The sequence below is a fragment of the Perissodus microlepis genome, chromosome 4 (genome assembly GCF_051167445.1).
Source record: "Perissodus microlepis isolate ML-2025 ecotype Zambia chromosome 4, ASM5116744v1, whole genome shotgun sequence".
NCBI lineage: Eukaryota > Metazoa > Chordata > Actinopteri > Cichliformes > Cichlidae > Perissodus > Perissodus microlepis.
Window position 1 is genome coordinate 12,271,532 of NC_140464.1, and position 65,476 is coordinate 12,337,007.

At 40.5% G+C, this 65,476-nt stretch overlaps 4 protein-coding genes and 1 long non-coding RNA gene across 6 annotated transcripts; 2 read left to right on the top strand and 3 right to left on the bottom strand.

Moving 5' to 3' along the window:
- The first annotated feature begins 4,685 nt into the window (after nucleotides 1-4,685).
- metrnla (meteorin like, glial cell differentiation regulator a) lies at nucleotides 4,686-11,071 on the top strand. Of its 2 annotated transcripts, none has more exons than XM_084925787.1 (4): nucleotides 4,686-5,044; nucleotides 6,702-7,090; nucleotides 10,000-10,059; nucleotides 10,199-11,071. In XM_084925787.1, exons 1-4 carry the CDS (start codon nucleotides 4,947-4,949, stop codon nucleotides 10,510-10,512), a joined length of 861 nt encoding a protein of 286 aa, XP_084781913.1. In that variant the 5' UTR covers nucleotides 4,686-4,946; the 3' UTR covers nucleotides 10,513-11,071. The 2 variants fall into 2 exon arrangements, with proteins under 2 accessions (XP_084781913.1, XP_084781912.1); XM_084925786.1 differs by lacking the exon at nucleotides 4,686-5,044 and adding an exon at nucleotides 5,492-6,528.
- Nucleotides 11,072-21,164: 10,093 nt separating this feature from the next.
- On the bottom strand, nucleotides 21,165-25,819 carry atp5pd (ATP synthase peripheral stalk subunit d). The gene is made up of 6 exons (XM_084925788.1): nucleotides 25,755-25,819; nucleotides 24,125-24,263; nucleotides 23,709-23,805; nucleotides 22,911-22,982; nucleotides 22,482-22,544; nucleotides 21,165-21,430 (listed from the first exon to the last, which is right to left on the bottom strand). The coding sequence occupies exons 2-6, from the start codon at nucleotides 24,244-24,246 to the stop codon at nucleotides 21,299-21,301; spliced, it is 486 nt and encodes a 161-aa protein (XP_084781914.1). The 5' UTR covers nucleotides 24,247-24,263; nucleotides 25,755-25,819; the 3' UTR covers nucleotides 21,165-21,298.
- Nucleotides 25,820-28,244: 2,425 nt separating this feature from the next.
- Nucleotides 28,245-34,826, top strand: LOC146388459 (medium-chain acyl-CoA ligase ACSF2, mitochondrial-like). The gene is made up of 16 exons (XM_084925789.1): nucleotides 28,245-28,366; nucleotides 29,136-29,331; nucleotides 29,806-29,934; nucleotides 30,508-30,561; nucleotides 30,724-30,842; nucleotides 30,989-31,151; nucleotides 31,267-31,362; nucleotides 31,442-31,593; nucleotides 31,689-31,777; nucleotides 31,864-31,940; nucleotides 32,032-32,139; nucleotides 32,225-32,376; nucleotides 34,015-34,156; nucleotides 34,331-34,441; nucleotides 34,529-34,597; nucleotides 34,697-34,826. The coding sequence occupies exons 1-16, from the start codon at nucleotides 28,245-28,247 to the stop codon at nucleotides 34,745-34,747; spliced, it is 1,830 nt and encodes a 609-aa protein (XP_084781915.1). The 3' UTR covers nucleotides 34,748-34,826.
- Nucleotides 34,827-35,454: 628 nt separating this feature from the next.
- On the bottom strand, nucleotides 35,455-43,406 carry ndel1b (nudE neurodevelopment protein 1-like 1b). Its single transcript, XM_084925790.1, has 9 exons — nucleotides 43,232-43,406; nucleotides 40,915-41,011; nucleotides 39,167-39,320; nucleotides 38,482-38,630; nucleotides 38,250-38,386; nucleotides 37,965-38,132; nucleotides 37,791-37,882; nucleotides 37,502-37,647; nucleotides 35,455-37,366 (listed from the first exon to the last, which is right to left on the bottom strand). Exons 2-9 carry the CDS (start codon nucleotides 40,998-41,000, stop codon nucleotides 37,276-37,278), a joined length of 1,023 nt encoding a protein of 340 aa, XP_084781916.1. The 5' UTR covers nucleotides 41,001-41,011; nucleotides 43,232-43,406; the 3' UTR covers nucleotides 35,455-37,275.
- Nucleotides 43,407-53,541: 10,135 nt separating this feature from the next.
- Nucleotides 53,542-61,324, bottom strand: LOC146388461 (uncharacterized). Its single transcript, XR_014800042.1, has 2 exons — nucleotides 60,632-61,324; nucleotides 53,542-60,253 (listed from the first exon to the last, which is right to left on the bottom strand). It is a non-coding gene; the product is annotated as an uncharacterized LOC146388461 (long non-coding RNA).
- Between the last annotated feature and the right edge of the window lie 4,152 nt (nucleotides 61,325-65,476).

The following is a 65,476-nucleotide window of genomic DNA, read 5'->3' on the forward strand; positions in this document are numbered from 1 at the left end:
TTTACCAAAGTGAAACCATTAAAGACAAACTAAGAGTTGAATAGGACACACACACACACATATATAAATCACATCCTGTCAGCAGCCTAATCTACTTTATGACTGCTTTTTCACCTGGAGGCTACCTAAAGGAATAAGCCATGTTCAGCAAGAGTTTGGGACAACAGGCTTGACAAAAAAACCAAACCCTTCCCCCTCAAAACTCCCCTGACTAACTCCCGAAACTCCACTGATTCTCTAGCTCACTATCCCAGGCTATATAACACATATTTACCAAACTCACTTAATCCTTTAATTTACGATCCACCTCAGTGCCTCTCTGTTGAACATCAGGGCTTCTCTGCCAGGTTTCAGTCTAAAAAACAACGGTAAGAGCACACCGTATGATTAGCTTTTTTGTTTTTCAGACTCATGATTTGCCTCCCCCCAACACCACCAGCACTACTGAGACTTCTGACAGGTGGAGAGTGAGAGCTAAGCCTGCTTCCTTGATTCTGTGGCCGAAGAGAAAATAACAAACACTGGCAGCAAAAGAGCAAGCAACTGCAATAAGAAGCTGAAGGCAATAATAGGATAAATCCCTTCTTTAACACTTAGTCAGTCTAACCTGACTGCCAGGTAGGTATGGCTGCAGTTTCATCTAATTTTATTGTTTCAAACATGTGTAAATGCTCATACAAATGATGATGTAGTTTTGAAAGTGGCCTGTTATTGATAAACTGGAACCAGCATGCACAATTACTCATTTACCACACTTGTTCAAATATTTGTGGGGTGGAAATATGAGCCAATCACATGACAGGACCTCAGTGCATTTAAGCATGGTTATGATGAGGGACTGACGTTCAAACATCAGAATGGGGAAATAAGGTAATTTAAGTTGTTGGTGCCAGATGGACGGGCATTTCACAAACTGCTGATCTGCTGGTATTTTGTGACACAAGCATCTATATGGTTTACGGAAAATACTCCAGAAAAGAGAAACTATACAGTGAAGGGCAATTCTCTGGGTTAAAAATGCCCTGTTGATGACAGAGAGGAGAGCAATAACTCAAATAACCACTCGTAACAACCAAGGTGTCCAGAAGAGCATTGCTGAATGCAGAACACATTGATCCTCGAAGCAGACGGGCTACACCACACTGGGTGCTACTGCTGTCAGCTAAAAAACAGAACACTGAAGCCACAATTCACACAAGCTCGCCAAAGTTGGATGAGGGAAGACTGGAACAACAGTGCCTGGTCTGATGAGTGTCGATTTCTGCTGCAACATTCAGAATTTGGCACAAACTACAAGAAAGGATAAATCAATCCTGCATTTATCAACGGTTAAGGGCCTGAGCATTGTTTAAACACCACAGACTACATGAGTATTGCTGCTGCTGATGTCCATCCCTATATGACCACAGTGTATACATCATCAGATGGCAGCTTCCAGCAGGATAACAAGCCATGTCACCAAGCTCGAATCATTTCAAACTGGTTTCTTTAGGATGACAATGACTCAAATGTCCTCCACAGTCAACATATGCCAATCTATAAGAGAGCACCTTTGGGATGTGGTAGAATCAAATCTGGGGCAACTGTGTGACGCTGTTATATCAAAATGGACCATCTGAGGAAAGTTTCCAGCAATTTGTTAAATCTGTGCTATCAAACCGGTACTGATGAATTGTGCCTAATAATGTGTGGCAATGTCATAATGTCTCACTTAAATAAAAAAGACAGATATGAGAGACAGGAGTCCAGTGATAAAAATCCCCGTTTTTGGATCTCTGTCCTCCACAAACCTTACAACTACAGGACCACTGGGGGTCTGTTGCGAGCTAAACCTTAGCAGTGATCTCTGCTGCACAAACAGTGGAAACCACATCACACATTCTCAAGAACCAGAGTTTAAACACAACACAAACGTAATGACTGTAATAACCACAACACTGCTAAACGGATAGATGTTACACTCACCACAGCAGAGCTCTTCCTTTCTCATTAAATGAAACATGTAGCACGTGATAACTCAGTGTGAGGGCATATACTTAAAAGACTAGTACAAATTAGGTTTAACGCACTAATTAAATTTAAGCAAGGTCATTATTTGTAATTACACTGTGTGTCTGTGATGTATCAGTGCAGGTGCTATTATGATTGATCCTCAGATGTCTTGCCTGGGCACGTCTTGTGTTTCTGTTACCTCATCGAGAAGCGCAGTGGCAAAGATAACACAAAAAGCAGATCATACACACGCGCGCGCACCCACACACACACCAGCCAAGCTTCTTATCCTTACTACACAAGCAAAACAAAAAAAGTTGCACAATGTCTGGAACAAGGCTGTGGATTTGTGTTTTCCTTATTGTTACAGCAACTTTACACTCTCGTCCTATTAACCGCCTATCAGCACATCCTTCTGAGGTTTGCAGGGGATTCTGAGTTGCCCAAGCTAGGACATGCACCCTGCATGTCAGGTCAGAAACGCAGATGTGTCAATCATCACCGCAGCCACAACCAATTTAAAATCCCAAGGAAGCAGAAAGGAAAAAAATAGCAGTTACAAACTGCGCTGGTTTTCCTTGTCAGACAGGTTTCTTTCCCATGCCAAATGGCTTCCAGATACAAAACAACTTTTTCATAAGAAGTCGTTGCGTAGGATCCTTTACTAGAGCAATGAAAAGTTTATGTTTACTGATGCTGTAACCGACCCCAAAGATCGTCAAGTTCCTCTTGTTGTACTCGCAAACAGAGCTATGTGTAAACTATGATGTTACAAGTCACAAATCAACAGACAAAATAGATCTGAAGTCCCCGAGAGCTGTCTGGGGCCAGAGACTTTATATTAATGATGGCTGTAGCTACTGTCAGTACAAAGCACAAGCTTCACACATGAGTGGGGTTAAACACGCAGCAAGTCACATGATTTGTCAGATAATTTAAATAAAGATGTTTCAAAAGACAGCCCTGCAACAGCAACTTCAGCTAATCCCCCTTAATTGAATAAATGGAAAAAGATTGATGAATGGATGGATGTTTGAAAAGGCACCAAGAACACAAATATGGTGGTGAGGTCTTTGCCATGGTCTCCCCACCCTCCCCTTCCAGAATCCCTCTCATCTGAAAGAGGGGGAAAAGAAAACTATTACAGGATAAATTTAAATCGCAGAGCCCCTGTGACATTATTAACAGACATAATGGATAATACCATCATTACTTCCCATAAAGAAACATGCAAATTTGTTTTTACTTGACCAGTACTTGACTTTGATTAATTAACTCCTTCATGTGGCCAGTACTTGCAGATGTCTGCAGAGCTCCAGCCAAACCATGAGACCACAGCTGATAGTCAGCCCTTTTTTAGCCCTCAGATCTCAGTATAATGTACAATTGATGGTTGCTATAAAAGTATATGGCAAAGCTAAAGGCAAGAATGCAACTGGCTAAACTTAATTTGACTTACAAAGAGGGACTATGGGGATTTTTTTTAAACCATTATAATACTAGAGTTTCACCAGCATGCCAGTATTGCCAACATACCACTTTTAGGTAATTGAGTCTATGCACCTTTCCTTTGAAAGGACACTGCCAGGAATACCTGCCACTTTACTTCCTTACCTCTTTCCTCTTTACCCTCATTGCACTAAGATCTCATTATTTGACAGGGAACTTTGCGGCTCCAGCATCGAGAAACAATAGTATTTCTGTTCATAGAGACAGACACCCACAGAACTATAAAACACTTTATATGAGGGATATAAAAGACCTCTTATAGACTGATTTCTTACAAAAATAAATAAAGTTTATTCTGTTGAAATATTCGACGAATGTCAAAGTGTTGCAACTGCGGAGCTGCTGTGGTTTCTACGCAAGTTTTATGCAACTTTCAAGTGCTGTCGGAACTTTCACATGAGTCGAGCAACTAACCAGAAAACATTCGCAGAAAATAACAGGGATATTGGGTATTGTTTGACATGATTATATTAACCAGTTTTAAGCAAGTTACCTTAACTCCAATCAGCAATCATATCAAGAATTCGATATTAGCCATATACTTATTCTTTAAAACATTCTGGTGTTTTCAGTCACAGAATAGGATTGTCTCCCCTCGGAGAAAATGATCTGTGTTTAGACAGCTGACTACAACCCAAACTGTTAAAAAAAATCTCCTGGTGATGTAATTAACTTCTATGAATCTAAATGTGGCATAGCTATTTTTTCAGCTGCTTCCTTGAGGGGTCACCACAACAAATCGTCTGTCCCCATCTCGCCCTTTCTTAGCATTCTCCTCTCTCACAACAATCCTCTGCATATCCTCCTTCACTACATCCACGAACCTCCTATGACCATATCCAAACTATCCCAGATCCACATCCAACTTGGCCTCCTGACTTCTTGTAAGCGCCACCGTCTCCAAACCACACATGACAGCAGGTCTCCTTTCACTCTTGCTGCTATGCTTCTGTCACAAATAACCCCTCTTCAGCTATGCAGCTGATGATCAATCATTTGATATACCATATATCATTAATTATGGCGCATTTACAACAGATAACGTACTAAAATTCAACCAACTAATATTTGGAAGGACACAAACCCGCAAAATTTCGAAAGTCTAAAATCGGAGCCTGAGATGAGGCCCCTGAACGCAGCACACACAGAGCGCTCGGGTGTGACGTAGAGCTCAATCAGGGCTGCTGAGGCAGACTCGGAGCTGAACTCACTCCACATTTAACGGAGGGCTGTCAGCGCTGCGCGGAGCTACTGAGCGAGCGAGTGTGTGTGTGTTTGAAGGGGAAAGCGCTTTTAATCCCCTGAACTTTTCGAGAATAAAAGAAGAAACCCCGGGGAGCGCACGGAGCGGACCGTGGCACATGGAAACGCTATGCAGCTGGAGAGACGGCGGTGGACTTTATCGTAGTTTCACTCAAGAGGAGGCTAAGTGAGGCGAGATAAACATGCTCACCCCGATGCTGGCCTCCTTGCTGCCGCTTTTCCTTCTCTTTAGGATTTCTTTCTGCCAATACTCAAGCGACCAGTGCAGCTGGAAGGGCAGGTGAGGTCTACAGACTTTTTTTTTCTTTTAACTGAATGTATTTTGAACGTCAAACTAAACTGCTAAATAAGAAAAAGCGAGGATGTGAGCAAACACGAAAGCTGCTGGTGGCGACCTGAAATGACTGTGACTGAAACTCAAGTCGCCGCGGTGATGTGGGAAGAAGGCGGCAGGGTTAGACGATAAATTGAAACAAAGCTTGCCCCTATGGTGGCTGTAGGAAATAAAAGATTTGTGTAGTTTGTGATACAAGTTAAGAAACTACCGTAATTTTTTGTGTGTGAAAAATGTAGTAATGTCAGAGACACGTGTGTTTGGGGTTGTTTTGGACATATGAATGACACGATGGTTCAACCACAGATTTTAATAACATGATGGGATACTTTGGAGTACAAAAATCGCCTTTTTATTTTATTTATTTATCTTTTTTACTTATGTTTTATCCCCCCCCCCCTCCCTTCCCCTAAAAAAGTGTGTGTGTGGGACATATGCACACACTCATAGGCTCAAAGTATTAAAGGTAGCCACACAGAGATGTATGATTGATAAATGTCAGGAAATGAAGCATGCACTGGAAAGTTTCACCTCCCATCAAACATCTGCTGGAATCTGTTTTGCAGTTCAGAACTGCGCCTTAAATAAGTGTGGTTTTTGTTTTTTTGTTGTTGTTTTTTTCATCATCCTGCAGTCAGGAGGGGCTGCCCATACTTTTGAGCTTTCCACCAATGATCTGTTGTTCATTAGGCAGACTCTTGACTAATCTCCTTTAATTGCCTGCAGAAGTGATGAAGTTAGAAAGGACTTAATTAGAGGCATGTTGAGGAGAGCCTGGTTATGGGGCTGCAGAGGCATATGCTCAGCATGTGCTGCGGGTTCCTTTTGAGATCTATGGCAAATTTTGAATTTCAGCATCTCATTTTCAGGAAACTGGGCGTTTCTCCTCCGGAGTCAAACCGCTAGCTTGGCATGCGTATGCTGGTAGACTGCTGATGGCTTCCTGCCTCAGGCTTTGCCACAGAATGACTGACAGAGCCGGAGTTTTCAAATCCCGACCAGGCATTAAGTTCTGGAGGGAGTCGTTTGGTCATGCTGGCGCCAGAGGCCGAAGTGCTGCCCGGACAAGTCTCTTCCAGTCTCTTTGGTTGCTTGAAAGCAAGGGGAGGTTCGGTGCGTGACCTGCATTTGCACTTGCATGCTGCAGTCCCAGCTACTGTTGCTGCTGTTGTCTGCCCAGAAGCCCCTGTGTCCCTCCATTCATCCATTTCTGCCTCCAAACCCTTCCCAAAGGCAGCTTGCCAGTGGTGCGTTTTGCCAAAGCGCTGGGCGGAACAATGCGGTACAGGGAGTGTGTGTTGGGAGCTGAGGTCATTTTGGCTGCTCCGGCTCGTGACTGGTCATGCAGCCAGTCTTGTGCACGGCCTTAATAATGCTTCAGGAGGAATGTGGTTTAATGTCCTTTGGGTCTGCCAGAGGTCTTCAACTTGGTCAGTTAATTCAGGCTATAAATGCCCCCAAAATCATTTTTAGATTAGTGAATAAGTCTCTTTATTCTTTATTTGGGTAAAAGGGGGTTGAAAAAATTAAAGCTTTCCAGAGAAATGCCACTTTTATTGCAGCTTGTTTGATATGTTGTGCCTTTTTTCCTTTCTTTATCCAGTGGTCTGACCCATGAAGGCCACACCAGGGATGTGGAGCAGGTGTACCTACGTTGCTCCCAAGGCTCTCTGGAGTGGCTTTATCCCACAGGGGCCATCATCGTCAACCTCCGACCCAACATGGTCTCTCCCGCCGCCGCTCGGCTCTCTGTCTGCATTAAACCCTCTGCCGAGTCCAGCGGCACCAACATCTACCTGGACCGCAACGGCAAGCTGAGGTTACTGCTGCCTGAGCAGGACCAGGCTCAGGGCAAGGTGCACTGCTTCGGCATTCAGGAAGGGGCGCTCTTTATTGAGGCTGTCCCCCACATGGACATCAGTCGGCGGATTACGGCGTTCCAGTACGAACTGGTCAGCGACAGGCACAAGGCGGGGCCGCACTTGCTTGTTGGTAAGACGCATCTTTGACATCTTTAGTGATACCCCTGAAAACTGCTGCTTCTTTGATCTGTGTAGCTCCTATAAAGGCCTTACTTTAGATTCCCTCTAGAACTGAGTTCCTTTGTGCTCTGCCCCTGTGGTGCGCACCGAGCACTAAATGCAGCCATCTACTGGTGGAAACTTTTATTAAGTTGGACTCAAATAGTAGGAAACTTAACATTTGCTCCAGCACACTGCAAATACTACAGCCAAAGACTTTTTTTTTTCTAGTAGCATTGTGTTTACATTAAGGATTTTTTTTTTTTTTGGGGGGGGATTTTTCTTGTCAAACTCACATTTTCACCGTGAGGATTAAAAGGTCAAAATCGGCTTTTAAACTTTAGTTTTTCGGGATAAAACGTTCACCTCTCAGCTCATTTTACAAACATTCTGACTGGATTTGACTTGAACGTCGCACTGTAAGCTTCTATTGTTTTCTTTTTTCTTCTTCTTTTTTTTGCCTGGCTTGTGTGTAGAGGGGCACAGTCAAACAGAGGGCCTCCAATGGAAAAACAGCCATGTATTTTCACGCTGCGTACCTGCCAAACCTGCACATTTTCAAGCTGTGCAGCTATGTTTTTTTTCCCTTCTCTTCCACCTAAAGCAAAATATGAGCAGTATCAGGCCCACATCTGTTTTTATGGCTCTCTGGGTTCACATATTCACATCCTGCGTCATTATCTGGCACAGCAGACAGAAACAGACAGAGAGAGGGTTAAACGTAGAGTAGGAGTTGTTTTGACCGCATTAGCTCGCTCGGCTCAGCTCTGTAGTATAATCTGCTGCTGTAATGTGGCCTGAGATAGCACTGGGATGATTCACAAAGACATTGGTCTCGTGTCATCTGAAGCCTGGAGTCACAGATTGATTGCTGCTGCTCCTCCTCCTTCTTTTTCTTGTTTCTTCTTTTCCTCTTCTCTCTGACCTACTGTGCTGGGATTGAGTTGCTCACCATCAAATTGGAATGTATCTCCAACCAGATGTTGGGAGGAACTTCTAGGACCATATAGGCTTGTATTTCCCTTGCTGTCACTCCCTTAACCTCCCTTTCAGCTCGCTTGACTTATTCTCCCTTTTCCTGTCCTCAGTCTCACTATTTCCTACTTCTTAATTTTCTTTCTTGCCTATTTATCATTCTCGTATTTTTCCTTTTCGTCCCCCCCCCCCCCCCCCCCCCCCCTAGTCGTTTGAAGTGGGTTTTGTCTCTGCTGAGCGGTATTAGCAAGTTGTGCTCCATTACAGTGGAATGCATCTGGTCCCAGATGTTTCAGGGACACTCTAATGTGCCCCTCCACTCCCTCCTTTGCCACTCCTCCCATCCCTCATCCCTCTGTGCTCCTGTGAAGTGGTTCTGATCAGAGTGGCGCTGCATGTGCAGAGGGCCAGAAAGAGATGCTGACTCGGTTCTCAGCCCATTCCTGCGGTTCTATTTCATGTTTGACTTCCTTGGAGAAAAACATAAAAAAAAAAAAAAACCTCTGCTCTGGGTGAGGTTGGCCTCTCTGAAGTCTTGGCTCTCCAGCTGCTACTAAGCCATCCAAGCTTGTGGCTGTTTGACCCTTGAGCCCTCTTTAGTGATGTCGCAGTGCCTTGTGTTGCTACACTAGCTGCCCTCAAAGATCCCTCACCTCTGTACACCCATCATCAGACAAGCCAGCTAAAAGCTAAAAATAAGGTTAAGCTGCGCTCCTAAATATGACCAAGGGTGAACATCACCGCTTTGGCAAGAAGTCTTATTAGATGTAATTGCACACACCAAATTAATATTTATGCTCAGTTTTATGACTGGTTGTGCAAATTAGAGTGCTTTCCAGTACACCGGGCCCACCTGAGTTAACATTTTTTAAACATTCTTCCACTTATTTTGTGGTCAGACGACTGCTCCTTCCTCCCCCTCAACCCACTGCTGACTAGACAGTCCTCTTTTTGCTCCCACTCCTCCTCCTATCCCCACCTGCTTCAGAGTACTACTAAGGAAAACCAAAGCAGGTCTAGGGGTTAATAAAGGCATTCTGGTTAGGACAGCCACAGGACCACCTGAGTCAACTAATCACGGAGTTGACTGCTCTCATTAAAGGCCCTTTCTACTGCTATAAAACAGTCTGAAGGAGGGGGGAGGCTGAGTTGCTGCTATGCAGACCCCAATCAAAGGTGAAATGGTGCCTGGAGCAGACTTTTAAATAATTGATGTGGGCTATTGTATTTAATTCACATTTTCTTTTTGGAAACTAAATTACCTGCACTTTAATTGTCCTGTGCCTGTGTAATGCAAGATGTGCACGAAACAGGCAAAATCTATCCTCTGTTTGCTTCTTCTGAATGCGGGCTTTCGTTGTAAGCCCCCCTTGATGTTATAGTTGCAGTCTAAGTAGGCCTGCTGGAGTGCTGTGAGCGCTCAGGTCAGATGTAACCTCTACTAGTTTTACTGTTCTTATACCCGTCATCTGGTCCTTGTTTGTCATGGGGTGTCAAGGGGTTCCTGTTTTGGCAAGGGAAGCTGACTGAACAGCTCCCAGGAGCATTAGACATGCGCGCGTACACACACACACACACACACACACACACACACACACTCTTAGCTTTTTGAGTTGTGCTTACTATCAGCAGCGTGCCTCTGTCTGGTGTATAACTCTGAGCTCAGCTGAATTCTGGTCTCTCATTTCTAAATAAATAATCATTTGTCAGGATGGAAATGACTGACCCTAATTGTCTGTATGTGAGGAACACTTACTCAAACACAGCCACAGATGTGTGTTTACTGGAAATCTGTGGGCCTGTTAACACGATTTTTATCACGCCACATGCATTTTTTTTTTATTTTTTTATTTGCACACCATTTTTCTCTGAACTCATCCACCCTCTTTCTTTATTTCCACATAGCGTCCTGTCAGCCCTGCAGTGACACTGAAGTGCTTCTAGCTGTCTGCACAAGTGACTTTGGTAAGTGCTGTTTTGAAGAATTATAGGCTTCCTGCTTCCTGCTGCTGCATGGTTGGTGTCGATGTCCAATACAAACACACAGTTTGAAATATTGCTGTTACCAGTCTCTAAATCCCATCTTCCTGCTTGGTTTTTCCAGTGGCACGAGGCAGCATTAGGAAGGTGGATCAGGAGGAGGAGCACTCATCTGTCACTGTGGAGATCAGTCGCCTTTACAGACAGAAAACCCAGGTCTTTGTATCTGGGGGTGTGAGGGTACGGAGCTGGACTGGCCGTATCAAAATGCCCCTTCAGTGTGGGGTGAGGTCCGGTGAGGGGGAGTTTTTGTTCACTGGGGCCGTGAGGTTTGGGGAAGCCTGGATGGGCTGCGCCCCACGCTACAAAGACTTCCTGCGGTTGTATCATGAGGCACAGCAGCAGGGCACCAACCCCTGTCACGTGGACACTAACTGAACAGGTCAGCTGCCCACATTTGGAGATGGAACAAGCCCTCAGTAACTGAGGAGACTGGCCCAGTGGCCCAGAGCCCCTCTCCTCTCCTGCTGCGCCGTGACTCTTTGGAGACAATGGCTGGAGCTGCTGGATGTTGCCAAGCAGCGTGCTAGCCGAACGCCGGTGATGCAACGTGGAATGTGTTCAGACCGCCTTTCTCACGCACGAGGAATCGCAAACTTTTAAATGTAGCAGACCCCATTTGGTTTTTATGTGTATAAAATGTGAATGAATATTGTACATTTTGAAGCTCTGTGTGCTTTGTTCAAAATCAAAACGAAAACAAAAAAAACTTGATGTACAGTTCTGAATTTATTTCATATGACAGATGTATAAAATGAAAGACTCTTATTTTGTTTAAAAACTTATTGCAGTTTAAAACCTGAGTTATTTTTTTCAGGTTGTACAATTGTTTAAAAAAAAAAAAAAGAAACCAAAAAGTTTTTTTTGTTTGTTTGTTTTTTTTTTTTTTTTTTTTTGTTTTTTGCCACTGAGAAGAATAAAAACTTTTATTCCCATGTGCATGCTTACATGTGTGATGTTTGCATACTGTTCATGTATACAGATGTGCAAAGCTGTGTGTGTGTGTGTGTGTGTGTGTGTATTAAAGTGGGTGTTGTGGCAGATTTTAGACAAAAGTATTAGTAATCGGAAGATAATTATTTAACTACTTTGTTGACTCATGATTTAACTTAAGCTTTTATTTCTAATTTTATATTTTAGATAAAACTATGGTGGCCTGGAGGTCCAAAACAAATACAAAACACAAAGGAATGAAAAGCAAAGCAACATTTGAGAAAACAAAATAGTAAAGACCTTTTATTTAAGAAGTGTATCAATATCTAATCTTTAAAAAACGTTATGAACCAAATTATTAGAAAATAATACTCATTGATAATATTCAATCATTTTGGCCATAATGAACCTAATTTAGGGACACAATAGTGCTCTAAGCCTAAATGCTGCAATTTTAAAGAAACCTGGTGGGTCAAAGTAGGTCAAACAATATTCACAAAGATGTTAAAAAGAGTTTCATTTTCACCTGATTCTCCATTGGAATGCAAACACAGTCATACGATGTGCATTAGCTTCTTCACCTCAGCCTTGAGCTGAGACTCTCTGCCAGGGGTACAGAGAGATTGATATCAGAGAGTTGGGGTGGATTCCTCTGCACTGGTTCCTGTGGTGATGGGGTGGCTGTGTGTCAAGGTCGATGTGAAAGGCCCCTTTGTTCCAGCGCAGCAGTCTAGTATGGGAGAGCCGACTGAAGACAAACCTGAATACAACCCTGTGACGGGACACGCAGCATAAAGTCGCGCTCTCCAACCACGCTAATTTTGAATGACGTGCACAACTCTGCTCAGGCTCCACATTTAAATGAAAGCCTTTCATTTTCATCACCTCTAAATAAAACACGAAGAATCTGAATATTGGAACTTGTAGCTGTGCAGCACCAGCTGATGCAGCCTGTGAGCCAAGCCTGTTGAGATGACATCCAGTTCATGGCCAAGGCTCCTTTTGTCTGACTTTTCACTTTAAACGGAAATGCACCTAGAATGTCTTTCAGTAAGGTGCCCCACACGGACAATAGCTTTTCCAGACAGCACTGCCCATTGAAATGAATGTCTGGATTCCAGCTAAAAAGCCAGAGGTCCTGGAATTGCTCACTGGGAAATGCAAACAGAGTTTCTATGGTAATGATTCCTTACTGTGAACATTTTTTTTGCTCTGGCTTTAAGACCAGGAGCCATGGAGTTAGAGGAGCAGGAGGAAGAGGAGGGTAAGTGGGTATTATTTGACTGCTGGGTCCTTCACTGGTTCTCAAAAGAACCCTCTCTCCTTTTTCCCGGGCCAAACGGCATTTTCATTTCAGGTAACAAACACAGAGTGTTCAGGTGTTTCCTACGCACACTTATATCTCTACATAACTGCTGTGCTGTGTACCCTTTCATATAAATTTCATCTAAGTATCTATACCAGGCAAGCTGTACACATCCTGTGTTTTATGAGGATATTTTCAGAGTTTGTATAATTTGGAATATATTCTTTCTTTCTTTCTTTCTTTCTTTCTTTCTTTCTTTCTAGTACACATTGTTTCTTATCCTTTAAAAGCTAAACAATTAATTAAAGGGGGAAAAAATCACAGATTAACCAATATATACAAATACAATTATGATGATCATCGTGTATATTTTCCAGTCAGTGTAGCCAGCTGGTGAGCAGTTCTTCAGAGGCTCTCGTGTCATGAGGGCGTGCATTCAATTAATGCATTGCACACATGCAATCGGTTAAACCTTCATGGGCGAGGTCAGATTTTGTTGTATTACCAGTTGAGAAGGATCAGTCTCAACCAGACATAAATATGTGGAGCCATTGTGCTGTCTGCGTGATTCAGCCAGAAGTCACTGCATGGTCATCTTGTGGGTGGAATTTTTTTAAAAAGAAGGGAAAAAACTGCTGTTGAAACTACAGCCAGGGTGAAAAGTCAGAAGGAAGGGCAGTCAAGTTAAAGAGCAGGAGAACCCCTGCAGTAGGATGAGGCCAAGTTTCTGAGTTTCGTGTAGTGGTTAATATTTCGGTGCCTCTTTGGGAAGTGCTGGAATGTGGGGAATGTGTTGACTTCACACACACATGCATGCGCGGCAACCCCCAACACACCGCCGCCTTGATTAGCCGGAATCAATAGAGTCTCTGTGGTTTTTCTGTTTGCATGGATGTGTGTGTGTGTGTATGCTAGTGTGTTAGTGTGTATGCCTCCACTGTGCACGTGGCTCTAACCCCAGCACACATAAACACACCGCCCCAGTGGCCAGATAGCTGCCACCCACACTGAGCCACAACTTACTCTGCAGCTGCAGTCCCAACGCCTCCAAGCTGACATAAATCTGCCGTGACACTTCTGTAATGCAGTCACATGTACACGGTGAACATAGTTTATCCGATTTTAAATCCATTTTAAATTTGCCCTTTTCCCTGTCTATTCGTCATGTGGAATATTATTATGCCTTTTATATTGTTTAGTGTTCATTTTATTTGATGAAACTGACTTCAGTTTATGGATTGTAGATGTATGTTTATTATACAAAATTACAGCTCAGCTGTGTACAATTTTCTAAAATTGTACATTTGTTTCGACCGCCTTGTTTTTTGACAGCTGGCCTTTGCTGGATGGGTTTTCCTTCTCTACTAACTACTTTAAAATGCTGCTCCATAGTAAATATACTGCATTTCTATAGTGATTTTCTATTTCATTCTTCCTACAAGGTTCATTCACCCTTTCACACACACATTTTTACAAGAACTTTTTTTTCTGTGCCTAACCATTTTGCCTAACATTCACACACACACTCACACTTAGATGGAAATGTCAGGGGCAGCTCGGTGTTTAGTATGTTGCCCAAGGATGCTTCAGCATGCAAACTAGAGACGCCAGGGATAAAACCACCTTCTGGTTATTATATGACCAGCCCTACCTCCTGCCCCAGCTGCCCCAATTGTCAGTCACTTTTTATCTTCTTTGAAAATTTCTTCTTCTGTGATTATTTGAGTGGGATATTTATCATGTTGGAAAATTTACCTTGTGCTGTTCATCAATCTCCTTTTCATCGTATCTTACAATATTTAATCTGTGCCCTGAGCTCTGGTTTCCTTGTGGACACTGCACAAGCTGACCTCTGTTGTGCCTGAGAATTCATCTCTTCAGTGCAAGGTTACATAAATCAAGAAATGCATGTGTGGCTGTTTTCAAGGATAGCTGATAGTTTGTGTTTTACATAGTTGTGTCTTACTGCTTCATTTGTGATGTCTCGCATCTTTCTGAAATCTCACAGTTTAGTTTCTGACTTGTTTAGACAGTTCCTTTATATGTGCCGTAGAGGTAAAGCAGATCATCAACTAACCAGAGGTTGGTGGTTTGATCCCTGGCACTCCAGTCTGCATACCAAAGTATCTTTGGGCAATATACTAAAGTCTGAGTTGCCCCTTTTTCACTGACTCATTCACATAAGTGTGAATGTTAGATAGAAAGCACATAAATGTAGAAAAAAGTGATAGTATGAGTGGGTGAATGTTGTGTAAAGCACTTTTATGTAAGTGCTTTCATGTATTTAGTCTAAACTGCATTTGTACTCACTGTTCTTGCAGTGGTCACAGTGGCACAAAGGTTCTACTTTAGGGGTCCTTTTTGATAAACATACGGCCTGCGGTCCAGAACCTGCCCACCAAATGAACTAATCTGGCCCACTAATTTGAAAAATGTAGAATGTTTATTTGTTACACAGTAAAAAAAATCTGTGAATTTACTGATAATTTATTTCGCATTTTAGTAAATAAAGTCCATTTTTTCCCACAGTGTAAGCCCAGAGAGCCACACTGCAGTCTGCCACTGCAGCATTTCTTCATAATGTGGAAAAACTGAGACATATTGCTAAACACCTGCTTAATCTTTTTAAAGATATCCCAGGGACTGTATGTGTAGTTAAACACATTTTACATGTTAGGACTTAAACTAAGGGAAGCAGGTTTTTTAATAGCTTGTTGGGCAATAGCCTTACTGTTCCAGCGCACTTCAGATGAAACCGGGCTGCATGTGGCAAATTATAAACGAGTTCTCACTCCTGGTCTAACCTGTTTGCTTATATTGATGAATAGAATAAATTGCTCAGTTTTGCTGCACTCTGCATTGTTGTGCATGATTGTAATCCCACTTCAAGACATACAGAGATGAAACCTTAGAAAAAGTGGTTCAACAAGCTGTTAAAGCCCCTCCCTGCATGATTATTAATCCCCAGTGGGTCATGAGTTTCCCAGTCATAAAATTCCTTGCAGTCACCTCCCCCAACAAGGCCGCATGGCAGGATTAAAGACTAGGGTGTTGGGTGTCTATAGCAAAATGCAACTGCAGGGTCAGAGCATGGCCCTGCATGTCTCAGTATCAGGTATCAAAGAAGATTGTGAAATAACGTGTTTCAACGTACTAAATGTGTAGTATGCATTAAGCAAACCAGACGCTGTCTTCATCAGATGGTTTGGAGATCACCGTAGGTTTGTTTTGGCTGATGGTAGCCTGTCAAGACAAGGTTTCGCTCCATCTTCTAGTTGGCAGACAAGTTTTGGGATCACATCCAGACAAAAATACAGAGTAGCATTGGCCAAAGTCTGCTGATGAAAATAGAGTTCATGCACGTGATAGAAAAACACCAGACTGCTATGTTTTATCATGTAGATGACTCCTTCTTGGCTGATATCTATATTATGACTAATTATTTCTGTTTGTGTGAATGGTGATTTAGTGCTGCAGTCTGCTCCTACAAGACAGCCTTTTGTCCTAAACCGTCCTCTTTCTCAATGAGTGACTGTGCGGCTGCTGTCAGCTCACATGGATCCCAGAGGCAGCGTCGAGGTGCCCCGTTCCCTCGGCAAACATGCCAGTGTCCTCCAGAGTGGGGGGTCCCGCTGCAAGGAGCAACTCTGAGTTCCCCCCACAATGCTCGGCGGCCCAATAAGGGAACAGAATTTGGCTCGGAAGACGTCAAGCAAACATGCAGCAAATGGCACTTTTATTTGCTTGCCGTCACATCCCCTCCCCCAGCGACCTTCATTTACTGGGATCCACAGTGCCATTTCCAGCAGCCCCATGGCAACAGCAGGACTTGTCAACAGGGGTACAACTTTCTCATGATGTCACCGTGCCGTGAATGATTTGCAGCCCCTAGAAAGTTGATGAAACTCCCTGAACTGATATTTTCTTGCAAACACAAAACAACACAAGCTTTGGATTTATAGATATGAAGCTTCACTTTGAACTGGCTAGAAGGAGCATGTTTTGCATCAAGTTAATAAGAACACGGTCCTGCTTTCTTTCATTTAATGATGCGATACATTGTAACTGGAACATTATAGAAATATTCACAGACCTGAATGACAAAAGCCCATCCTGTCGCTACACCTACCCTGACTCAATCTTGCCTTTGAATGAGCGTGTTGTTGTGTGCTCTATACAACCTGTCATTCATCAGCACTTGCTTCTTTTCTAATTGTGATAATGTGACCTGCTCAGGCCCCATTGCTCTCAGGCCTGTCAGATGCATCGGTCAGAGAGGAAGATCTCCTGTTTGCACAGCCCAGTGAGCACCAGTTGCTTTGCCCTGTTGGTTGACTCTTCCTTGGTAACTGGGCCAACCCACTTTGACCTCTGACCGGGGCTGTGGCCTTTGGATAGGTGGAGAGAAAAAAAATGGTTCCTGCCTAAATTCAGCTATTAAATTCTGGAGTAGACGGGGCCATGCCCTCTAGCCTCCAAAGGAAACACACATTTTAGGGCATTGTGGCATGACAAAGATCATCAGCCCATGGCGGTGCAAGTGCAGAGCGTGATAGATTGCGTAATTTAACATGTGACATTTGATGGATGTCCAAATGAGGGCTATAATAGGTTGTGTGAAGGATAGGTAGGAAGTGAACACTTAGATTTTCACACAGGAGCGGATGTGAGCGGTTTGCTCAGAGGACAGAATGATGGATCGATTCTGAATGGGGGACAACGGCACTAAAGAGGATCTAGGTGCATCCTCCCTGTGTTTAATATACAAACATTACTGTTTGTCCGGACAGCGAGACAGTTTCTAAAGCTAACACAATTCAAAGTAATATGTCAACAACACTGAACAAACCAAGAAATGAATGTGGCAAAAGTCACATTTAGCAAGGTAACAAATAAACATGTTTCCACCCTCATCGACTAATGCTCCATTGCTACTATTCGTGTCAAACAATCGCAATAACCATGCCAGAGTCCTTGGATCCAAGATTTCTACAATACTGTGCAAAATTGCGTAGCCACCCCTTCTTTTCTTTTTTGTTTTCAAGGAGCCACACTTTATTGTAATATTTTAAAGTGTGCTTGAGTTATAACAGTTCTTCAGGCTTGTAGTTTTTCATTGCTGATTAAATCCTTTTTCACTCATTTTCAAGCCAGTCCTTGTACCTGACTATTTGAAGCCACTTAACGTTGCTCTATGAAGTGTTTAAGAATAAAAAGGCACCACACTCAAAAATCCAACCAGTGTTGTGTCTACATATAAAAGGCAACTTAGGAAAATTGCATTTTAAATGACTTTGTTGCTAACAGCCTGTTGCAAAACAATAAATTCTTCCCTAATTTTCAAACTTAATCTACAACTAATGATCTTTTTTTTTTTTTTTTAATTTTTGCCCCCCCAAAAAGTGATTCCCAAACAGCTACATTAAAAAAAATTGAAGAAACTGTAAAAGTGGCAGGCCTAAGAACTATCTGCAGTCGATGAACTATATCTGAAAATGATTTTCTTAAGAAATAGGAAAAAAACTGAAGCATCAGATTCACAATGACTTCATTTTTCAAACTGAGAAATTACAAGAAAGCGAATAAAAAAGGTCAAACCCAATATTAACTTTTAAGCTTGTTAGAATTGTACAAGAATTGTCTTTTTGATTTGTGGATTTGATATGATTGTCCTATATGCTGTATTTTGACCTGTTTACTCGTTTCAATACATGACTGCTCGTATTTTCACATTTACAATATAAAGAATGGAGGAGTGACTTAAGACTTGTGAACAGCACTCTGGATGTTTAAGATATTTTCTTTCACACCAAGATTATGCTCTCCAATTCATCTTGGCTCAGTTTTTTAATACACATTGTTGTTGAAACATCTTATACTCTGTATTCCAGGTTACATGCCACAGGAGAGCAGAGGGATTTCATTAAAATCATTACTGGCTGTAAAACAGTGTGCCGAGTCCTGAGCCGTGGCAACAGTTAATAAACAGACAAGTGTTGGCAACAGCTGAATGGTCAGCTGGGAAAAGAATGGCTGAGGCAAGGGAAAGTATAACTACAGGGGGTCATGCACTCACACTTGCATATGTGTGTAGCTGTTTCGCATAGTAGCTTAGCACAGGTGACTCCCACTGACCATTAATCACAGTCGGGGAACCTGTTGTGTTGCACAGCAGAACAGAAAAATAAGAACACAGAGTTACAGACCGAGAGGGGATGAAACACATGTTTGTGGTCTCATTTATCAAGAGAAAGAAAGAAAAAAAAAACACGTTTTTATTTTTCCCCTGCTTTGTTTTTGCCAACAATTTATCCCCACTGACTTTTTTTTCAGACTGTTTCACTTTCCTTCTCTTTTTCAGTCTCACTCTTTAGTATCTACTCCAGAAAACTGTGTTGAGGCTGTATGCAAAGGTGGCAGCGCCGTCACGTCGAGTTTGCCCAGTCGCAGACTGAAGAGACGAGCGCTCTGTGGTGTGACATGCTGTGTAGATTTTGTGAGGATTATCACCGCTCCACTGTGGAATGTCTTACTGGGGGAAATCAGAGTGGATGGATGAGGCCACGGGAGCCCACTCTGCTAAAAATGAGAAGCTGGCTGAAGATTTCCATTTCTAGTTTTTGTCTGTAACTACAGCAAGGCCGAAATGTTAATCTTACTCTTCATTTTATCTTTAAATTGAATCGTTTTAACATATTTGTTCAATATTCAGGAGAAGACAGACCGCGGTTTCCATATATTAGAAGTTTGGTTTGATTCCCAGCTCCTCAAGTCAACATGTCAAAGTGGGTGATTGTGGCTCTGAGAGCTCTGAGTGGTCGAGCTAGACTAGAAGCATAAATGCAGTCTGCTTACCATTTTGTGTTGCTTTCTGTTTAAAATTAAAATCCTCATGAATCCTCTTTTATTGTGCAATCTATCTGCATGCAATTTTGTGAGTCTTATATTACTGTTTGGCATTACTCTTTAAGTTAATTACAAGAACTGCTGATGCTCACTGTACTGTAAAGGATCACACTCTTTAGGGACCCATACTACTTACCTCTTATACAAGTAGTTGCAAATTTTAAAATCACTTGTATGCAGATGGCATCCAGCTGTTCTGCTCTTTCCCACCTAACCAGATTTCTAAACTTGCAGATCTAAAGACATATTAGACTGCCTTCAAGTGTTGGTTAAAAGCTCATTTTCAACAATTACATTTCTGACTAAACAGTAGCTCAGATATTTAATCCCAAAGATCAAACAATACCTCAGATCTGTGAGATCTTCTGTAGATTAAAATTTTGTGTAACACTGGGGGTTATCTTGGACAGTTACCTGCCTTTAAGACTGAGATAAGATGAAATGTTTCCAAGGTGGAATTGGAGAAATTGTTCATGCTCTTATCTTTTCCCGCTGAAATATTTGCAACTGTCTACTTAAATGTCTTGAAAAATCATCTTTAAATCAGGTTCAGTCTGTCTAAAATACAGCCAGGGATTTCATATCTCTCATATTTTAGAGTATCTTCACTCTGCCTCCTCTTAGCTTTGGAGTTCTTGTTTTAACTCTCAAAGCTTTGAATGGTTAAGACACCACAGCGCCTCTCCGAACTTTTACTGACCTACTCTTCCAAGTTGTTTGTTACATCTTTGGAGCGTAGGTTACTGCTGGTGCCTTGTACTCATTTTACACTTAAGGCATTCTTTTTTTGGCATTTGGGTAGTTTCATGTGTGTTCTTTAATATATGTTTTCCTTTTGTGTATTCTTTTAGGTGTCAAGCACCTTGTTACTTTGTAAAAGGTGCTTTATAAATGTACTAGAATTGCTTATAGAGGTCTGCCAAAAGTTGGTCATGGTTGAGAAAATGTTCTCATTTCATAGTAAAATAGGCTTAAACAGGCAAAAACGCTGGTAGAGCAATGTTTTTACTCTATGTTTCATTGCTGAACACAGAAGGCTCGGCTCGCTTCATTATGCTTTTTCAGCCCAATGTCGCCCCCTGCAGGTTCCTCTTAATGCAGCAGCTTTTGTCGGTGTCGTCGAGGTTGGGGTACATTCCCGTACTTATCACCATTAAGCCTGCAGTGATGGGCCGAGTTACATACAGCATTAAGCCACAAACCAAAGCCATAATAATAGTGCAGTGAGAGCACAGAAAGCGGGCTTTATGTTTAAAGTCTCTCTCCAGTCCCAGAGAGACTGCTCCTATTTCCATCTGTGGTAAAATGCGGATTTATACTGTAGTCATAACAAAGCCTGAACAAGACTGACACTGCATAATAAAAGGGTTGGATGATCATTTGTTCTGCAGACATAGCCGTCCACAAACTGATGGATTGCTTGACTGTCTAATGTAACAGTGTATAGCATGTATTCATACATCGAGGGATTACCTAACTACACACAGAAGTAAATATACAATAAGGAAGAGCTGCGTCTGCCTTTCTGATGAGGAAAACTGACAAAGACGAGGCATTGCAGGTTCCCCAAAGGCAACACAGACCCCACGAAAGAGGGAAACTGTACTCTTCTTTCTGCTGAGTGTGACTTGGCCGGGTGTGTGCTTAAAAACTGTGTATCCACAAGGGTCGAGTTTTCAGTGAGAGCCGGGCGATATTTCATACCAAATTTAGAAAGAAAACACAGTCAAAGGTATCAAGTTGAGTTCATGACGCCTGGGAAGAAATCCTGTAATAAAATAACAGTTGTTTGCCTGCGAGGGATCTGAGAGATTGTTTATAATGGGTCTGTGAACACTGATGAACTTTGACGCTATTTGATGACCACAAAAAACAAGAGAGGAGCCACGATTTCAGGATTTAATTACGCCAAATTACAAAGAAATAAAACACACGATGCTTTCATTTCTTGAGAAGTTGATGTACAGACTTATAGACAGATCTTTCCTCAGCATATGGAATATAAATAGTGTGGTGAATTTACAGATCAGCAATGGGCTTGTGTGGCCAATAAGGATGCTTTTCTTTGTCCAGCTTTGTTTCTGGGAATGTGTCATTCAGGTCTTCAATCGTCATCTGGTCAAATGGGATCATGTTCTTGAATTTTTCCAGCTGGGAAAGGAAGACAAGATGATCAGGAAAAAGAAAAAAAAAAAACATGGCTTTAATAAACCCTACTAGGCCTTAAGTGGAAATGTCTCAGCAGATTTTTTTCTCCTTCAGAATAAAATGTGCTGCCAGTTTTCCAAGAACACCCAATATTCAGAAGGACTGGGTGCTACTGAATATTCACCTGAATCTGATAAATACAGAGTAAAGTGGTTGCCCCATGATTGGAAGGTCGGGGGTTCGAATCCACTGAACGGCTATTCTGAGGTACCCCTGAGCAAGGTACCGTCCCTACACACTGCTTCCCGGGCGCCTGCTCAGTGGCTGCCCACTGCTTCACTGAGTGAATGGGTCAAATGCAGAGAAAAAACAAGTAATTTCCCCACGGGGATCAATAAAGTATACATTATTATTATCACTGACTGTGGAAGAGTTGTTCTGGACTGCCAATTTATTTAATATTCCTCTGTCTCTGAATGTGTGCCAGCCTGAAATTAAACTGTGGCTGTCAGAGTTGGTGGAGACATGTATACATAATAATGTATACGTATATATACGTATACTTGTACTTCTGGGAGTATACGTGTTGAGGAGGGAGCGGAGGCTGCCATTGCAACTTGGATAAATGCATTAATGATTACAGAGTATCTGAAGCCTGCCCTTCGCCTCAAACAGGTGGAGCTCCAAACTGCCTTTTCTGCTAATTAATTCTGTGATGTTAACGCTGTGCGCCCCAGTGCACTTTTTCCAGCAGTCACCTGTTGTCTCGGGTGTGGCTATGATACTTTAACCTGATCTAACAGGTGCAAACGCTTTCTGGACCCCTGAGGCAAGTGAAAATCCCGTCATCGCTTCTTGTGTTTCTGCTCCAGCTCCTGACAAACTGCTGCCAGGTACTAACACCTAATGCAAAACCTTAAAAACCGAGTCAAGTCAAGTAGATGCTAGCGGAAAATAGCCTGATGTTTGAGCTTAAGGAAAGATGGTGTTGAAAAAGTTAAATGTCATTTAAAAAAACCCTCCAAAAATAACAAATGAAATATATAAGGCTTACCTCTTTTTCATACTGAGCGATACGAGCCTTGGATGCTTCAACGTAGGCAGTGGCTGTTTTGTTCTGGAAGACAAGTAAACATTACAAGACGTTTCCATCAAGTTTGCACAGATATATAGACAGAGATAGATAGATCGATCGATCGATCTCTCTCTCTCTCTCTCTCTCTCTCATATATATATATATATATATATATATATATATATAAATTGACTAACCAAATTCTGGATAGTATTTTAATATAAATGGCTCACTACCTGCTCTAAACTAATACTGAAAAGACTCATTCATGTGCATGTTCATTATCCGTGATTATGTTGTGCTTGACTTTTTTTATTTTTTCAAAATTAAACTTTGGATTTTGTCCTTCTTATGTTGAGGATGGGACCCACATTCTTACATCCACCATTTTCAAACAGAGGCACTCACCGCTTCCTCCTCCTGAGCATTTATAATTGTTGTCTGAGTGTCTACAGGCTCCGGGACCTTCAGGGCACTGAACTGTGGGACACATTAAATATAAGATTTATACATTCAAGTAACTGGAAAAAAGGCCACAAGTACGCAAAATACACAAAGCACAGCTGCTGTTTTGCCTAATTTCCCAGTATTTTTAAGCACTGGTTCAAATGTTTCTAACCCCTGTGAAAAACTGTAACTAAATTGAATCTGGCTGCTGTTTTGGTTGAAACTTAAAAAAAAATGCTGGAAAAAATGAGTGCAAATTAAAAAGCATGATTATTTTGCCAAAAGCCTGTAACTGGAAAATATCATTAATATTAATATGATGTTAACATTTTACATTTCTTCATTAAAGCTATTGTAGAGGCACTACAACCCTGATTCTAAAAATGTTGGGACACTGTAAAATGTAAACAAGAACAGAACTCAAATCATATTTCATTTGCAATTCGTTGCTAATAAAACATCTCATTTTGTAACTAATTAGGTTAATTGGCAACAGGTCAGTTGCATGCTTGGTTATATAAAAAGCAGCTTAGATAGGCAGAATCTCAAAAGGAAAGGTAGGCAGAGGTTCACCCATCAACAGACTTTTATTAAAAGTGGGAGATTTTTCATATTTGATATGTTTCAAACACGTTTCTAGGTTTTACTATGAATAAAAAAAGGAGCTTATGAGATTTACAAATCATTGCATTCTATGTTTATTTGCATGTTGCGTGGGTGCCAACTTCTTTTGAATCGGTACATTTAGTGCAGGCTTACCTTCTTTTCAAACTCATCCACCATGCCTGCTTTAGCCACAACAGATCTGTAGTAGCTCCAGTCAATAGCAGGAGGTTTCTCAGGTAGAGAGGTGAGTCTGTGAACACACAACAGCTAACTTACTGTCATCACAAGACATGTAAACAGACAAGACATGACAGAAGAGCCCCTCTTGACAAAATCTGCACACTTTCACAGGTGTATTCTGGGCATACTCATGATGCAATGCCAATAACAGATGCAGAGGTCGTCTAAATAAAGTTAATTACAGTTAACTAAATACTAAGAAATAATACCAAACATGTATGACACGGGTGGCAAAGAATAGCATGCTGGTGACTTCACATCAGGCTATTTTATGGGTGCAATGCGCCTTTGTAAAATGCTGGAACAGGGTTTGAAGACTGAATACACACTTGGCAGCAATGGCATCACTTCGTGTCTTCAGGTTGTTGAACATGGTCCTCTGGTTGGGCGGCACCCTCTCTGCGAAAGCCGCCCAGTCAATGGCCTTCAGTGCAGCTCGTCTCCCAGCCATGTTTGGGAATGTGTGAGCTGAAGAGGACAACAAGACCGGAGACCGGTGTTTCAGATTAACTGGTGTTGGTCAAACAGAACGCAGGGACTGAAGCCGTCACAATTTCAGCTTTAAATTTGGATTCCTGTGCTGGTTGTTTTTAATGCTACACTTCAGTCATCAGAAAGATACTAAACAAAATCTGAAAACAAATAAATGTATTCCATAAAAAGGTTATACTGGTTTTCATAAGAAACATTTACATTTGCTTGACTCATTCTCCTGAAAGTGAAACTCCTACAAATACCTCTGTTCCCAACTTTCAGGTGACAAACTTATACTGAGGCCATTTAGTAAACCCAGCAGCTTTTTAACATCAAAAGAAGGCTCTGCGCTGCTGCAGACATTAGTAAATCTGACCCTAAATGTTCTTCCTTCTTTAAAATACCAGCCTTTGTAATAAGGGATATTTTTTCACAGGCTTTTCTCATTTAAATCACCCCATAAAACAACAGGGTTGGAACGCAGTGTGGCGTTTTGTAGTCCATCTTCAACACGACGGACATCCGGAGTCACATCGTTAAGGAGAGATAAATGTAAGGCTGTTCTCTTTTCCTAAGTCCTGAGAAATTCTCCTATCCACTTTTCCTTGTAAGAGTTTAGGAAAAGAGATTAGGACTAGGATACAGGAGGTACTTTTGGAAAGCATTCCAGGTGTAGGTGTGTCACAGGTTAACCGGGTTGACTGTCACAATGACAGCGTAACATGGGCTGACATCCACTCTGGGTGCAGATACGGGTTTGTGTAATTGTATGGTGTAGTTGCAGTGATGACCAATCTCACATCAAAGAAAGTGTTCGGGAATATTTAAAATATCCTGGTATGTTTAAAACACATTGAGCTGATCATTGTCTAAAAATGGAGAATGAGCACTGAGCATACAGCTGCCCACATTAGACTGACTGGGTGAACAGCACCATGCAGGGAAACCCGAAAGTCGGTGGAGCTGATCGGTGATGTCATAGGGAAAATTTCGGCTTGTGATTTATGTTACAGAAACACAAAGGTGCGCGACCGGACAGAAGGCTTTTTAATATTTATTTGTTTGTTTTTAATTAAAATAATGTGATCGTTGTCTGAAGATCATTTTCATACTGATTATCACCTTACAATCAATAACGATGCTGCTTTAACTTTCTGGGTAAAATATTGCTCAGTGAGAGCCATTAAAGGGTTGTTTTTCTTCACAGATTGTTTTTTATTTATTGTTGTTCTTATTAAAATGTCCCATCCGCACACTTATGTTATACAGCTAACGCAATTTGCCTTCAGTCTAATGAACTTAAAACGTAGCTAAACATTAGCAGCATAAGCATCCCGAGGTTAGCACGCAGTAAACACAGTTTATACGTTGCTGTCGTTTTATTTTTTAACATTTTGTGAACAACTTTGAAAAAGCTGTCCAAGATTAGACTCTGGCGATTAGTTTTAAGGTTTGTTTTGATAAATCTGAACTTCATGTACATACCAACTCCGCAGGGACAGACCGCCGACAGGAAGCGGAAGACTCTTCTTCTTCTACATATATATTGGCGGTTGGCAAACAACTGAAAGGTGCATTACCGCCACCAACTGGTATGGAGTGTGGTCTGGAACGTAAATAAATCAGTAACATCCAGTTTGATTTTTATGTTACTGAAGTTTTGGATCAATTGTCTCCTCTCGATCTGATACTTCTGACAATGCAATATGACATGTTCTATAGTTTCCTCTTCCCCACAATAATCACATTTCCCGGTATTATGTTTCCCTATCATGTTACCACTCCATCCCTCCAGATTGGATAACCATACTCCCTTTTCATACCATTCATCCTTCTAATCATTGACCAGACTGCCATGAACAAATACCTGCCAATGAGTCTGACACTCATGTAAGGTCAATTGCTGATTCTAACCCTGTTATAACATTCACTCTTGTATCACTTCCATAATTTACATAAGACCGTCAAACAGTTTAACCGCCTATATGGCTTAAAATTGCCATCTGCTGTTTGGTGTGTGTAACGATCGCGAAGAAAGACGAAGGACAAATAGTACAATGAAACAAAGAAATAAGAAAAAAATATAGAAATCAACTAAACATAACATTCAATGCTAAAATGAATTATTCTGATAATAAATGCAAGTAAATAGCTGTAATTTGGCATGAATGTGCTTTACTAATTTTTCCAGCTTTACTCTAATGAGCTGAATGAAATGAACCACAAACCTGGTAATTTTTACAATAAAGTAAAATTAGTTAAATTTTTAGCTGATTTCAAGCCAAAATAAACCAATGAGAGGCTTTTCTAATAATTAATAATCTTTCAGAGACCTGAAAACAAAACACTACAAGAAGAAATACTGGTAAAATGAGAAACTTTATTTTACAACTGTTACATTTTTTTTTATATTAAGACGCTTTAGTAGAGATTGGGGGAGGATGAACTGGTGACGCCTCTGGGATAACAAGTCTTTTTGCTGAATATGATCTCAAACTTCACACCGACATCAAAAGGATCAACATACCGCAAACCAGAATGCATCACACAGTGAAATCAGTCTTAAACCCCTCACCTTAGAGGCAAGGCTCTCCCAATCAGAGCCTCGCTTTTTTGGATTTTCCAACTAGAGCCTGAATAATCTTTGTTACTCACCCCATATTAACAAAGATTATTCTTTGGTAATATGGGGTGAGCACTTATGGTCCCAGCACAGCATTTCAGTTGGGTTGAGGTGTGGACTTTGGACCACTTGATATGTTTTTTCCTTTTTCAGCCACTCTGTTGTAGATTTACTCATGTGTTTGGGGTTATTAACCCACTGAATAAACGAATTATGGCCAAACTGTGTCAGACAAATGGCTTCACATTTGGCTCTAGAATACTTTGGAGTCTTGTAGTCACTGATTCAAGTACGAACTTCTCTGTATACCAGTTTCCAATAGCTGCAAATCGAATAAGCCGTGCTACCATGTTTCTTCAGAGAGAAGGTGCTTCTTCCTGTTAACCCTTCTAAACAACCCATGGTAATTAGTCTTTTTCTGACTGTTCTAATTGTCATGGACTTTAACATTTGAACTGAGCCCCATAGAGTCTGAGATGTAGCTCCTGTTTTGTTAGTTTGTTTGTTACAGTGTTACTGAGCATTGCATTGCCTGACCTTGGTGTCTATTTGCTGGGGAAGAGTGAGATTGTTAGCATACACCTGAATGCTCCACACCAGAAAACTGCCAAAAGCTCTACTTTTATAGAGGTGCTCATGCTGGTTATTAAAAAAAAACAAAAAAAAACAAAACAATCTTAGTAGCATTTCACATAAGCTGAACATGTGGATAACTGTGAATAATAAATAATCCGCTCTGGACTGCAGTGAATGATTGCACAGACAAGACAGACTGACATGGTTAATGATAGGAGGACAGCTGAGTTACAAAGAAAAATGTTGAACTTTGAATTTAATACTGACTACATACATTCCTAAAAATGTCCAGATTTGCTGTTGTATAGTGTAGGCTGCTCTGTTGTATCAGACAACTGTGCATTTCTTCTGACAGATTCTGAGCGATAAGTGATCAGTGATGACTATCAGAAGATCACTGTAGTCCTGGAATACTCCTCCAAGGGGAACACAAGCCGACAATCAAAATTTGGGTGAATATGCTTTGACTTTGTCTTTGGTTTCATGAGCCTGTGGTGCATCATGCACAGAGTTAACACTTGATATGAATGAAATCAAAGATTGCAATCCTGAATGCACTGAAATTAACCACTGACATTCACTTGGAAATGGTTAACCCTGAATATACACGCACGTCAGTCAGTGAGGGTGAGTGGAAGTTAAAGATTACACATGAAGTAATAAAATCCAGAGCAAACCAGCAGTCAGCAATATTTATTTACAACACCCAGCATTTTGCAACCTAGATGTATTTTCACTCTACTTAGATCCAGCTGTCAGTCAGCAGCTTGAGTCCAATGCCGACACCGATTTCATCCTTGCTGCTCGGATCCTGTGCCCACAGTCTCAGATGTGTGAATGGACTCAAACACAGCCACACGTGGAAATCATGCTCCACAGCTTTACTGCAGTGGTGCCGGTAAGTTTATGTGACTAATTTTTAGCACATGTGCAATACTGAGCAGCATAAAGATTCATTATTTTTTAGGTTTTTTCATTGCATTGGCTCTTCAAAACGATCATTTTACTTGCATTAGTCATTTTATGCCCTGATTGTTCTTAGCCTTTAACAGTGAGACTGAGCTTGATTACTGTGCACTGGTGCATGTTTGAATGTATTTTTTATTTATTTGACTTAAAAGGTAAATATTTAAACAATCTCTGTTTTGGAGGAAGGAAGGTTCAGGGTTTAAGTAGTCATCATCATGGGCTCATCCGATTAGAATGAGAATAAGCAGTCAATCATTTACAGGTTTTGTCATTTTATTGAATAATGGGTAAAGGAAGGAAAGACACATGGACTGCTATCTCTAAAAGGACAAAGTATGATTTAAGTAACTCAAAATGAGACATGAACTCAGGAGAGTCAAAGAGAAACTCACATCAGCTGCCACCCCATGTGGGAGTGAAGAAAGAGTGAGAGGTAGGCGAGTGCAGTCCTTATATAACGAGTGACAGGTGAGTGCAATTAAGGCCAAGCACCACACCCAATGAAAGGTGAGGAAAAGAAACAAGGTGCATCTGGTGAAGTGAATGTGCTAAAAGGTGAGCCTTTACATCAATCTCCTCATTAATGACAATTACGACCTGTGGATTCCAGCTGGGTATTATCGGCAATAATATCACTAAAAATGCACTAAACTCACAGGTCGTACCATCTGATCTCCGAACCCTGTGTTCTATATCAGGGCTCTTCACGTGGACAGTCCTCCTCAAAACCCATCACTGACCACCAGCTATGTCCACGGCACCTCCTCTTTCTCACTACTCCCCCTGACTGTGAGCCAGAGTTTGGATGCAACTGCCCAACGCTGGCCTGAACGGGAAGCTGTGATCTTTGTGCAGGATGGCATCCGAAAAACGTTTGCACAGTTTCAACAAGACGTACGTGATTTCATCCATTTAGCTTTTGCTTTTTCATGCATTTGACAACCCTTACACATTATTTATATGTATTTAGTTATTGTTTTAGTGGTTGAATCTGACATTTTAATCATATTAATATGGGCTTTTCCCATTAAGATCCAAGATGTAGGACCTTTACTCTCAGTGGTGACTTTGCATAAGAATCTGGTTGATTGTTAAACCCGATTACATCATTTTAAGAAAAACATGGACATAAAATGTGGTTCCTGGAAAGTATTAACCTGGTTTGATAGTGACTTTTGAAGACATTAAAAAATAAGATTAGCTGTGTTAAAAAGCCCATCTTACTGACATCAGAGACTTAAAAACAAAAAGAAAAGACAGAAGAAGCTTATTTAAGTTTGCTGCTTTTTACCACAGAACCCTGTTAATAATTTTTAACTTTTGAAAGTGTTGTGTGTATTTTTTTTTTGTCATTTTCTTTTTGTGCAGGTTGACAAGGCTGCTGCAGGCCTCCTTGCTCTGGGGCTGAAGCGAGGCGATCGACTGGGAGTCTGGGGGCCAAACACATATCAGTGGATCCTTTTCCAGTTTGCTTCAGCCAAGGCTGGAATCATACTGGTTAGTACAGGAGCTGTGTACATGCCCTTGAAACAGCTTTTACAGCACCATAGCTTGTGTTATCAAACACAGTCAAATGTAAGTGACAAGGACATTGAACCTGGCAGATGCATAGAGGAGCTGTTATGTAATCTCACAATTTTATGCTTACCAGCTCAAAAATAATCTGTCATCATCACCTATAATATAATGTGCATGATTAGACACCTTTCTCACTCACTATGTGTTAACAGACCTCTCTGCATTAAATCATACTTGTTATTAATCTCTGGCTCTCTTCCACAGCATGTCTTTGATCCTGTCTTCCTTCTCTCATGTGAGGGAGTTTTTCCTTCCTACTGTCGCCAACCTGCTCGCTCATAGGGGGTCATATGATTGTTGGGTTTTTCTCTGTATGTATTATTGTAGGGTCTACCTTACAATATAAAGCATCTTTAGGCGACTGTTATTGTGATTTGGTGCTCTTTAAATAAAATTGAATTGAATGATATGGTATGATTTCTGTAGTCTTGAAAAAAGACAGTGAAGCTTTGCATGGATAGAACTTTTGTCTTTGAACTGTTATTTTTGCAGGTGCCCTTGAACCCAGCCTATCAGGTAAAGGAAGTGGAGTTCACTATACTAAAGGTACAGTCAGTTGGCCCTATTGGGACAATAGCCTGAAATTGAATAGAAATGTTTAGCCTGCTTACAATTTCTATGCTATACTTTCATTGGTTACTGATAATTTACTGGATTATTCAAGCGTAAAGGAATTTGAATGTATTAAACCAGATTTGTTGCATCTAGGTCCAGTGTAAGGCAGTGGTATGTCCAACCAGCTTTAAAACCCAGAGATTTTGTGAGATGCTGAGGGAGATTTGCCCAGAGATTGGCACAACACCAGGAGGCAAATTTAAAAGCTCCAGGTTAGTCAGATTCAAATATCCCTCCTCTGCTGATATTAAGGGACTATGAAATCTTTTTATAACTTATCACTCTTAAACAAATGATAGCGTTGAAGTTGAAGCTGTTTAGGATTTGAGACAAAGATATGGTCATGGGTTTTTTTTAGGTTGCCATACTTGGAAATGGTGATTGTGACCGACAGCAGACAGCCAGGGATGCTCCACGTAGATGATGTGATGCAAGCAGGGGAGAGTCGGCACCACAAAGAGCTGATGGATCTGCAGAGCAAGCTTTCCTTTGATGACCCCATCAACATTCAGTTTACATCAGTAACATTCAGTGTTTCAACTTTTTCCAGGGCACACATGTATCATATTGACCTGTAACAACAATTAGAGCATTGAAAATGATCTAATAATCATTCTGGTCATTGATTTGTATAAGGGTACGACTGGGAACCCAAAAGGAGCTGTGCTTTCCCACCACAACATTGTAAATAATGCCTACTTCCTGGGCCTCCGCGTCGGTTACGGATGGAGAGTAAGTTCATGTACGTGTTACTAACAAGAAGAAAGCACAAATAATAGTGAATTACTTCCTTATCTCTATTCACCATCAGCCTCGGGTGCGAGTGTGTGTGCCTGTTCCATTCTACCACTGCTTCGGCTCCGTGCTTGGAGGAATGAGCATGGCAGTTCACGGCATCACGCTAGTTTTTCCTTCCGCAGCCTACAACAGCTGTGCCAATTTAGAGGCCATTCAAAGTGAAAAGTACAGCACCACTCATCTTCACTATCATAAGTGTCCAGCTGTACAAGAATAAGCACTTTCACAGATTACCATCCATGTCTTTTCTTTTACTCCAGGTGCAATTTTGTGTACGGTACCCCCACCATGTTCACTGATCTGCTAAGCCAAGATTTACAAAAATATGATTTGTCTTCAGTTGAAGCTGGTGAGAGACCAAAAGACATGACACCAAATTTAATGGGTTAAAATTGGTGTCATGTCTACCCTTCATATTTGCTACTGCATTTTTAGGGGTCATGGGAGGTTCTCCGTGCCCTCCAGAGATTGTGAGAAGACTGACAACAGACATGAATATGAAGGAGATAACAGTGAGATGATACCTCTTCAGATAACACTAAAACTTACAGGAAAAGCACGTACCAGCACATAGCAACATATGCAAATCATTTTTTTCCCCAGTTATGCTATGGAACAACTGAAAATAGTCCTGTTACATTTCTTGGGTTTCCAGAGGACAATGAGGAGCTGAAGATGAACACCGTAGGATGCATCCTGGGTCACACTGAGGTATAATTTCTTTCCCACACAAACCTTCATCTACACATCCCTCTAACACAGTGACACGTGGTATTTTTGCATGCCTTAACCTTAGGCTAAAGTGGTGGACCCCACTACTGGGGAGATTGTCCCTCTTGGGGCCTCAGGTGAGCTGCTGATCAGAGGCAGCTGTGTGATGCATGGGTACTGGGATGAGCCAGAGAAAACCAGAGAGGTGATCTCCCAAGACCGCTGGTACAGGACTGGGTAAGGTGGAGTTTCACATATGTCCCTAGATACAGAACTGTTGAGTAGAGGGCAGTGTGGGAAGTGTAGTTGTTGTCTGTACAGTGACCAGAGGTGGAGAGAGTACTAAAATATTTTACTCAAGTAAAAGTACTATTACTTTGCTGAAATTTTACTCAAGTACAAGTAAAATTACCTGTCTAAAAATTTACTCAAGTAAAAGTAAAAAGTAGCTCATTTAAAATTTACTCAGAGTAAAAGTTACATAGTTACTTTTTTGTCAGCAGGAGGACAGCCTCTTCTGAGTAGTGCAAAAAAGACAATGGGATAAATCTCAAAGTAGTTGTTTTTTAATTAAAAGAAAAACTTTACAAATTAAAGCGCAGTGGCAGTTAAACTGCAAGTCTATACATCAAAATGGATAATGGTCACCAAACCAACCAACCAAACTGTCAAACCATATAACTCTTTTACATGTGAATGTGTTTTAAACTGTCAAATAAGAGAACAAGTACTGAATTGAGCTGTACGGCAGCTGCTATAAAAATGTGTTTTAATTTTTTAACTTGGCCTTGCTCTGTTAATTTTGAGGAGCAATTCAATTCAATAAAACTTTATTGATCCTGAAGGTTGACCCCGAAGAAAATTGGGTTAAGGTTGCCGACCTTTGCCAGCGTCATCTTGACCATACATACATTACACAAACATCACATGGGGAAGACAGGTCAGAGAGGTATAACGATGGAAAATGCACCACGTGAGGAAAGATAAGGAGAAAAAAATAAGTCCCTCTAGACTGAGCTCCAACAGGGAGATCAGTTTGAGAACAGAAAAAAAACCACCTCTGCACATAGCACATGTTATTCTTTTGCCTGCAGTGTGAACATATGTGGGTTAAGTAAGAAAGTAGCCGCTTCTGTCTTCTGTCTAATTTAACTAATTTTTTTTTAAATAAATTATTATTATTAACAAACAGGAAAAGTGAACACATTTTCTTTTGGCAATTTACCAATCAAGTAAAAATATTTTAAGTTGCATGGACAACAACGTGCCCAATAACAGCTTATGTCTTAACTTAATGTGATTAACTTGAGCACAGCCTTTTTTGCTAAAATAAATGTACAAGTTTCATTTAACTTACCTCTACATGCTTGCGCAGGTTTGATGTGGAATTTTTAAAAGCTGCTAACTCGGTTTCTCTGGGCAAACACAGCTTACACTGCATAATAAAGCTGTTGCCTTTCTTGCACTTGAAGCCGAAATGGTCCCTTAAATACGGCCAGGGGTTCACATCGGTTTCTTCGAGTTCAGGGTCAGCAGAATTCGATGGGGTTTCTTTTTTCGCTGGATCCGTACCACCGATGTCAGACTCCATTTTTATCGTGACCCAACGCTAATTTGTTCTACTACCCATCATTCCCTGCAGTATTTCCGAAGCGCAATGTTGTTGTTTTTTTTTTGTTTGTTTGTTCTTTTAATTTACTCAGTAACGGGTGTGATTGAAAATGTAGCGAAGTACAATACTTTTTAAAAAATATACTTAAGTAAAAGTGAAATTACTGACTTGGAAAATGACTTTAAAAAGTACAAATACACAAAAAAACTACTCAATTACAGTAACGCAAGTAAATGTAATTCGTTACTTTCCACCTTTGACAGTGACACAGCCAGTCTGAACAGTCTGGGATACTGCTCCATTGAAGGACGCATAAAGGATATGATCATTCGAGGAGGAGAGAACATCTATCCAGCTGAGATAGAGCAATTTCTCTACAAGCATCCCAAAGTAAAGGAAGTGCAGGTAAGATTAAACCACTCGGGGGCAGCATATCAGTACTAAGTAGTGTCTCTGTGTGGGTATAGAGCTTAAAAATACTATTTTGGTTGTTGTAAGCAATAAGCAGCCTCTGAGAATACGCATTAATCAGCTGTAGTGTTCGGTATAAACGGCAACTCTTCCTTCCCGTGCTTTCAGGTGGTTGGAGTGAAAGATGAGCGGTTGGGCGAGCAAGTTTGTGCTTGCATCAAGCTGAAGGAGGGTCAGAGTTCCAGTGCAGAAGAGATAAGAGCTTTCTGCAAAGGCCAGGTAGGAAGAGATAAAACATAAGACTGCTAGCACCTGTAACCCCTTTAAATTGAAGCATGACTGTAGCTTGCCCCCTCTTGCCTTTAGATTTCTCACTTCAAGATCCCACACTATGTGGTATTTGTGGACAGCTACCCTCTCACGGTGTCTGGAAAGGTAGGAAACGTTCACACCAACATGCCATCTGTTTCCAGTATGCATGTATTTATATACTCATATAACGCATAATTAATATGAAATGAAATATTTTTCTAGATCAAGAAGAACATATTAAAGGAAACAATGGAGAAGAAGTTGGGCCTTTAATTTTGTGTCCACGGTTGGAGAGCACCTGAAATGCAGAACAGTGGAAATTGGAACATTTCCATGTTCTTTTTAAATTGTAGTTGTGGGGTGCTATATAAATAAAAATTATTACATTGTTGTTGTTGTTTTTTTTTAACCAACCATAAAACTTTCTTAACCAAACTATGAAACTTAAGTTGCTGAACTGTTCTGTTTTGTTTTTTTTTTAAAGATCTATGACAACACCAATATTTCACTGAATTAAAAGACAAATTGTACCATTGTGCAGTGTGACAAAAGAACAAAACAAGAAACCTTTGGGAAACCGATGCTTTGGAAAAGTAAAAGTAAGCACTCTTTGTGCTGTGTAATCATGAAGCTCCTTCTTTAAACCACTACCACCCTTCTAACCTGGGACACTGTTGAATGGTTAGTAATGGTGCTTTTCTATTCAGTTTGTTCACTCAAAGTTTTTTCTTATTACTAGTCTCATTTACACAGATGTTCAAATTATTGCTCATTTTCTATGTCGAACAATTTGTAACCTTGTAACATTCTCACTCCTGGTAGATGCGCTGGGTTCAATATCTTGCTTAAGGATACTTCAACATGAAGGCTGGAAGAGCTAGAGATCAAACCATCAACCTTCTGACGAAACCACTCTATATCTTGATTCACTACTACTGTGTACATTTCAAAAAAACAAAAACAACAGAAAACAAAACACATCCATCATATCAATCTTTATTTAAACAATTTGATATCATAATACAATGGGCTTAACCACTGTACAATAGTAAAACCCATTATCTGAACACATGCCATACAGAATCTGAAATAAATAGGACCTTATTGCCAAATGTCAATATCCACAAAGTGGTAGGCAAAATTGTCATCTATACAAGCTATACACCAACTGTAGAACCAATTTAAGTAACAGGCTCCTATTGTGCCCCAAGTGGCATCAAATGATCAACTAACAATGAATACAAGTCTTTGTGTGAGCCTTTAGGGTGCAAAATGGTGACGCTGAGGAATTAAAGATATGTAAGTGAGGGGATGCAGAGCCAATAAGAAATCTGCTAAAAATGTAAGTATTGCCAAAATAACATTATAGTTTTTGTTATTAATGCACCATAACTCCAGATAACACTGAGGGGAAAAAATAAATAAATTTAAAAAATCCTTGAGTCAGTTTTAAGCAGTTTGATTTGTATGAGCCAAAAATGACACCCATCAATAATTAATAGCTGCTAACTCCTAACATGTCACAATGAGGTAATAAGCCTGGAACGACACACAAAAAAAATCAATACATTAAATATTATAAAAAGGCAATACTGTTCTCTTGAAAAAACGTCAGTGGACGTCTGCAGAGGAATACACTCGACAGCAGCAGAAACCTGTAAATTCAGGTTTAACCCAGAGGGGAGAACAAGCTGATATTTCCACAAGCACTCCAGACATCAGCCAGTAACAAGAGGAACAACTGCAGCACGGCTACATGGCTTTAAACAGTCAACATTCATTTCGGTCATTCTTCGATTTAAACACATGCAAGAAAAAAAGGAAAGAAAATAAAATCACATAGGAAAATTTCACTTTAAAGTATACTGTGAGATAAATTAGTTAATGTGAACATATCCCTTTTTAAATATAGAACAATCTAAACAGAAATTAGTTTAACTGTGCAATGCAATGAAACAGAAAAGGAAGGAAAGTTCAAAGGAAGCTGTGGTCTCTCATAGACCAGTTGTCAAGGATGAGTCTTCATATGAACTGTGGAATCACCTAGGTAACCGTGCCAGTTCAAAGTTGACATCTTAAGGTCAAAACATTGCAGTGACATTCATTCAAGCACAGTGCAGTACAGCTTTAGGCACAAGCAAGAAGAGAATGTGGTAGGAACACACACCAGTCAGCCACAACATTAAAACCACTAAAAGCTGATGTGAAAAATGATGATCACCTGGTTACGAAGCACTGTTCTGCTGCAAAGCCCCAGATACTAAGCTTAACCCCATGGCATATCACTCCCTGATGGTAGTGCCCTTCCTGTTGGAGGAGAACACACCCAGCCACACTCCAAAACAGCTCCTAAACTGCCTGAGAAAGAGTATAAGGCATTGATCTCCAGAGTCCCCAGCTCCCAAACTTACTGAACATCTGTGTGGGAGGCACCAGAAGCATCTGCTTCCGGTGCTCCCCAGACAACACAGCCCCTCCAGAAGCCCACCAGGTCCATGCCCCGATGGGTATATACACAATATAGGAAAGTGCTTTCAATGCTTTTTTGGCTGACTGGTGCAAATGATTGCACCTACTCACAAATGCACTTAGAGCTGCAAAACAGACACAAGCCTCTCTTGCACACACTGAGCTAAAAAATTCACACATCACTCCAGCTCTGTTTTCATTCACACACACACACACACACACACACACACACACACACACACACACACACACACACACACACTGTGTTCCTAGACTGTGTTGAGGAGACAAGAGTTTCTTTAGAGCTTTCTCTGGCTTGAGGAGCCCCTCAATCACACACTCAAAGGCAGCATGCCCGGTGGAGACAGGGCTCTGGATGGTGTCATGGAAGTCAAGGTGCTGGGATCCAATCCATTAACAGTGCTGCAGATGTCAAAAGACATACTCAACATTAGCAAAGATATACACACAGCCGGGGCGTCCGATTTTAACATCAAACTAAATAACAGAAGGACAAACAGACAGGGAAAGGAGAAAAGCACATGCTAAAAGACTTACGTTTTGTCGAAGTAGGTAGTATGTAGTGAGTGAGAGAAATTGGTGGCATTGCTGTTGAGAAGCATGCTTTTGTCTGTGGAGTAGTTTTTTCTTGCTGCCTGGTCTTTGGCAAAGTTCCTACAGGCAGCAAGTTTCGACTCCAAAGCCTAATGACAAAACAGGAAATCTCAAATTAGCATCATCATAATTATCTTTCCTTTTAGCGTCGCTGAAAAGACTTGCTCCTCAGTGCAACATGTGCAGAGCTGTTAAAATGTAAAGCCAAAACAGAAAAGTGAGTAACACCTACCCCGACTTTTCTAAGAAGGTCGCCAACAATGTTAAGAGCTGAGATTCTTGCAGAGGGAGTCAGAGATGAGTTACCGCAGCCGTTGGTCAGTGCTAGGACATATAAGCCAGAGTTAACACTCATATTACAACTTTTACTCAAACAAGAGGAAAATGGAGTAGGAATAATTCTAACCTTTGGGGCTGATAAAAGAGTGCTCTATATTCTTTCCTACAGGTGTTGCTGGGAGGGATAAAGAGGCTTGTACAGCTGAATCAATCTTGTCTATGTCTAAAGTAGGTGAGCTGGGTGCTGACATCCTGTCTGTGGTCCTTTCGCGCACTGCCAGCTCCTGCCTCAGGTCTAAAGAAGGAAAACAAAAGAAAGAAAGAGAGAAAAAGTTAAGAAATACCGACTCTTGCACAAATGATGCACGGCCCAGAAAGGGGAAGAATGCATTTATGTGGGCTTTATCTTTACCTCGTGCTTCATCTTTCAACCGCTGCACAGATACAAGGAGAGACTCTTTCTCATCCAGCTCACTCTCCAGAAAGGCATTCCTTTCAATTGCCTGGTTCAAACGGGTCTCAAAGTCTTCAAGAGACACTATTGTAGCCCTACACAAACAGTGACAAGTATTTTATGAGTGCTGACATGTTTGAGGTAAATGCTAGAATACAAACAGAATTTGCACATTGCACGTCATTCTCACCTTTTTGCTCTCTCGAGGTCATCGTTGGCCTGTTCAAGCTCTCTGACATATTTATGGAGTTGATCCTTGATGCTGCGAGTCTGTCCCAGGTCGTCCTCTAGCAAAGAGATCTGTTTATAACTCTGGGCATATTGCTGCTCCAGCTTTTCCTGGAAGACATGGAAAATGTGCAGATAAGAGAATAGTGAGTCTATAAAGAGAAACAAGGACAACAAAGACGCTACTTAATGAGGAATCTAGTTTAAAAATAACATTTTATCCACTACAAAGATCAGCATCAGTCAGAACGAATCTCAGGACGGTCACAAGGGTTCAAAGAACATCGTTGTCCGACAGTTGTTAAAGGAAGGCATAATTTATGAGCTCTCTGGTGCAGTTGTACAGTACAGTCAGCAATGTGCATAACCAAACAAGCACACTGAAACCCGTGTTCATGTCTACTGTGATAAGAACTAGGCTTGCCTTGCAGTTTTCTATTTTCTTCTTCTTTATCCTGACATCCTATTAAGGAGTGCTGGAGGATTACCTAAGAAAACCCAGATTAACACCTACCATACAAATGAGGCATTGGACCTTGTGTGCAGGATCCAACAAAGATCAGATAACCTCTTAGGTAATCACAAATGACTTTATTAGTGTCCTAGCCAAAGGTAAACGCTTAATGAAGATCAAAAAGGCCTGTTACCTTGAGGTTGGAAACCTCATTCTTTAGCCTCTCGTTTTCACTGTGTAGGTCTCGAAGACGTTGTTCAGCTTGACCAAGTTGTGCCTCCAACTCAGCTTCCAGTTCTCTGCTCCCCTCCTGGAACTCCTGCAACTCCTCTTGGGCTTCATGGCAACTAAATGGCAAAAATACAGAGAGAGTGGGTAAAACCATAAACGGTCATTGTGATAAAAGCTTTCCTGTTCATCGTCCCCCATTCAGTTCTGCACAGCTAACCGGCTGAATGACGGTGCCTATGAGCTCTAGAAAACTGACAGACCTTTGTCCTGCAAGCTGAGCCAAGCCAAGCATGTTCTAGCAGCTTTCTACCCCACTAATGGCCAGAAATAAACCTGTATGAAAGCCAGTTATAGGTTCGTATTTGTAGTCTGGCCTCTGTCAAAGAGGAAATAAGGGTTCAGCTCAGCATTGTCGAGTTAAGCATTCTAAATATACAGCTCTGAAGAGACAGCTGAACTGTGACAGTAGCTGGTTCAAAAATAGGTGAGAAGAACGGGCATGCTGCCATGCATCTCCAGAGTGGAACAGGTTAAAGGTCACAAGCAGGAAAAAAAACAGAGGAGGATAAAAGTTATGAAACAGGATGTTTTTACACACTAAATATTGCATAAAATAGTAATTATTTGTAAATGCATTTATGTAAAGGTAGAAAAGAGAGGAAAAGGCTTCTTAATATAATTTGTTTTTTCTCCTGCTGAGCTGACACTTGGTAACACTGGTCAGCTGACTGTGCTGGGATAATGCCCTCACAGTGGCTCCACAGAGCACTGAAATGCATGAATCAGTTGTTGTGTGTTCCACACATACCAGCATCACACATGGTGCTTGATCAGCACACACAGGGCCCTGTAACATAACTATGTAACCCTAATAGATTAAATTGGCCAATAGTATTCCATACATCAGAATGAAAAAAAGTTCCATTAATGATAATGATAAACAATGTCGCGGTTGCCTTGTAAATAAACTCAAAATAAAAAGTTTAAAAATATCACTTCAGTGGAAGGATATTCTGAGAAAATGCATGCCCTAAAAACTGCAACACACTATGGCAAATCTACTTGAAGCCACTTTTCTTTCCATGCACTGTTGTTTTTTTCCACCATGTGCCCACAGGAATGTCTCAAAGTAAGCAGGACTTTAACCCCTGCTGTGCACTTTTACACTTCTTCTCATAGACTGTACGTCCACAAATAGGAAAGGAAGACTAAACAAATGTCAAATGACACTCTTAAGTGACACTAATGCCTATCCTGTGGCCTGTGTCATTTCCTATTGAGTAAACCATGAAGTGTGTCAGTGCTGATTTCATTACTCTTTTCTGGCCGTTTGCCTTATACGGCTAAACACAGCCTGTGTGGAAACTTTTGGCACAAAGTTATTATGTAATCACATCTTTCAAAACTACTGCGCAAACCACATACTCAGCAAAACAAAGCAGCTGCTTATTATGCAAGGATGAGCATCTACTGTCCCCAAAAGCTGTTTTTCATCTTATGCTATATTTGAAGAATCGCTGTCATTCGATTTTCAACTCCGCTTTCTTTCAAGACAGTATGTTATGTAATCTAATTTTGGCTTAATATCAAACTGAAATGAAAAACTCACACAGGCCTGTTCTTTGAAGAAATTAAGCCATACACACCAACTCATACCATAAATAAATTCAGGCATACATTGCTGTCAGATGAGACACAAATACCACCTACCTTTTCTTATATTTGAGGGCTTGGGACTTCCAGTAATCAACCTCCTCATCCTTTGACGAAAATTTGGGAATCATCTCTGTGTCCATGTCAGGGCAACCTGAGGATTGAAGGCACATTTGCATTACATTTACAGATTTTTTCAGTTAGATTAGAATTTGTAACGAAAAGCTAAACTAGTAAACGGACAGCACAGCAGTTTTGCCATTTGCATCCTCTGACATGTTAAATCAAGCGCAGCACATTCCGTTCTTATCTCAGAGCAGAGCCACCATCAAACATTCTCCTCATTCATCACTGGAGAAGAAAGGCCCTATCTCAGCGACAGATCATCTTGACCGCGTAACCCTGTGGGATGAGGTCGTCCATCCTCAGTTACTCATAAATCAACAATGCTAAGAAAAGAAAAGCCAACTTAAATACAGTTTTTAAGCAGTTACTTCTAAATACCAGAAATAATTGATAATAATTTGTGCTCAGTGTGCTAATGCCTTTATATACCTGGGAAAGCTTCAGTGTTATGTGCATTAACTTATTAAGTTTTAACCTCTTAGCTCGCTCAACTCATGCAACCTCAACATGATGAGTTCATTTGCTAAAAAGATCAACGTGTGAGTCCAGTTCTTACATTTTTCACAAGTGGGTACGTTTTTCATCTTCCTTCCTGTTTGCAGAATTAGCACTTTAACAGACAGTCGTTCCTCTTTTCTGGTGAGCAATTCAACTCTGTGATGTATATGGACCTACGCAGCTGTTGTCAGGGAATCATTAAACACATCTGGAAAGAGCTGCTGTTGGCGTCATGTGTGGGTCTGGTGAAATAGCTGCCAAAACCAGCACTACCACTGCTGTAGCCCCAGGAATATTTATAATCTGGCCCTGGCTTCTAAGGATTTCCTGCAGATAGGACCAGCAGCAAGTGGACATGACACAGGAAAACCCTGAGCTGAAATCAAATGTGCTCTGATTTTTGTGTAAACTGCCTCGACAAAGGTCTCCTATTAAATAAATAAATAAATAAATTCTAGTGGCTTGCTTGGCTCGGGCCTGGGAGTTGCTTCTAAGTCTAGACTCAGAGAGATGATGACTTTGACTGCAGTTTCCTTTACAGCATTCCTCAGAGATGCCGTCATGAACAGCTTCCCGTCTATAAGACCCTCACGTGTCAGCGCGCTGCAGACCATAATAACGAGGGGGTAACAGAAAGTAAGGGAAATTTTTCAAAGCTTCCTCTGACAAAACATGCTGGATGTCAGGAGACCAGACACAACACTCTAGGGAAGTACCTAAAAAGTTTCTTTTGATTTACTAGACAAAGATCAAACACTACTCATCTCTCTCAATGCTAGAATACAGAGAGGCTTGAAAGGGATCTGGTGCTTTCTGCTGAATCTTGTAGCCCATCAAAGCCCTACACAGGACAATAACCCTAAGTCATATCCTGTACCAGGTAAAAGCAGAGACAGTCAGAACAGGATAGCTCCTGTTATTTTTCATTTCCTTTGGATAGCTCTCTGGTTCATCCCTGGATCTGTTTGTCTACTGCAACAACACCGCTACAGACATGGCCCGAATCCAGCAAAGATCTGGAAATTACAGACAAGGGAAGGCAAGTAAAGAGAGTGCTTCCTTTTCCACATTCTTGTCTCTGTGTCCTGTGTTGATGCTGACAAAGTCACTTTCCCCCCTCCTGTACAGAAAAATCCTACATTTGTCTTCAGATTCTTTCTTGGAGTTTTGCTGGTTTGTATAGCTTTATAGGGTGTGGTGGCACAACCCCTGACCTGGGTCCATATTTTGGTCTCCATGTTATGGATTAGCCCACCATACAGACAAACATGTTTAACGAGACAAAAAAAAAGCGTAAGATTCAATAAAAAGCATGAGACCAAGAACCTCTTATTGATTATGTGACGGCTGGTATTGTATCAAATGTATCAAAAGGTCTAATTCAGCCCAGCAGCTACAGGCTGTGATTTAACGACGCTGATGATTTTTAGACGTTTGAACGTGTCGGTATCTGATAACGGGAGGTATGACCGCACAGAGGCTCGGGCTCAAGCCAAAAACTGTCGGCTCGCTCTCGCGTTACAAGTAAAAATGCACCACACGGAACGAGCGGGATTTAAAGGCGTATGAAGCAAACATTTAAGGTGACACTTCTCGATATTTATCCCGAAATAACCATATAATCTTCGTAACGTTTAGGAGAGTAAAGTCTAAAAAAAACCACACACAAATGCCTCGACAGCTGGTTACACGGACAGGTCAAACACTAAAAACGCGTTATAGGTCAAATTTAAGAGATTTAAACGGCCACCTGCTCATGTCAAGTCGGTCTACTGTCGTCTTCCGTAGCAGCGAGTCGCCTTCTAGCCGGTAAAACACCCAACGATAAGCAGAGCTCCTCTTTGCCGGGCCTCGGGTGATACTGACGTTTCCCAATGAGGTAACTGAGCTCTGTTTAGGAAATTGCCAACGCGTCTCCCGGAACCAACGTAAATCCTGACAGGGGCGTACGTGATGACGTGTTTCACGTTACATTACACGCAGGGCTGCTCTTGAAATAGATCTTCGTGATTTAACCACACCACACCCTTTTTTCGGACTACGCTCGAGCTTCACAGTGACCTGAAGGGACTGAACCTCCACCAAACAATAACTTTTTTTTCTATTCCTTGAAATGTCGTCAAATAAATAGGCATGATTATCAAACCCATGCCTATCAAATAATTCAAGCAGAAAAAAACAACAAAAAGGGCAAATATCAAACATAAAAAAATAAATTTAAAAACTTAAGTAAATAGCATGTAAAGAAAAAAAAAAATTCCTTTTCACACAAAGTACACAAATTACTGTTAAGCTTAAAGCAATCTCAAACTTACAGTACATGGACAAATATCATTGATTATCTTGAAATGAACTTATTTCACTTTTATTTTTTCGAAATGTTCAGATAGTTTGGATCTTTTAAGATGCTAATTGTCTACTATCAAACTATAAATATAAAGTTAATTTAATTATTTTATATGATTGCTTGATGGTTTAACCATCTAAGTTGATAAAGATATCTTTGATGTTTCGTCAGCTTTAGTTGTAAAACTGCTTAGTACTGTGATACCTTAGATTGGCCACTTGTACACCATGTGATGTGGCCTTTTTTTAAATCTCAAATTATTATTATTTATAACATTTATGTGAACTGTGGTGATACAAGAGAACAGAATACCAAATTGGGACAAGACAGTTCAAGAAACCTTTTTAATTTGAAATCATATATCTATGTCCGTCTTGATAGGATGTACCTTTGAAATAGGTCTAGGTGACAGGCCTAGGTGGTGTGACCCACTACAGTGGTCCTGATTTCTCAAGTGGCCCCTTGGGAAAATGAATTGTGCTCCTGATAGACAAACATTGAAAATCTTTGAAGAAAACTCATAAAAAGCCCCATATGAAAACTGAAATTGGAACAAAACAAACAAACAAACAAACATGCAAACCAAAACTTCACAACCAGGGGAACCAGTCAGTCACGTCACTGTTCCCACTGGCAACAGAACCTGTTTTACATAGCAGCTCGTCTCTCCACCTCAGGGAGGATTCTGATTTGCCTCCACTCCAGGTGTAGGTGAGGGAGAGTCAGGGAACAGGAATTGGAAATGACTATGCAAAACAAAAGCAACCTTGAAAATTGTCTTAAAAAGCACTGTACGTGATTTTAAGGGCTCTTGTACTGTGCCCTGTCATAACACACGTGGTCTTACGTAATATGCTGTAAACAGATGTTACATATATACAAAGGAATTTTTAACTAACACTGGTAAATGAAGTTAATTGTGGTTATACCATCATGTTTAAATGTTTTACATAATCTTGTAGTCCGAGTTGCCTTTGAAACATTTCCATTAGTATTTCATTCTTTGCTTGTTAAACACAGAATACTAACAGGACTTGTTAAGGGACCCTGGATCCAACCTGGGGTGGATTTCTTACTTGCCTCTATGTTGTGACCTACCTACCTGACTTAGGTGGCACATTTGTGCCAAAGGAATGGAAAAGTTCCAGCAGGGATAAATGCAGTTCTGGAAATTGTCTTAGAATAGACTATGCCTGATTTTCAGACTCTATAGATGTGCCTATAATTTTTATAGTATATAATTTATTTAATATTTATGTACTAGTGTGTCCAATCGTTAAAGATTGCCACACTAAGTAGTCCCTGCTGCTACAGATTCCTGACCTCTTTTACCATGCAGCTTTCCCCTCTACCCCAGTGGGGAATTCCCTCATGAGAAGTTACCCAATCCCAATGACAACATAAATAATTTATTCCTACACTCAAATACAGCACATATGAACACTTTAGAAAATAGTGCCCAAAATGTAAGACTGTAAGAAAACAATGTGTAAAACTGTTCTTTAAAACATAACATCTTTGTTCATTCACAGATTTTGTTTTAAATTGTAGAACACTTGTTAAAAACATAGATAAAAAACAAGAGCTTTTCTGCCATTGTCATCTATTACTTAATTGCTTTAATATGGTATGAATAATCAATCAGTAGGAAAAGGTGTAAAACCTATGAAAGTACAACTGAAAGTCCAAAAGTTTATGCCACTTATCTGTGAGCTTTTTAAAATGTTTTTGTTAAACCCCCAAAAACAAATCTGAGAAAATATCGGTTTTCTACGGTCGTTGGTTTTCTCCGGGAGATAACAGACCATTCATGACCCTAGTCGGGCATGATGAACACTAGAGGTCGCTAAAATTTAACTCCAAACAAAAGTTGATCAGTTGCTTTTCAGTCTTTAAAAACGTGTAAAAACAAGTATCAAATTGTATAGATATCTAATTAAAATAATTACATTCATAAACTGTCAGTTTTTCTGATGGCAGCTCGTTGGGGACGCTTTTTATCTACAATAAGTCAAATATTAATGTGTAATATTTGTTGAAGATATTTCTTTGTTATGGAAAAAATATTAAAATCATCATGAACAATACGAGTGGTGATTTCTAGAACTTTATGTATATAATTTGGCATTTATGAAGACAAGATCGTTGATTCTTGCTGTCCTGTGAACATCATCGGCGTGGTGACGTTTATTTGTTTGCCGTTTTCGCGGTCGCCTCGTGATCGCCAGGTAAACTCGTGACAGTTTTTAATGTTTTATTGTTCAAGTGCAATAAGACTGTGTTTAAGGTGACCTCACAAATGTTTCAGATTAAATATTCAGTGTTTATTTGCTGGTTTGTCGGTAGCGGCCCCTGAAAATCAAGTTCGCCACACATCTTTTTCACCGTCACCAGTTAATCTGAAACACCGGTGTTCCAGATTAACTGGCGTCGCAGATTAACTGGATTTGGTCGAACAGATGTGTGGCAGACCTGCTTTTCAGGAGCTGCTACCGACAAACCAGCAAAAACAAAACAAAACAAAACAAAAACGCCAAAGATGTCATCTGTGACCCTTGTGAGGTTAACTCAAACACACTCCGTCAGTCTTGATGCTGTTGAACAACAAAATGTTTAAAAATGTCGCGAGTTTACCTGGTGATATTCTCATGCACGACGCGATCGCGAAAACAGCAAACAATTAACACCACGCCGATGTTGTTCACAGGACAGCAAGAGTAAACGATCGGGAGAATCTAGTCGTCGTTATCGTCCCCCTCGAACGTTTTATTATTATTTCAGCGTTCAACCAGCGCCACCTCTGGCCAAGTGCCACAGCCTACAGCCAAATCAACTTGTGACACATCTGCAGCTGGCTCTATCACCACGTTTGAATTCTTTTCATGCACAATACACTTGTAACTGTCACTGTTTTCCGTCCTTTCAAAAAAACAAAAAACCGTTGAACTACATGAAATGCAGTTTTGCTTATTTTGAGCTTATCATACGCTTGAAGATTCCGAAATCAGCACTCCTTTTGTTTATATCATTTCACAGCAAAAACATATGTATTCAACAAATATATTACACATTAATGTTTGACTACTGTTGTCACAACACATTCTGTCAGCACAGTCAGCATTCATATGTCTATCCCTATTGTGGAATATATTTTCAATGACCTTTCCCAGGTATGTCGTGCCAGTGGTGAGAGAAGCTCAGGTGCAGAAACTGATCAGTGTGTAAGATAACCAAATCGATACCATTAGACGGAAACACCTTGAATGGGTTACTTAAACATCACTGGGTGAAATGTCACTTTGATGCACCAACAGAAAACGTATAGTTCAGGTAACCTGCATGCCTTTGCACTTTAAAGAGACTGGAACCCCTAAAGGACACATGAAAATATAGACTGATTCACAGATAAGGCTTTTGCACAGAAATCTACATTACCTGCACATTTGAACATGTTTAATTGCTTCACTCAACAGCCTGACGTCAGATGAATGACTCTGACAATCTAATTTTTCCTGCAGATTGAATGTACCTTCTGTGTAAATTGGTACCATGCAGTGTTCGTGGACTTCCCCTGTAAAGAAGGCGACTACAAATGTGTGCGTGCCAAATAAACATGACAAAAAGAGATCCCTGTGGTCTTTGCTTAATGATTGTTTTTAGTGTTGACAATCTACATTGCTGGCATTGCATCTTTCAACATGTTTGTGGGTGGATTTGAATGCACTAGGTGTAAGTGCAGCCACTCAGTCTCTACTCAATGTGACCATAGAAGCAGGTGCAGATGTGTCACAAGTTAAGTAGGCTATGGCACTTAGCCACAGGTGGCAGCAGTGGACTGACGCTCCATTGGAGACTGGTCCAGCTGCTATGTGATAGTGGATCTGCTACAAATTGAAGATCATATGCAAGCCCTTAACCCTTGCATTATGTTAAAAATAATTACATTGATTTTGTTGTGGGTCATTTTGACCTGTACTGAGTAAATCCACTCAGAATTGTCAAAAAACTGCGATAAAACAATAGCAACTTTATTTTCCATTACATAAACATGTAGAACACAGACATACAACAGTTTGAGTTTCCATAACTATTTTTAGGAACAATTTGGTAAAGGTTTTTCGTTCCTACAAACACATTTCTTTTGAACTTGCCCGGTGTTCTCAGTTTTTCAATGTTCAACATTTTCAATTTTGTCCACATGATGGGCATTATGTAACTGTGTGCTTTCTGCAGATGTACTTCTTGCATTTCTCACAAAAAGTGGTTGTTTTCCTAACTTAGATTTAAAACAAAAGATTTCTACGTCTCGTCCAGACTCAAAAACAGATGACAAACCAATCGACACGCCTGAGCCACTCACTTTCTTAAATCCACTCACTCTCACTGGCTCTGTTTATTACTAATCACTGTGTAACTGCTAGTAACTGCCATCTCCTTACAAATGTTTACTGGATTAACCACACTTATACAGACTGTATATAACTACCAACATAGTCATAGTCGTATTTTTCCAAGGCGTATTTCATTGTTATGGAAAAAGAGAATATTAAAATCACGATGACCAATTGGAGTGGTGATTCCTATTACTTCGTGTATGTAATTTGGCTTTTTTTTTTTTTTTTTTTTTTTTTACAAATGTAGGCCAAAAATAAATACATGATATCATTTCATTCATGTCAAAGGTTTGCATGACGCACAAACAGACACAATTGAAAGGTACAAATGTATTGTGCATGAAACGAATTCAAACGTGGTGCAGATGTGTGTCACAAGTTGATCTGGCTGTAGGCTATGGCACTTAGCCAGAGCTGGCGCTGGTTGATTCGAGTCCATGTTAGTGCACACAAAGTAAACTGCACGCTTTAGTCGCGAAGCAAAAACGCTGAAATCGGAATAATAAAACGTAGGAGGGGGACGATAACGACGACAAGATTCTTTACTCTTGCTGTCCTGTGAACAACATCGGCGTGGTGTTAACTGTTTGCTGTTTTCGCGATCGCGTCGCGCATGAGAATATCACCAGGTAAACTCGCGACATTTCTAAACATTTTGTTGTTCAACAGCATCAAGACTGACGGAGTGTGTTTGAGCTAACCTCACAAGTGTCACAGATGACATCTTTGGCGTTTGTTTTTGCTGGTTTGTCGGTAGCAACTCCTGAAAAGCAAGTCTGCCACACATCTGTTCGACCAAATCCAGTTAATCTGCGACGCCAGTTAATCTGGAACACCGGTCCTCCGGACGGATTGAGGCACCTGCAGACAGAAACAACGTTAGAAACCTTAGATTTACTGGTTACACAACTGAATATACTGTTCATGCCAAAGCCTCTTATCAGACAAAATAGAGAAGAAGAAGAATGAAGATATCACAAGAACAATTAAAAAAAATGTTACTATTATTGTTATCACGATGTGAGGCAACGTGTCTGTCCTGAGATTGAATGAAGTCTAGACATGCTGAAAGGCGACTTACCAAACCCCATAACAGTGTGATCAAACAAAACACCATTACTAGGCAAAAAACGCTGCATTTGGCAATCAAACTCTCCGAAGATTCAGGCTCAGGAATACTGACAGCAGTATCGTTGCGTGTTGTGGATCTCACTTGGTCACTGATTATAAAAACCTGAGACCCATTCCTGTTGGCGACAGTTTGTTCACTGCTTTGCTGAGAAAGTGTCCTCAAATGATGCATCAGCAAGTTTCCTTCATGCAACAGACCGACTATGGAGGCCCTCGACTCCATCACAAGATACCCCACTGGGAAAGGAAGAGGGGCCTCCTCTGTTGGGCTTACATCTGCAGCCAGGGTCTCGCCAGCTTGGTTGTTTGTTAAGATAAGTGGCTTGACGGCAGAGAGGACAAACAATAGATCCTTGACTCTTGGCGACTACCATTATTTTACTCAGGCAGTCCTGGCAGAAGACATGCTTGCAGTTCAGAGTGCGTTTTACAGCCAAAACATTTTCAAAGCAGACAGGACACTCCTGTGGGGCCTTGTGTCTGTTTTCCACTGTAAGCGCCATTATTCTGTCATAGAATTAGTGGGTTACTCAGTTCTGCTCACAGCACGAGGCATTCTGTCCTTTTAAAGTGTGTGGTGGAGCAGGGGCCTATATAAAGCTGTGGTAATGGGTGGCACTAACCCCACCCACCAAATCTGATGTTTCAGCCTGGTGCTCCAATAAAAAATATATAAAACATTACAATTTTAAATAACACAATTCAATTTAAAACTTTCATGCTAATCAAACATTTTAAAAATGTAATTTTTAAAAGAAGTTAGCTGTTAATTTTCCTGAAAATGGTTCAGTCCAACCCCCAATCCTAAACACAATAGTGGGCGTCTTGCTGAGACATCTCTGGCATGACCCTATTCACCTATGTAAACAAGTAATGTGTCAGATATTGCCATTTATCTTTACTACTGAAAAACTTTCATTATTTTTGTGCAGTGTCATGTTAAAAAAATCTCACCCCAGAGCCTCTAAAAATGTCCTCTTCTTAAAACTGCTGTAATTTTGTCTTAGGTTACTCATTCATGTGGGTCACTGTATTACTTAGAGCTGGAATTGGACTTAGGTTTCAGGTTTTACCTGACTGGTGAGGCACGGTGGTCATTAACTCTATGGATTTATTCAGGCTATATGCGAGTCTTTAAACCAACCAACCCTGATGTATATGGCGTTATTTTTGTGCCACTATTCTAAGCGCACGTAAAAAAAATTTGAGCGCTCAAATTTTTTTTACGTGTGCTTAGAATAGTGGCACAGAAATAACGCCATAGATGCAAAGCATACTGGAAACCCACATACTGGAGACTAAACCATCTTAGTGGACATGTAGAGATTGCGATCTTACTTCATGCTAAGTGTGTTCACGCACCATCTCCTCTGTTTATCAATGATTGTTTGGCCTTGAGGCCCTTTTATTACGCTATTTTCCAATGTTGCTGTTGTGCATTTGAAAAAAAAAAAAAAGCCCGGTGTGAGTAAATAAGGAATCGGTCATAATGTGTTTCAATGGTACAATGGTGTTTGTTACAGACTTACAAGAGCTGAAACTTTATATACATAAATTTAAAAAAAAAGCCAAAAGTATGCTTTTTTAAATTTTATTTATATTCAATTTTTAAGCATAGCAAAGCATCAGTTTTTGTGACAGATGGATGCTATTTGTTCTCTTCTTACTAATTTAACTGACATAAATTAGGTTCTTCTTAGATTTCACTACAAAAAGGCTGCCTAAGATATTTATAATTTAGAAATGATATTTCATTAAACAGGACATAAAAAAGATGCATTTTTGCATTGTGTTTCTGGCAGGCTTCATAGATCTGTTTCTTTCTTAGAAACATCATGATATATTTGGTTCTTCAAATCCAATAAAATTGGAAGTGTTATGACTTTGCCCAGAATGACCGTAACCTTACCCGCTACTTCCCAAACAGACACAACCACGGTGTCAGGCTTTTAACAGCGGGAACCTGTTACACCAGGACGATCCTTCCATCCACCAATCACAGCCGAGCCCCTGCACAGGTGAATTGGCATATGCAAATTCAGAAACCACACATAAACAACACATGCATGTAACAGAAGGCTTTTATTCAGTTTGAGGTTGTTGCTTCAGAGATGATTTGCCGTACATCCAGATCAGTTATGATAGAGTATACAATTCGTGGCAGGAGGGCTCTTTAAATGTTTAGAGATGATCAACTATGTAATCAAAGTCACATTGAACTATATTAAACACTTGATTAAACACTCTTTAAACACACTTTGCGCCACAGACTGGTTTATGCCCGACAATATTTTTATGGACTTGTCTTTAGGTCTGTGCGTTTGTTTATACTAACCAACCCATGTGGCCTTTTGCTAAAACATATAGTTAGGGCTGGATCAGGTGACCCTGAATCCTCCCTTAGTTATGCTGTAATAGGTCTAGGCTGCTGGGGATTCCCATAATGCACCATTTTTTCATCAGTCACCTTTCCCACTCATTGTGTGTTAGACCTCTCGGCAATGAATCATTACTTGTTATTAATCTCAGTCTCTCTTCCATAGCAGGTCTTTTGTCCTGTTTTCCGTAGGCCTGGCTATCGTCAGTGATTTCTATAATCGATTCACTTCTGATTCACAAGGTCACGATTCGATTCGACCCCCAATTCAATTCGATTCAATTTTGACTCAGACAGTCAGAAATATTATAATTCTGATAATTCCTTGTCGGAAGTCATTTGTGAGAAAAAAAACAAAAACTGTGGCTGCAAACACTGGTAGACTGGTGCGTAATAAGCAAACAAATAATGTGGAAAACAGATTTCAGATGGGAAACTGTTGTTGAAGTACACAGAGAGAGAAAGAGCTGTGCAGGAAGTGTAATTTTATTGTGGTGGAAGCAAAACAGCAAAAGTACGAGGGAATTAATGACTATGTTTATGATGGTCATATGATTATTTGGTTTTTCCTCTGCATGTATTATTCTAGGCCAATATAAAGCAACTTGAGGTGACTGTTGTTGTGATGTGGAGCTGTATAAAAAAAATATTGAATTGAAGTCTACTTTGAAAAAATTTAGGCCTCTAGTGAGGATAGCTTGAATGTCCAATGCAACTTTTTGGGGATTTCCTTAGTTGGATGTAGGGCTGCCATGATTAGTCAACTAGTCACGATTACGTTGACGACTAATTTAATAGTCGACGCATCGTTTGAAGCTTTGTAAGATCCCAAAAGATGCAGGAATAAGTAGTAGGATTTAAGAGTGTAATAACAGACTGAAACAGAAGATGGCAGTACTGCATGTACAAGGATACCAGCTGCCGTTAAACCCAGAAGAAGTAGCTCTGTCCCAGAATTCATAGCGCGGCCCTGCTCAGTTTCTAACAATGGCGGCAACTAGTTAGTTTTAATGTTACTCTTATTATTCTTTCTGGGTCACAAAATAAACGTTTAACATATTTTCAGGCGAGAATGTAGCTGTGTAAACCTCAAATATCTGCTCAGTTTATCAAGACATGTTCTCAAAAGTGCTCAGACATTTTCGGAGACGTCTGTTACCCACTAGCCTGATAGCGAGCCGGTTCAAGGCTCACTAGAACCGGTAAGAACACTGGACTCCCGGCAAATCGTTTTCAAACCCACCGCTGTTTTTCGCTACTCAGGTTAAACATGATAAGTCACTTAGATAACTTAAACATGTTATTGTTTGGCTTTAAGTATTTTATTTGTTCCTGAGTAAATCGGTTTGGCTGAGATTAAAGTTACAGTTTTACACAGCTGAATAAACGTCAAGCAGACAACTGATTATCAGAAGTGTGAGATGCTCGAGAATATACTCTGGTGCCCTGTTATATTTTAGATAACAAGGAGCAGACGGCTGAGTTTATTAAACTTCACCGAAACAAGCTGCAGATTTCATTAAAATTTAATAAAATATCTTGTCTTTATTTTTTACTTAGCACATACCTTACACACTTAAAGCTGTAAGCTAATGATAGTTCTATAAGAGCAGATGCATGCTGGTGCAATAAGCTGGACTTATGTCCAATAGATGCATGATCTGATTAGTCGACTAATCGCAAAACTAATCTGTGACTAGTCGACTATCAAAATAATTGTTTGTGGCAACCCTACATGAATGATTGAGCACGCAGCAAGACATTTCTATAGAAGAATAATGACGCTTACCATGGAAAATAAGCAGATAGAATAGAATAGAATTCAACTTTATTGTCATTGCACATGCACAGGGCAACGAAATGCAGTTTGCATCCATCCAGAAGTGCTTTAGTGATATAGATATATTACAATATCTATGAAAGTGTTTTGGAAGCGGAATGCACTTTGAGCTCAGATCAGTCTTCCCCCCGTAGTACCATTTTTGGGAGTATTTCAAGTTGCTAATAGCAATACAACCAGTATATCCAGAATTTTAATAATATGTATGCATTAAGTCCATAGTAACTGCAAAAAAATTACAAAAATAATTTAGTTTTAAATATTTTGTTTCCTTCAAATTTCAGAGGGATATCCCTCAAAACTGTAAATGCAAAAAAGTTGCACAAAATAGTTTCCAACCACAGGAAATTTATTTTGAGTGTCTTTATAGTTTTATTTTTGAGATACACCAATTTTTATATACACTGCAGGAAAAATGAATATTATAATGCAAATTTGCAACAACAACAAAAACAAAAAACAAAACATGTGCATAATTTGTTGCTGCATGTGATTTTTAATGCTTTTTTGCAAAGCCATATGTGGAAGGAAACAGCGACCTAGGACAAGCTGATTGCAGAAGATGCAAGTACAATTCCTCCGGTTTCATATGCCCCCCAAAAATTATTGTGCTAGCCTATGTTTTTGCAATTCTACCAGCCTTTAAAAATAGTTACGCAAAATGGAGCGTGCCTGCTCCGACCGGTCATAAAGGGTTAAAAGCAAACACCTGAAACACTGACAACAGATCAAGGCCATCAAGGCACCAGAGTACACAATGCGCTGCGCAAAACAGTCTGGAGTGGAGGAAACTGGTTGCACTACTGCTCAGCTTTAGGGAAACCTTCCAGCAAGTAAGATGCTGATTTCATACAGACGTAGGCCTGAGATTCATCATAACCAAACAAGGTAGACCCTTGGCTAAAGGTGACGCTGCTGTTGATATAACAAAGTTTAAACTCTGGACAAGCCACCAACTGCTGACTCACCAAAACAGACTGCCTGCTAGTGGTATACTCCATTTGTGCTACTATTACAGTTACCATCACCAACAAATGGGTTGCACATTTTCATGATAAGCGACCAAGGGAAACCCATGACTGAACCTCAGCTGAGTCAAAGCTGAACTTTCTCAAAACTGCATTGTATACATTTTGTGTTTTATTATTTGAATTGAATTTTTGTAATACTAAGGTTCCACATGTCACTGTAGTAGTGGGGCATTAATCAGTGGGACACCACTAGGAAATGTGTGTGGGGGTTTCCAGCCAGAGTTGCAACAAGACTTCCAGTAACATTTCTGTTGCAGACTACATATCACTCACAATGACTGATGCCGGATGTTACTAGACCATGATCTAGTATCACTATTATTGGACCATTTTTAGAAAGCCACAAACCTAAAGAACCAGTGATTGCATCCAAAAAGTAGAAAGGTGCACAACACTCCTGTAATATTGGGTTCAAGTTAATAAAGTTGGTGGTGTGAGGCCCTGGCGGACCATTATCCGTCTACCAAAACTAGTGATTGGGACATGTAATGTCACCTCTCTGGTAGGGAAGGAGCCTGGGTTAGTGCATGAGGTTTAGATATGGCAACACCAAATGGTGGACACTAGAAGTGAAGGGCGCAACGAGGCTAAAGGAGTCCTATTGGGACTGTGGAGAGATTCTCTCAGCTGGCCTGGGAATGCCTATGTTTTCCCCTGGACAAGCTAGAGGTGGTAGCAGGGGAGAGGAAGGTCTGGGCTTCTCTGCTTAGGCTACTACCCCTGTGACCTGGCCCTAGACAAGCAGAAGAAGATGGTTCTAATTTAATTTCTGCATCCAAGAGAAAACATTAGTAATGTCTTAACCCACATTCTCTATCAGAATAAAAGTGACAACCTGGTTTGAACTATGGAGTTCAGCTACTTCAATGCAGGAGGAGCTTGGCTCACAATGAAGTGTACTTAAAGATGACAAAACAAAACATCAGCAGAAGAAAAGTTAACTTTTAAACTACATTTTGAACACTGTTTAAACTACATCTTTCCACTGTTTTAATAGCTCACAAGTAAGTAAGTAAGAGTTATGAATAGCTCAGCATGTTTGTGGGACTGTGGCTTGACATTTAATGTTTATAGAACACCACATGCAAATACCTAGTGTATTATCCAAGTGTTTTGGCAGCAGAACACTTTGAGCTGCAGACCTGTTACCACACAGCCATACTTGAGCAGTCACCTGAAACACTGGCAGCCAACCAAGAGATGTTCCAGGAGGCACCAGAGTGCACGTTGTGCTGCTGGAAACAGTTTGTGTTGAGGCAGTTATTGTCAGTTCACCAAAACAGACTTTCCAGCATAAATACAATATCACCACTAGCAACCAAATGTCACATGTTTCCATGTTATTTTTTCAAGAACTGCCTAAAGAACACTTTAGGGTACAAGTAACCTGCTAATTCTACAACAGAATAATGGCACTAACAGTGGAAAACGGACGCAAGGCCACAGGACATGGGAGTGTGAAAATGTTTTGCCTGCAAAACGCATTGAGCTGCAGGCATGTCTTCTGCCAGGACTGCTTCAGTAAAATAATGGTAGTTGCCTAGAATCAAGGATCTATCGTTTGTCCTTGTTGTTGTCAAGCCACTATTCTTAAGATAAGATACGATGACCAGAAGAAAGATGGCAACAGATGAAGACCCCATACAGGAGGTGGCTCTTCCTGTCCGATGGGATATTTTCAGATAGCACCGCACACCAACACAGGTGGTGTGTACCATGGAGGTAACTGGATGTCGCCATACTTGAGAGGAATTTCTCAGCAAGGTGCAGAAAAGACAAGGGGCGAGTAGGTAAAGTGGTTGCCCCGTGATCGGAAGGTCGAGGGTTCGAATCCACTGAACGCTAAATCACTGCTCACTAACACATTATATTAGAAGACAGTTACCACATGTGGATCGCATATATTCACCAGAAACAGACAAGGGAGACTAGTAATCTGCTAATTCTACAACAGAATAATGGCGCTGACAGTGGAAAACGGACACAAGGCCACATGGGAGTACTCCATATGCTTTGAAAGTGTTTTGGCTGCAAAACGACCTGAGCTGCAGGCATCTTCTTTGTCAGGACTGCTTCAGTAAAATAATGGTAGTCGCCCAGAGTCAAGGATCTATCGCTTGTCCTCGCTGCAGTCAAGTCACTATTCTTAACGAACAGAAGGAAGCTGACGAAACTCTGGCAGCAGATGAAGGCCAGACACAGGTGGCTCTTCCTCTCCGAGATTTTCAGATAGCACCACACACCTCCACAGGTGGTCAAAGGAGCTTGCAAAGAAAAGCGTCTGGACTTCTTTAAGTTACTTGAAGACGTTTCCCCTCTCATCCGAGAAGCTTCTTCAGTTCTAAGGTCAAATGGTGGAGAGTCCCAGATATAAACCTAGTGGGAGTGAAACGTCTTCAATGACCTGGATGACTGAGAACCTTCACAGACACCTCCACAGGTGGTGTGTACCATGGAGGTAACTGAATGTCACCGTACTTGAAAGGAATTTCTTAGCAAGGCAATGAAAAGACAAGGGGCCAGTAGGTAAAGTGGTTGCCCCATGATTGGAAGGTCGTGGGTTTGAATCCACTGAACGCCAAATCCACTAGTCTATAGTTCATACACTGCTCCCCAGGGGTTGCCCACTGCTCACTAAATGGCCTGTATTTCTATAGCACTTTACTAGTCCCTAAGGACCCGAAAGCGCTTTACACATCTAGTCATCCACCCATTCACACACTGGTGATGAATGTGTGTGAATGGCTACATTGTAGCCACAGCCACCCTGGGGCGCACTGACAGAGGCGAGGCTGCTGGACACTGGTGCCACCGGGCCCTCTGACCACCACCAGTAGGAAACAGACACAACGACAGAGACTGTCCAAGCCGGGGCTTGAACCGGCAACCTTCCGACTAATAGGTGAACTCCCAACTCTTGAGCCACAATCGCACACATACACATTATATTAGAAGACAGTTACCACATGTTGATCGCATATAGTCACCAGAAACAGCGAAGGGGGAGACACCACAGATGGCAAGACAACTGTCAAAATAACCGAGAATGATGCTCAGGAGTGTACAACGTATCAGCTCACCTGCGGAGGATTTATCTTCCCACTAGTGCTGATATGTTGGCATGCAGAGGCACCATCTTGTGATTGCGTTGAGAGCCCCCATAATCTGTTTAGGACTTGACTCTCAGTGAACAAACTGTCACCTACAGGAATGAGTCTCAGGTTTTTATAATCAGCGACCAACTGAAACCCACGACACGCAACAATACTGCTGTCACTAGGGCTAACTAAATGAGACTGCATTTGCCTGGTAGTGGTGATTTATTCACACTGGCATGACTTCAGACAAAGGTAACGTGAAAAACAAGATTACTAAACATCCAGTCTGCTGTGAATCTCTCTAGAATGAGGGATTCAACCATGTTTTACCAGACATCAGGCGAAATGATGTGTGGTTGCTGTCCATTACAACTCCGTCGTCAACATGCTGGTGACCATCAAATGCTGAGCCCTGTCTTCTGATGTGTTACAGCCATAAAGACACCAGAAGCCCTCAAGTTTCTTACAGCAGACAACCCACACGAAGAACTGACACAGGAGCATCACATAGCGGCACTGGTGCAGTTCACAAGTCCAGTATTAAAAAACAAAACCCCCCAAAAAAGGCTGATTTCCTGCCAAAACCTTTGACTGCTCCACAGAACTGTTTTGTCTTCAAATAGGCTCCAAGTCTGGTTAACAGAGTTTTGAATGTTTAAAGCAATGTGTTTTTCAAGAAGCAGACAGAATTAGGGTTTAAAAGCCCACTGAGCCCAAGCTCCATAACTAGCAAACCCATTCCTTAACTAGTCTCAACCCTAGTCTTCAGACAGATACTTGTGGTGGGTACTTATGCACTGATTCCACCAGAGCCAAAAGGCAACCAGAAACTGGCAACCTTCTGGTAACTAGGGAAGTGCTCCCAAGACACTGTCTTCAGCCACGTTCTCCATCGCAATAAAGTGAAAACAAGCTGGTTGATCTCCTATTGAGATCAGCCCCTTCAGCCTACAAGAGGAGCTTGGCTCATGTATAATATAGTATACAAATACAGGCCATTTACTCAGTAATAGATACAAAAGGCTTTTGACAAAAAGCTTTGAAAACCCAACAAAATAAGGACTACAGCCAGAGTCTTCAAAAGCAGAAATATTGACAAACGCTAAAATGAATAGTCAAATTGGTCATTATCAGTAAATAACACTCAAACCTTAATGAATGAATTGAAGACACAAATGGAGATACCAGGTATACCGGTCCACACAAGAGCTTGACTGAAACAAACCAGAACCAATTCTAAACTAAACCACCAACCCCACCAAAGAAAGCTGATGTCACACCAACTGAGAAGAGACAGCAGTGAACACATGATCCAGCTTCTAAAGACTGAAGGCTCAGGTGAACTGGATTAACTGATGACCATCTAATTTCAGCTAATTACCCTCCAGAGTTTGAAGAGTGGGAGGGGCTCCACACTGAGGTTCATTTATACATAAAACTAACAGAATTAAGTTCTCCTCCCAGTGTATTAAAAACTATATTTTTATTGAGCTCATTTGTCATTTCTTAAATCAAGTACTTTTCATAGTTTTGATTCTTATTCATCTTATAATGGCAGCATTTCAATCGTTTAAACCTGTTTAAGTTTAAAAATATATATTTAAATCAAAAGACTAAATGTGTTTTGCTTCTTTATAAAAAGTTAACATTTATCACATTTTCACAGGTTAATTCTGACCAGTCATAACAGTCCATTTCACACACATCTTTATATCATCCACTGCTGAGAAACTTCTGAAACATGAAGAAACTTTCCTCAACGTCAAACTGCTCTGGATGAAAATTGTGAAGAAACAGACCACCTGTATTTTTTCTAGCTTTTCTTTTTGTTGTATAAAAGATTTTCCTCATTGCTGCACAAAATGTAACTATTGAGGATGGCGTCACTTCATGTTGCAAATAACATTTTCAATTAAAAGTAGAAAAAACAAACAATTTAGAGAATAGATGGAGTCAGAGCTGAAATATTTTTGCCTGTTTTATTTTCTGATTAAAAAGCAGAGGAAGTTTTTATTGAGATATTTGAATGGATTTACAGCAATGTGTGCTGCTCTCTCTCTGCTGATAGGATTAAATGGAGCTCACCCACCAGTCTGTCTCTCACTTTGATCTAAATGATTGTAATCATTTGGATAATATATTTACATATTATTTATACATGTATATAATATTTATTTGATTGCACTTTTGATTCCAGTGTTTCAGTGTTTGAGGGGTTTAAGGGTATTGCTTTCTCTCACACTTTCACGTGTAATAAATAGAAGCAGAAGTATCAAAAACATTACAACTTTAAACAACAACATATAGAGTACAAAGTGCAGCAATGCCTAGCTATAAGGTGGCTATTTGTTTACATATTTTGTTGGCTACCTAATTCATAAAACAAAGAATGTTCAAAGGTTTTCTTTAATAAAAAGCCTTTAATAAAAAAATGTAAAATTAAAAGATGAAAACAAAAAAATAACATAAATACATTGTTAGTTTTTCTGACAGTTTCTTGTGGGCGCTTCTGTTTCATCTGCAGATCCTCTGGCAGGAGACTGGATTGATGCATCTGCAGATAGAAACAATGTTAGAAACCTTACAGCTGCACATCTATTACACAACTGAATGTCTTGTTAATGTTGAGGCCTCTCTGTATATTTTCTTGACGTTTACTGCTACAATGAAGTGGTCCAACAATAAAACTCAAAATTGAACCTTTAAGGAAACAACCAAACTACACGTTAAAGTTAGCATGATGCAGAGTGAAGGCATTCTTCAAGGTTTCAGCTGATTAAACCTCTCCTTCAACTGTGTACATCCAACACAACACACGGACTCTGAGAGCTGTTATAGGAAGTTCTAATCATGTTGATTTTAAACACGATTCTACTCAAAAACAAAAAAACCCCAAAAACTATGCAGCATATAAAATGGTGCTAAATCTTACCGCTATCACAATGTGAGACAAAGTGTCTGTCCTCACAATGGAGCACTAAAAGACATCAGGTCTTGAGATCTCTCCAGGAGCCTCGAAAACATCCATGCCATCGTGAGATAAAAAAATCAGCACTACTAGGCAAAAGAGGCCTCCACAGATGAGCTGATACGCCGTACACCCCGGAGCACGGTCATCGGTTATATTGACAGTAGTACAGTCGTCTGTGGTCTGTCTTCCTTGCCTGTTTCCAGTGGAAATATGCGATTCACTTGCAGTAACTGTCTGTTCAGCGCCTTGCTGAGAAATTTCTCTCAGGTGCGGTGACACCCAGTTACCTCCATGGCACACAGCACCTGTGGAGGTGTGCGGCACTAACTAAAAACAACCCACAGGGAGAATAAGAGGGGCCTCCTGTGTGTGGCCTTCATCTGCTGCCAGGTTTTCGCCGTCTTCCTTCTGTTCATCATGATTAGTGGGGTGACAGCAGAGAGGACAAACGATGGATCCTTCAGTCTGAGCAACCACCAGTATTTTACTCAGGCAGTCCTGGCAGAGGACATGCCTGCAGACCAATGTGCTTTTTGCAGCCAAAATAGTTTCAAAGCATATGGAGCACTCCTGTGAGGCCTCGTGTCTGTTTTCCCGTGTCAGTGCCATTTTCCTGTTCTAGAATTTGTAGGTCACTTGTACACTGCAGTGCTCTTCAAGTTCTTCTGTTCTCAGCACAAGACTTTCTGTCCTTTTTAAATTGTATAGGGAGCAGGGGCCTGTACAAAGTGATGGGAAGGGGTGGCACCGACCCCACCCTCAACCACCCTCCCAAATCTGATGTCTTGACTTGGTGACCCCCTAAAATTCACTAAAATTTTGCAATCATAAACAACATAATGTTTTGTAATTACATTTTTTTTTATCAAATATTTTAAAAAACATTACATATTTAAATGCAGTTTTCCCCTGAAATGCTTGAAAATGGTTCAGTCCAATCCCCAACTCTAAACACAGCTGTATGAGTGTTGTTGAGCAGGTATCTCTGGTAGTGAACCCTCAAAGGTTATCAAAGTTTTTTGTACCTGAATCTGTTCGTATTTTAATCAATCAATCAATCCTTTATTTGTCACATCCAAATATAGCAGTCCCTCTGAATATGTATATGAACAAATGACAGACTGGCTGTCTAGGACTTTAAACAGTAGTCTTTAAAATAAATTCAGCAACTACTAGTGCTATTAATAACAATAATAGTTATAATTATCATTGCCTTTCGGTCATTATTTATGGTTTTCCAAAGCACCATAAGTCACAAAATGCTTAGAATTACATCAAACTGGGTTTTTAAATTACTTATATTATTGCTGGATGTCATCACAGTATCATTTTTTGTGTCATCTCATAGATGCAGGGTATCAGGGTATTTGTTTCTTTTCATTGAGTTTCATTAAGTTTCTCATGTTGGGCTGGGACATTAGGCTCCATGTTTTTGTCCTCCACATGGAGTTGTTTTTCTTTTTTTCTTGTAGTCTGTTAGCCGTCTTCATTTAACCTTTGATTCCAAACTCTTTTTATTTGTCTTGATTTTTTAACTTGAAACACTGCAAGTGTCTCAGGGGAAAAGCCTAGCTGGACCGGCTGGACAGACAGAATCACATCACATAGAATCACATTAATCCTTCCCAACTGCTTGTCTATGGACTGTGGGAGGAAGCCAGAGTATCCAGAATGAACCTGGTACATGCAAACTCCACACAATGCAGCCAGATGGTGGATTCCAGCCAAGGACTTTCTTGCTGTGCGACAGCAAGACCATTTCCCCCCAAGAAATGTCCCCTTCTACTGCTGTAATCTTATGTTAACTTTCTCAAATAATGCAGGTCAGCATACACATTAGTGCTGGAACTGGACTTGCTTAAGTTTCAGGTTTTACGTGAATAGTGAGGCACAGATCCAAGAGATGGTCATCTGTGAGTCTTAGACCCACCCAGCATTGACATGGATTGTTTTGCTAACCTACAGCAGGTCTATCTGGATACTCAAACATCTTGGTGGAGGTGTGAGAAATGCACTAACTAGAAATGATTGTCCCACTTTTCGTATAGATTTTTTGCTGTTGTTTTCTTTATTTCAATTGAGACATTTTGTCCTAAAATACCTGAGTTTTTATTGTCTTTTAGAGGCAATGTTTATTTTTTTGTTGTTTTTACCTAAATGTACTTTGTGATTCACAAATGTTTTTCATTATGAAGCTAATGGCTGCATTGACTGTCAGGTAGGTGCAGTTTAGTTTGTGGGTACAGGAGAATTATGAAAAGATTTTACACTCAGTATCATACACAGTCTGGAAAAACTCTTACTAGCTATTACTGTTTTTCAGCTCTGTGATTCCCTCTACTCTAAATCTGAGTAAGTCGTATTTTTATGGTCGGGTTAGACTTCAGAGTGGTAATCCACAGGAACCCACTAATATTAAAGATACTTTGACACTGTTCAGCTGTCGTCATACACATTTTCTAATATAATTTTTAACATTGCATTCACTTCTAGTGAACTTTTCGCATTTTGTCATTACACCCCACCCCAAGCCCCAGGGTGGAGGCCAGAACCCCTCCTTAAACAGGTGCTGTTAGTTTAAGTTGGGACAGTATGAAGTATGTCTAAATTAACCTCTGTATGAAGCTCCTTCCATGTTTTTCATACTGTGGAGGACAATTAGCTGAGGTTGCATGGTCATCAGTTAATACAGTTCACCTGACTCTCCAGGCTTTCAACGCCTGCTGAGTCAGAACGGTGTTCCCTGCTCTTTCTTCTTCATTAATGTGGCATCAACCTTCTTTTAGGAGTTTGGTAGTTTAGTTTTGAGTCGCTTGTGTTTTATTTTAATGTAGCCCTTGTGTGGACTCCTGTTACCTTTGCCATTTCGAAATACATGATAGCTCTACTTGTGTCTTTAGTTCTGTCAGCATGGTTACAACTTGACTTGTTGGCATCATGAAAGGCAAAATCTGCAGTTCCCTGGATGGCCATGTGTGGTGTTTATCCAAAAATAAATGTTGGGATAGATTATAAAAAAAATGAATGTACATAGTTCTGCACCTGAAAAGAGAATCAGGTAACTCCTGTGACTGCAAAAACAACTCCAGCAGTTCAAAGTTAATGAGAAAACTCACCTTACACCTACTCTCATCTACTCTACTTTTCTTAGGCGCTCGTCTCAAGTCATTCCAACTTTCTCATTTGTTGCAGTCAATCATCTACTCCTTGTGTCCCCTAGAACTTAAACTATTACACATTTACACTATAGCCTTTTCTTTTTTCTTTAGGTCACGAGCAGTTGTGTAAGCATTTCACTGCATATCTTACTGTGTATGACTGTGTATGTGACAAATAAAATTTGAATTTGAATTTTGTAAAATAAGAACACTCAGCCACTTAAGGAAAATTTGAGCAAATTGTCACTGATTTCTTCTTTAGACAAGAAATACTCACACCACCTTTTTTTGGACGACCTCATGCTGGTATGCAGTTGTCTGAATGAAACGAACAACAGAAACAGGGAGGAAAGAGGAAAAGAACATAATAAAAGGACCTGTTTTACAAGTCAGCTTTCCCCCTCCACACCTGAGGGATTACTTCATCACCTGCAGGCTGTGGGCATGGGTATCAGGGCTGGAGAAAGAATATGATGTAGGTTTCCAGTATGCTTTAAATCAATGCTGGGTGGGTCAGTGATTCACCGACACCCTGACACTGTGATCATTAAAGTGCCTCACCAGTCAGGTAAAACCTGAAACTCCAGTTCCAGCACTAAGGTATACATTGACCTGCACGACTGAGTAATCCAAAAATAACAATTCAACAGTTGTAATAAGAGGCCATTTTTGGGCTCAGAAGCTGACGCTGTACAAGAATAACTGAATGAATGACGATTTTCTATTCAGTGATAAAGATAAACAATATTATCTGATACATTACTTGTTTAACCCTCTGGGGTCCAGGTTTTTTCACTACTTTTGATTTTACCTTTGTATTTCTCCTTTAAAAACTATTTGATAGATAGATAGATAGATAAGTATTTATTGTCATTGTCAGAGAACAATGAAATTGCGTTTGGAGCTTCCGTACAACCCATAAATACAATAATAAAGAAAATAATAAATACCCCTTAAAACCCAAGTATTTACCTTGACTGTTTTGACTTTAAAAACCACAAACATGTTTAACGAATCATTTTCATAACTTGAAATATAAATTTTAAATCTTAAAAAGCGTTTTTACTGATTTTGCAAACAGTTTGATGCAACTCTTTACCTAAAAATGGAGCCAATGCTTCAGGTGTTTTTTTGTACAACAATTTCAAACCACTAAACTACTAAAATAAAATTACAGAACAATTAGGTGTCACAATAAGTTGCCACACAAATTATTTGTGCCATTTCAAAAAAGAGTTTCTGTCGTAAAAACAGAGTTCTTGTGAACGCTGTCCTTAGAAAATGCAGTTTTTACAGTTATTTCACTAAATGTGACGATAGTATTCAGAAAAATGCATCGCCTATGTTTTTAAATTATATTGGATTAATTAGATTTTATTTAGATTAGATTGGTTTTATGTGGCCTATCAACACAATTATAAACTGTTATATAGTTTGGTGTCTGCACTTTAAATACAAGTTTAAATGAATCTTAAACTGGTCATGTGATTTGGACATGCTGGCGTTAAATAATCTAGCTAGGCTAGCCCCTTTAGAGGACAATATCAGGTCATTGAGACTCATACCATTGTGTTTAGAGGTGGGGGTTGGACTGAACCATTTTCAGGAATATCAGGGGGCTAGCTTCTTTTAAAAATTATTTTTTATA

Excerpts from the sequence above, each read along its gene's own strand:
- metrnla (XM_084925786.1), top strand. The coding sequence starts at position 6,131 with ATGCTGGCGCCAGAGGCCGAAGTGCTGCCCGGACAAGTCTCTTCCAGT. Across the intron at positions 6,529-6,701 it reads TGCCAGAGGTCTTCAACTTG|TGGTCTGACCCATGAAGGCC; the intron begins GTCAGTTAATTC and ends TTCTTTATCCAG. Across the intron at positions 10,060-10,198 it reads TGTCTGCACAAGTGACTTTG|TGGCACGAGGCAGCATTAGG; the intron begins GTAAGTGCTGTT and ends TGGTTTTTCCAG.
- ndel1b (XM_084925790.1), bottom strand. The coding sequence starts at position 41,000 with ATGGACACAGAGATGATTCCCAAATTTTCGTCAAAGGATGAGGAGGTT. Across the intron at positions 38,133-38,249 it reads GTTGAAAGATGAAGCACGAG|ACCTGAGGCAGGAGCTGGCA; the intron begins GTAAAGATAAAG and ends TTCCTTCTTTAG. Across the intron at positions 37,367-37,501 it reads ACTACCTACTTCGACAAAAC|CACTGTTAATGGATTGGATC; the intron begins GTAAGTCTTTTA and ends TGACATCTGCAG.
- atp5pd (XM_084925788.1), bottom strand. The coding sequence starts at position 24,246 with ATGGCTGGGAGACGAGCTGCACTGAAGGCCATTGACTGGGCGGCTTTC. Across the intron at positions 23,806-24,124 it reads AGTGATGCCATTGCTGCCAA|ACTCACCTCTCTACCTGAGA; the intron begins GTGTGTATTCAG and ends GTGTGTTCACAG. Across the intron at positions 22,983-23,708 it reads TGGATGAGTTTGAAAAGAAG|TTCAGTGCCCTGAAGGTCCC; the intron begins GTAAGCCTGCAC and ends TGTGTCCCACAG.
- LOC146388459 (XM_084925789.1), top strand. The coding sequence starts at position 28,245 with ATGCCGACACCGATTTCATCCTTGCTGCTCGGATCCTGTGCCCACAGT. Across the intron at positions 31,778-31,863 it reads TTTGTCTTCAGTTGAAGCTG|GGGTCATGGGAGGTTCTCCG; the intron begins GTGAGAGACCAA and ends CTGCATTTTTAG. Across the intron at positions 34,598-34,696 it reads CTCTCACGGTGTCTGGAAAG|ATCAAGAAGAACATATTAAA; the intron begins GTAGGAAACGTT and ends ATATTTTTCTAG.